Below are 60,948 nucleotides of genomic sequence, written 5' to 3'. Positions count from 1 at the left end.
AAGAGTTCTCGTTTTTTTTATTTTTTTGTTATATATATTTCTCCTAATATTCAGTTTACCATATTTCAACTAATAAGCGAACCAAGATCTCATTCACGTAAAGAGAGAACGTTCCAGTTTACCTTCATCTTCGCTACCATCAAGTACTACCTAGTCCCCTCCCTAAAAAAAAAATCCCGCCATTTTATCGATACACTAACACCGCCTGGTGGACTATCCATTCATTATTTATCGAAATTGTCGTTCTCGATCTCGATGTGAGGGAGACTGACTCCAGAATTAGTAGAAATGTTTATTAAAGCAACAGTTGATAGTGCTGGTTATGTCGATATAAATAAGACCGAATAGTAAATAGTAAAATAGACAATAGTTATTAGATTATTATAACAAGAAAGGCCACTATTATTTTCCTTAAGTGTCAGAACAACCAAGGCTTACGTTTGAAACTTCAGGTAAATAGCCATATTTTAATGTAATACCACGTTATTTTTATCTGTCCCTACCCCGATTGATAAAAAATATATTTTTAATAAGGCCGATCCGATGTTATTAATCTGAATCGTATACTAATACTTAACATTGTTGCCAATAGTTTCTTTCAACTTCTTTCCTAGGCCGACTCTCGAGTAGAGCTCGGCATTTTCGATCAATTATCCACTTTATTTTATTTTTATCCATACCCGGAAATTATCCACAGAACTTACATGTTAAATCGTATTATAATCCACAAATTTGTTTATAAATAATCGGTTATCCACCAATTTGTGGATAATTGATCGAAAATGCCGAGCTCTACTCTCGAGTCGCTACTGGCCTGTCCATTTAACATTTTATTCAGTAATTTGAGGTTAGTAGGTGGCGAGCTAAACCATACCCCACTCGATCACGCGCGTCACGACGCAAGCTGCTCTCGCTATAGCTATAGCGCGAGCAGCGCAGCGTCTGGGAGCGCAGAGCGAGTGGGCTATGGCTACACCGACCTAAACTAGGCCCCTCCCAGAAAAAAAAGATAACTCTGACTTCATGGAAGCGGAATAGACTGACTCGAACGTTCTCTCTTTACGTGAATGAGATCTTGGAGAACTAATAATAATGGAAACTTTAACGAACAGTGGAAGGAAAAACACAAAAGATAATAGCACTTTATCAGAAATTTTCTCTTTGAACGTTCTTAGGTCGCATATGTGTTCTGTGTACTCCATTGCAATGAATAAATAAACCGAAATTGGGGATATTTCGATGTATGGTTTTTTTCGGGCAGACATCATTCTGCAAAAATTGCTCCAATGCCAAGACCATTAAACACATGGACTGGGGAATTATAAGTTTTTCTACTGGCATCGCCTGTCAACGCCTCTAGCGGAAAAGTCCCGAAACTATTCGACTCATAGATAATGTTATCGCTATCACTTGAGTTGAAAAAGTTTCAATTTTGGTCGTGGCTGCCGCTTGAGAGGCGCTGCCCTAAAAGAGCCATGCACCGTATCTCCATTCCGGTCCATATGTGTTTAATGGTCTATTAGCGTTTTCCTTAGTGTCCTCGCGGAGCGCTCCCAAGGAGCAATAAAAATGGTAGTAGTAGTTTCCAGCTTCGTTAAAGACTGTTTTTGAAGAATAGGATCTCCTAGTTTTATTCCTCCATGGGAGCGCTCCGCGAGGAACCAAAGGAAAACGCTATAAGTCCAATGCTAATTATTCCATTGTCAATATTTTGGATAACTGTGAGAAATATTCAAGCTGTTAGATACGTGACAGAAATATGGTTTGTTTGCTAATTTTTTTATTCGCGACTTACTTGTAAATCTGCATAAACAATATCCACTCTTGATTTCTTTTTTTCAAAGTTAGTGCAATCACGATTGAAAGACGATGGAGCAAAATTACGTGAGATACCAAATACCACATTGCATTGCGCAAAATCTTGTTTTCAAAGTCGTTTACAAATTTCTTAATTTTTGTGGTGCCTTCGACGAACGCCTAATATATACTCGGAGAAGTCGAATTATATTTTCACTAAGACTACTTATCGTTAACGTATTCTTGGCCGATGTTCTGAGAGCGATCGTTTTTCGAATATATAATCAATGGAGTTCAGCACATTTATTCTCGTCACTGTTTCAAGTATGCGTTCTATTGAAATGGATCTATATTGTTAACGGCGCTTTGTACGGAGATTTAACCAATAGTTGTTTAAGACAACTTCTAAAAATGCACATAAACTGTAACTCCAAAATGCCAACCCTAAGTCTTGTTGAAATACTATATGCTTCGTTTAATGTTATCTATGTTTTGTTCTTTATTATTCCCATGGCAATGAACACGTCTTACTTTATTGATTACTATTATTCAGGATTGATAATTCTGTCGCGTTATCAGCACTTACTATATTTTTTTTGGTTTCTACGTCTCGTTGGCTATCTGTTTATGTTTACCTTTATAAACGCAACTCAAGCTTTAATCGCGTTCACAATTGCAAGTTTGAAGACTGATATTGTAAATTGGGGCCAGTTTATGTCTATCTCGCGAAATGACGTTCAGGTTTTAGCAAGAACACATAATAAATACCTTGAAATTATTTCGGAATTGGATTCAAAATTACGATTACCAGTTTTTATTTTCACCGTTGAATGGGTATTGAAATTCTGTTTTAAGTGGACCACAATATTCGAAAACACCACAACGCATGATTTTGTGGAAATTTTAGACGCCATAATGAACATTTTTCACACCGGAACTGTGGGCTTCGCGTTATCTTTAATGTCTGATTGCACCGAATTCTTGATCTTCTGTTGCCACAAGCGAACCGCGAAACATGTAACGGTGTCTCAAAAGATCGCAATGGCTGAAAATTACTTATGCGCTAAACTGAGAGTCCCTTTTAACTTTACGTTTTTAGGTTGTATTCCATTAGACCGTAGTTTTTTGCTGTCAATTTTTCTAGGGGCTGTATCATATTTCATGTTTACATTAAGTCTAGTCCCTAAGCAGTTGATGCAATATGACAATGGCACTTTAAACGTATCTAATTGCTTTGATCTTTTCAAACAATGTGCTAGGAACGCAACTTAAATGTAAAATTTTTAGCACATTTCAAAGGAAACATTCTTCTAAAATAAACATACTCACTTAAAATAATAACTGGAATTTTCAAATATTAAAATTAATCTCTTAACTATTAAGTTTAAATCACTTTTACCATTTTGAACCTAACTGAACGTTTATTGGGTGTAGTAAATTAAAATAATAAATGTGTAATTCCATTATCCTTGATACTCCTTTGTTAATTTTACTTTTTAAGTAATTAAGGCACATAACGTTTTATAGAAGGTTCAATATTTTAGTATTTATATGTAATTTTGGTCATTGCATATTATTTCCAAGTCCATTTTACTGTTGAATTGTATTGTTTATGAAAGTCATAACCTTGGCTGTTATTGATTGAAATTAGTAAGTAGTAAAAACAAGGGGATTTCTTCACAGGTTTCCTATATTTATGCGATTGAGTTAATTATATTTTCCGAAAAGTCGTCACAAATGCAAATATGTTACAGTTTGGGATAATCATGAGAAATGTCGCATTCTGGGATTAAAAATGCATAATACTTTATTTTTACCTGTACTTGTTTCTTTCCACCTCGTCACCTTAGGAAATCACTCCCATGTTGTCTTTCGTGCCTCTGCTCTATGGAGGTCTGTCATATTTGTGCCACTGTCATTTATTTTTTCTTGGAGTTACTAAGTATCATGTATACCAGATTAGAATGGAATTGATCTTTCGTCGAATATTACATACACAATATAAAAATAAACTAATTTCAGTATTAGGTAATGCTTACCAATACTCAAATAGTAGCGAACACATTTATCACAACCTTAACTTGTGAGATTTCTGTAAGAAAATTAATATCCAATTTATAATTAAAAACAAGTTGGGAAACTAAAATCAATCTCTCCGAATCGAGACGCAATTAAGATGTTTTTCTTAAATAAGTAAATATATGTAACTGATATTAATTATTTTAATCGTAATTAATTTAGCTCAATTATAGTTAAATCATTTAAAACATAGCTATTGTTGACGTTCGAATTCAAGCGTATGCCTCTTTATCAAATCAGTTGGGTGAAGATTTGGTGGAAACCCTGCCATTGGGAGGCTAGACGTTCCTCATAACCGTAACGATGATAATTACACACGGACACACAGACACGTCCAGTGTAATACCTCTCCGTGACGTCATCGTCAGTCGGAGAGGTAATAACGTGTTGTAAGTTATACATACTAAAGATTAGCAAATAAGTACTTGGATAATACAAAAAAATTTAAATTTTCTTGAAGATTTTTGAAAAATTTAACTCATATTTTTTCACTAGTTTGATACTCATTTTCATGAATGCCATTTGATGGGCAACTGAAAATGATACACTTATGCTATAAGCGAACCAGGGAATTGAAAATGCTGAATTTTGTCCTGGCCAATACGGTTTCATGGTATTTCAAGTTGAACTTATATAAATCTTACATCCTAAATGTTAATGGAAGTGTATATACTTTTTTTCTGTTGAAAATAATTGATAGTCAAAGGTAAAAATTTTAAAATTATGCATCGTGACACATGGGTGATGAATGAGTGAATTTCCAAGAACGCCACTATTCTTCATTGATGCTCAAATACACCATAGAAATGGTATTTCAAAAGTTTATCGTCCCAATTTAAAAATAAAAGAATTGGATTGAAAGTTCTAGCAAAATCCTTTAAGCCACTGCCAACAGTGCGAGTAAAACTATATATTGGGTCTTTTCCGAAATCCAATACGAGCTGGACTTCAAATCGGATCTCGAGTCGCACTCGCGCTTTATATTTTATCTTCGAATCTTTAGCCAATATCAGTAAGGGCAGGATATAGTACGGAATACAGGAAACAGTTACTTTCTTTTGTAGTAACAGTATACGTTGACCGAATACTAGTGCCTATTCGAGCACTGCCTTTGATATTCACCACGAAAATACATTGTATACGGTAGAAATTTCACCTCCAGTCTTCTTTAATCGAAGCATTCCCATCCGAATTTTTTTTCGTACACCGACTGTTCGTCAAAATTGGGGTGGACGGAGCTAGAGATTTTTTTTCGTTCATTTCAAGTGCAGCGTTCAGTACCTACAGGTCTTTCCGAGGGGTCGGACGTTTTGGAAAAAGTGTACCGGATTTCGAAATCCAATTTGATTTTTTTCGGATTTCGTTTGATTTCATCTGATTTCGTTTGATTTCATAATTCGATAAAATCCAATGGATTTCATTTTGAGATTTTTTTTCCCGTGATTCCGTCGGATTTTGCTATTTTTCCCGAGATTTCGACGGATTTTGCTATTTTTCCCGTGATTTCGACGGATTTTGCAATATTTCTCTTGATTTCGTTGGATTTTGAGATTTTTCCCGTGATTTCGTCGGATTTTGTGATTTCTTTGGATTTTGGATTTCGTGAATTTTGTAATGGATTTCGCGAATTCTTTACTGATTTTGTTATTTCTTTGTTGATTTCGTGATTTCTTAGGTGATTTTGTGATTTCGTTAATGATTTCGGATTTTTTATGGGATTTTGAAATCAGCATTGATTTCGGATTTCTTAAGTTGGATTTCGCGGGTAGCGTACGGGATTTCATGAAGACCGACCCCTCGTGTCTTTCCCTATAGTTATTGGTGATACTTTAAAAAGACTATTTCAGGAGGTGTTTCATTGACTGTATAGTTATAAGGCAGGTGGTCGAACATCCCGTCTGAACGCTAGCCTTTTTAGAGCCACAGTGCTACTTCTAAACTGTATTTTGATTTTGACTGATCTCAATGTCTAGGGATTCATCCACAGTAGTGGTCTAAGTCCACGAACGAGCTGTCACGCGGAAAGGTTTCTCTAAAGATTGATATTCGGAATGATATATTTACTACGACCAATTCTATATAAATCACTTAATGATCGAAATAAGGGATGAAGCAACCTTATTAAAAGAAACGAAAATATTTTAGCCCAATTTTTTTTTTGTAGAAATTAATATCAAACACACGTTTGTAAAAATAATTTAATGGGTATTTTCCTACAACATAAGTAAACTAACGAGAAAGAAGAAAAAACCTCTATTATACCTTTCTTCTTACATTAGCCTATGATACCTGCATATCTCACTTAACCATAATAATCCCTTCGAGTCTTAACTCTCTTGTGTGGTTTTAAAATTACATATCTAATTTTTAATTAAATTTAAATTCTACCTCATAAAACGTTGAAAAGCTTTACGGCTTGAAACAGCAGTCAAGATCTATCAAAGCCATTACTAAAACGGCTATGGTTTAAACACTGTACGTGAAGCGCAACATAAATGAAGCCATGATATCTGTCAACAATTTCATCTGATTCAAATGAGTGATATAATGAACCACCAAAACAAACAACTTGATCTCTGCTTCACAAATACTCATACTTGTCAGGTTAAAACTGCAGAACTAGATCTCATACCGAGAGACCGATTTCACCCACCAATAGTACTTGCGTACCATAAACAACCAGTCACATCACGAATTAGGGATGCAAAGTACGATTTTCGCAAAGCGGACTTTCTAGGAATTTTTTGTTACTTCAGAGACAGTGACTGACCTCTAAAGACGTGTACTATTGCGCTTGACTACCGAGATAAACAAAGCACTCAAACTTCATATTCTAAAAACACAAAACAAAACACTGCTCGCAGGAACTTATCCTACTATCCACATTGGTCCTCTGAAGAACTTATCAAAACCCTCAAGAAAAGAAATATTATTATGAAAAGTACCAAAACATACTCCAATCCCAAAGACAAGGAAAACTATAAACACAAGCAAAAAAATTATTAAAAAGAGATAAGCTAAACTACTCGAACCATATAGGAGAATCGGTAAACAAGGACCCGAAGCTATTTTGGTCTTATATAAACAAGAGAACTGAAGAAAAGAAACAGCATATCGTTCTCACGAAAAACGATACCTTATACACCGATAGCACCGGTATAGCAAAAGAATTCGCTAAAACCTTTGCCAAAATCGCGGATGACAATGCAGATCCCAGAACTAAATGTACCAATTATAATCCGATCGTAGATACATTCTCTAGATTAACAATCACCAATGCCGATACTACAGTTTCCATAAAAAACTCAAAATTCGTTTCTCAACTGGGAATGACAGGATACCCAACTTAATATTAAAGGGTTGTCATGACATCTTGGAACCTCTTTTAACACATATCTTTAACCTTTCCCTTTAACAAGGCACATTTCCGGAACAATGGAAAACAGCTATCGTTTCACCAGTATTTAAAAAGGGATTTAGCGGAGACGCCAAAAACTATCGGCCAATTTCACTCTTAAGTTCCCTCAGCATGGTATTTGAGACAATCATGTACAAATATCTCTACTCATGGTTCTCCAACAACTTACCAGACACACAACACGGTTTCGTACAAGGCAGATCTGTCGAGACCAATCATCTCTCCTTTATGGAGGAAGTTAAACCAATAGTCACGCAAAGAGGACAAGTGGATGCAATCTACATAGACCTCTCAAAAGCATTCGATCGTGTCTCACAACCCATTTTACTGGCCAAACTACGAACATATGGAATCAGAGGGTCTCTCTTGGGCTGGATCAATAGCTATCTATCAGGATGACATAATATCATAAAATGCAATGTCGTCACGACAAACATCTCGTACCAAGTCAATTGTGGAATATTGTTTAATATTTACATAACAGATCTACCAACCTCGATACAGCATTCATCACTATAGCAATTTGCAGACGATCATAAGTTAGTTAGTAAAATAAATAACATAACTGACTGCGAAAATTTACAAAAAGACTTAAATGATCTATCTACTTGGTGCCTAAACAATAACCTTCCTATAAATATAGGAGAAACTGTTATAATCACTTACACGAGAAAACTAAAACGAATCACCTACAATTACACTTTAAACTCAAAAATTCTAAAGCGCGAAAAACTAACAAAGGACCTTGGGAGCTTTTTTGACTCAAAACTTAATTTTAAAGACCAACAACACTATATAGTCGGGATTCTCGGGAAATGTCGCCGCATCCTAGGATGAACTCTTAAGCATGGTTTTCACTCGGCGTAAATCACGACTTTTCGCCCGACGTCAAGCGACAACCGAAAAAAAACCTAGTTACGCTGGACAGAAATTACGTTGAGTGTGACGATATTAGTGTAACCACGCTTGCGATATTTCTAAAGTCGCCCCATGTGGCCATAAAAGCCTTGGCTAATACTAAGAATAACTACTACGGTTACTTAGGATCAATCATACTTTTATTAAACTAAATTAATTACCAAATACCGACTTGTATTTAATACAACTTAAACATAATTACTATTAACGGATGAAGTCCAATACTAGGGCAAAGCCCTTCGCTCAAGCGAACTACTACATCTTAGTAGTGAAGAAAGACTGACTTAATAATGATAAGCAGTCGACGCTTATATAGTACGGGAAAGGTCAGAGGTAACACAGGGTGTTAATCCTCTATGTAACCTTACACCCCTGGAGTAGAAACTCAGGAGGTCCCTTAATTACTACGGAAGGTTACATTAGCTTTCTATTTTTTCGGCTGCGTTCAACGTTAACGCTCTGCGCGAGCCAATCAGCAATAAGCTAGAGTCGTGACGTCATTTTTGTGCACGCGTGTTCGGAAGAGGCGGTTCGCGGTCCGCCATCTTTTTATTAACTTAGTTCCTAATCGAGTCAGTAACTAGTACAAATCCCTGAAAATGCCGAAGTTCAATGCTGAAAGGTTTATTGAAGAGGTTAGAAACAATACAAATCTGTATGATGTTAGAATTAAAGATTGCAAAAAAAAGAAAGACAATAGATGGACCGCAATTAGTGCAGTGTTCAGTTTATCCTTTGCCAACATTATTAATCCAGGCCGGAGCGCTCTCCAATTTCGAGAATTTTTTCGGTACCTTTTAATTCGCCGAATGCGTCCGCAAGGGGCGCGCTTTAGAACCTAAATTTCCCGTGAAATTTGAAACGCAGCAAGACTTGGTCTGTCAATCCACATAGTAGACGATGGTCATTCCCTCGTTAAAGGGCTGAGGGATGAGATTAGATAATAGAACATCAAGAATTATTAGAATATTAGGGAATCGTTGGAACTTCTAAATTTAAAATATAAAATAAGGATTTTAAGAATGAAAAAAAACCTTTTTATTCGTTTAATTTTTCTAGTAAGTTTTTATCTTATCTCATTTTAAAAATAGGAATGTTACAACAGAACATAATTTTTTTTACTTAATTCAAACAAAAGTGATTCAGATAATTTTAAAACATCTTAAAACTATAAGTAATATAGTGCCACATTAAAACTACGAATAATATAATGCCACATTAAAACTACGAATAATATAGTGTCACATTAAAACTAAGAATAATATAGTGCCACATTAAAACTACGAATAGTATAGTTCCAGATTAAGACTACGAATAATATAGTGCCACATTAAAACAATTTTTAAAATGTGACCTTATTTTATTCCTATTTTTAAAATGTCACAATATTTTATTTCAATTTTTAAATTTATTGTGGCAATATTTTATTTATATCAAAAGTAAATAGATATCAAAAAGCTAATAGCTTTAAGTCAATCATACCTTCCCGCCTGCATGCTATGTAAAATGAGTATCGAGTATCACGTGGCTTGCTTGTAACCAATAGGATGTTCGCATGACGTCATAGAAGCGACAAGAGGTATTGGAAAGCAGTACAAATTACTGAGCATCATGGGAGTAAATTTAGGGCAATATCATTGGTAGCCGCGCTTACGTGATGGAAAATGGCGCCGTAGTAGTGCCGGTAATATCTGAATTATGGTAAATTATATTAAAATTCTAAAGTCTAAAACTGTAATTAGTTTCATAATGCCGCGTAAAAAACGATTTTAGTTTCGCCTTCGGTATCGACCCAGTGCAATTTTTATCTGAAACCTACGAATAATACTGCATACTCTTCCATCATGTTGCAAACAAAAGTTTTCAAACGTCCTTGGCTCTCCCAACATTGTAGTATTGTTTTACGTTCATCTTTTTGTTTCACGAATTCGTCATAATCATATTCCTTATCCATTTTTCATATTACTATTTTATCACATTCATAGGCAATCACACGTAGTCTTCACAGGTTTTGTACTAGGCCTAGGCTATACTGTCACAGTCTCACAGCAGACAGCTGATTGAAATTACCTTTAGAACGCATGCGCGTCGATTAAACCTTCAACAACCCGCACTACTTTGTCTGAGCGGCGCGACACTAGATACGTTAGGTACATGTCAAGTGGTTCGCTAGGTGCTACGCCATTTGTGCGCTGCCGCGGAATAGGAGCGTGAATCTCAACTTTCATAACGCGCCCATGCCGGGGAGTTATTAACTTCTTGTTTATAATCAATTTACTTCTGTTTATATTTTTAAAATGTCGAACTATTTTATTTATATTGCTAAATAGTCGAACTATTTTATTTATATTTTTAAAATGTGATATTATTTTAGTCTTATCTTTAAAACGTGACGCTATTTTATTTATATCTTTAAAACGTGACGCTATTTTATTTATATCTTTAAAACGTGACGCTATTTTATTTATATCTTTAAAACGTGACGCTATTTTATTTTTATCTTTAAAACGTGACGCGATTTTATTTATATTTTTTATTGAGAGACTGTTTTATTCTTATTGTTAAAATGTGATAAAATATTTCATATTGTAACATTCCTCTGTAATAAAAAACGTAATTTTAAATGTAGAAGTGCAAACAATTCTCTAAGATTTTAATAATTCGTGATTTTCAATTACTAGGCCTGTGCGAGTACCCGCTACCCGAAAATTACCCGGTCGGGTATCGGGTCGGGTACCCGACCCGATACCCGAAAACTTAATTTCTTAATACCCGAAATGATTCGAATATTTAAATTTTCCCGCTCATTACCCGTGACAAGGCTTAGGACAATCGGGTATTGGTTTGGCCATAGCCCACTTGATCACGCTGGCTGCACGCGCTCTAGAAGCCCCCTCAATAAACCCTAAGAATGAGAATAACATAGGTTCGGTCTAAAATTCAGACCCGTCTGGTTTTAACATGGGCGTCTATGGAAGGGGACCAGTTTTATCAACCTTTTTGGCCCATCATCACATAGTAGAGAAATTGAAGGATTTAAATCTTTCAATTTCTCTACTATGTGATGATTTTTATTTTTTATAAAAAAAACTATTATAGCTGAAGTCTTTAAATTTTACAGGATAATATCAAACCTTTCAATACACGTCTCATTAAAAATTCAAGAGATTTGAACCAGTGGATGCACTATTTGGGCCTGAAACGTTGATAAAACTGGTCCCCTCCCATAGACGCCCATGTTAAAACCAGACGGGTTTGAAAGTTTAGACCAAACGTATGTGACGCGCAGCATTCGCGAGTTAACATGTAAAAAAATCGTTTGGACGGGCTTCTAGACACTTATGTTTTTCACAAATAAAAGTATTTCAACCCGATAAGTACCCGATATGATTTTTTGCTACCCGAAAAGCACCCGACTAATGGTAGTTTAGCTAGGCCTAATTATTCGAGTACCCGTTGGAAATCCGGGTACCCGACCCGATACCCGATTGGAAGTTTTTTCAACTACCCGTACCCGACCCGAAACCCAAAAATCACTACCCGCACAGGCCTATCAATTACCCAAGCTCATCCCACTACCCCACAGTTTTTCTGGCTTTAAATTTTCGCGGGAGAAAAAAGGTTCTGAAAAGCGACATCTATGCGCAGTGTCGAAGTACGCCTTGACTCCCTTCCCGGAGATAGCGCGCTCAGGCCTGGATTAATAATGTTGGCGAAGGTTTATCTGTTAAGCCTTGGTTCCATTATTCGCGGGAACTACGCTAAGTGAAAACGCTATAACGCTGCGCGACAACGTAAAAAGCAAATCCGACGTTTGACGTCCAGCTGCAAAGTAGTGTTTTTCGGTCAAGTGAAAACCATGCTTTAAAGTCACAAAACCACTTAACTCCCCAAAAGTCTTCATCAAGCTTTATACAACTCTCGTAAAACCATGTCTGATATATGGAGCAGTAACATAAAATGACAACATCAAATCAAACATCAACCTACTTGAGGCAGTACAAAGAAAGTTCATAGAATATTACCACACTTACTTCATCAAGGACGCATCATACGACTACGAATCAATATTGAAACATCTCAATATAGATACTATCAGAAGTGGTATGAGACTAGAAGTGAAGGGCTCTAGCATTGGTAATAGATCCTGGCACTAGTGAACAAATTTGAAGATTTTATGCCGCTTCCCACGCGCTAAAACTAGAGAGAGAAAAATTGGTCGAGTTCCAAAAACATTTCCTACCCCCTTCCCCTCAACCTAAAGCCGCAGAACACGGACCCGGCTCCTTGAATCTAGTTCGGCCGTCTACCACCGCGAGCGTCTCACGTTTTGGAGGGAAAAATTCTGAAACCGCCACTAGAGGGCCAACCGTTTGTGTTTTATCAAGTCTTTTCACTAATGCCGAGTGAAGAATTTGGTTAGCTCAATACTTCTAGTATCATACCACTTCTGATACTATAACGATTTTACGACGAAAACTTGACATCATCTTTGAGCAAAAAACTTATACCAACAAAATCCACTCTAGCCTGCTTCTAGGAGCGTTAAACTTCAATACCGACCGATACGTAAAAGAAACCTCTTTTATGAAAAACAAGAGAACTTTTCCCCTATTACTAGAATGGTTAAGAATTACAACATTTATAGCGCGAACAATGACATAGATTTATAAAAGCCATTAAAACTAAAACAAACTCTATTTATCTTAAGCACACTATCAGTATCATGATCCCCATTCTTCCTTAAAATGTAGATTTTAAATCACTCCTAACTTAATCTTGTACTTAATTTAACACCATGTGCATTGACTAGCTGGTATCTGTATACTGTTTCAATGTACAATAAACACTTATTATTATGAATGCTTTAATTTTACAAACGCTGTTTTTAAGTAAATATGGAAGTCTTAATCTTTTACACAAAAGTACTTCAGACGCGCAAACGTTTAAATTTAATGAGAAACTCTGAAGCATCACTATGGTTTTTTAACATATTCTCACATAACGTTTTTTTCTTTGTTATTTGAAGCATACATACAAAAGTGCCAGACCAAGTGGTATACAGACCTTGGACTGACACAACAGCAGTAGTGAATCGACATTTGTGTAAGTATCACCATCACGTGTAGATAAGAACGAAATCGAGAGCTAGCATGTCAAAGCCTCGTGCATGGTGAATATACTTCTTTTGAAGATACTTTACGTGTTAAAACACTAACAAGGTATAAAGCACGCATTCGAAACTAAAATAAAAATAACTCTTAATCGGCTGATAAAGAAGAAATCTTATATTCTTTACTCTTAAGCCAAGAGGTTTTAAAATAGCTTCTTATCGGAAGGGAAGCGGTTTCGACGAAGTAAAACCTTGAAAGAAAAAAATCGGTAAAATTCCAAACTCATGAATTTTTTAACAAAAGTACAAAACTCGAATAGACATACTTTTGAGAGAAATTTCCATATTTCCGGTTTTACGGGAAAATCGCATAATTCTCTACGCTCGTCTTTTCTTTGCTTCTCGCAAGGAGTAGCAGCATCTTTGAACGACAAAAGGAACATCTTATGCAAAATAAGCTCCCAGTAGAAGTTGTCCCTAAAGTCCATTTCGGAAAGGGCTCACAATGGGTACCTATTTTGAATTCAAATATTCCAATACATGCTGAAAGAACCGTGGCCAATATTTATTCATTCTTTTTATAGGTGGTGTATTCAAGCTATAGGTGACTGATTCGAACTCCAAATTTAATTTGTTTATACACAATCATTTTAGTTTCATCAAAAATTATATCGGTTAAACACGAATTCATTAAATTGAAACAGAGTAATTTCGACCTTTATTTTCATGAATGTGACAGAATATCAAATTTTAATTTAATCGTAAAATTGTGTAATGTGACTCTTAATGTTTTTTTTTGATGTAGAGTACATACGAGGGCAGACACTTTTCTTATGTACATGACATGTGGAATCACGTGAACTTAAAGAAACTCAATTGAACTCAGACGAACTCGCGGGAACTCAATTAAACTCTGGTGAAATCGTGGAAAATCAGTGGTACTCTGGTGAAGTTATGGGAAACCAATCGAACTCTGGGGGACTCATGGGAAATCAATCGAACCCTGGCAAAATCATGATAACTTGTTATCTTGTTAGTGTTGATTGTTTTCGTTTATTTTTAGGAGAGTTTTCTTCAAGTTTTTTATTGTTATGTTCATTTTTAGGAGAGTTTTCTTCAAGTTTTTTTTATTATTATGTTCATTTTTAGGAGAGTTTTCTTCAAGTTTTTTATTGTTACGTTCATTTTTAGGAGAGTTTTCTTCAAGTTTTTGTTATGTTCATTTTTAGGAAAGTTTTCTTCAAGTTTTTATTGTTATGTTCATTTTTAGGTGAGCTCTACGAAGTTTGATTTTTAGTGTCGTTTTAGTTTTTTCACTGATTCCATATAAATTATATAGTAAGTTTTGGCCCCAATCCATATTTTGAGTATGCAATCGGTTAAACCTTAAAAGTTTTCGCACGAACTTAGTCTCCCAACTTAGCATGTGCAATTTAACGTGGAAATCCTCTAAATCATCATAACAAACTCCCCGATTTTAAATTTCTTTTATGTTCATTGTGTAGGTAAAAACTCTTCCTTAAGAATTTAATTATCCATCACAGATTTTATAAAGTCTTCTAAAACGATAAATCATTCACTAAGAAATGAGATCACTGATTTTTGAAAAATATTTGTAGAGTTCAACTTGAAGAATGGTAATCCACCTTTGTTGATGTGAAAAGGGGCTGGTGGGAGATTCGATGTACAAGGCTATACTTTGGACATTACTAAATGGATTACTTGTAATCTTTAAAAACCCTGCCCTTAACGCGTAATCCGCTGTCGGCGTACATGAAATTTTAGTGTGATTAGCTCCTCGCCTAAAGCCACGAGTGACGTATTTTGAATTTCTATTATACACATGATGCAACTGACCAAAAGTTGTACTATTCCTATGATCCCTTCTACGTAGGATGACACGTATATTATAACCATAAAGCTAACTATTACAGAAACAGTATTTTTATTTCTTAAATATATTATCTGCGATTGATTATTTCCATATAAATATGAGTCTCCGATTATTACATAGAAAACTATGTCATAATTGTTAAGTCACAACAATATCACGTTATCAGCTGACTGTATATATTATTAATTCACTTCGTAGAACAGGGTTTTTATGATACCGCTAGTGCAACACTAGCCCACTCAAAATAGCACGTTAGATAAAACAAAACACGATAAAAGCATGCGCTTTCAAAACAATAGATAAAAGCAACATAAAATTTACAGGCCCGGGAATAAAAGTATCGGTGAGAAAGTCGACCGAAGAGCGGGTTGAGGCAGAACGTGTTCAGAAGTTGTTTGATGTAGAACAATGAATTTTTAACTTCCGTTTTTTAGTTTCAAATCTTTTACGTACTTGGTAATACAATTATTTTTTATAATCTACTGATACGACTGATACGACGGTTAAGACCTTGTTTGTATTCCATGGTCTACATCCATAAGTTGTTGATAACGAGTATATATCAGTTGTTTCATTCTTGTTGTGTTCATTCTTTGCATAGACATAGTTCGAGGAACCGTATTAAATATCAATATTATTTGCTTTAAAACTAAACAAATTATAAAAATGAATTTCAATTTGAGATTGAAGACATTAGAAAATATGTGCTTAGTTAAAGTAGCTGTTTCGATATCATTAAATGAGTTGTTCTCAAATTCCATAAAAACGGATTTTTCGATTAATTGGGCGATGCTTTCGAGCAATACTCAAAATATTGTGATGAAATTGACGATTGCTGTAGCGCTAAAGGAGACACTGTGCGGTATTGTCAAACTAAATGAACAAGAACTTAAAAATTGGTACAGCCACTGGGTCGATTTGCCTTTACCTTTACAAACATCTGTCATCACCGTCAAGCATTGCTGTTTACCAATAATAAGACAAGACAAAGTTATGCCGTATTTGAGAAAAATACATTGGTTGGAGCACGGTATCATTGACATGAAAGCAACAGCCGAGTTAGTGGTACAAGACACTGATTTGGACTTAGTTAGCAGGTACAGAGTAGCCGGATTTTACTGCCTTGAAGATCACGTGGTTAAACTGTGGGATCAGATCTCGATGGTAAATAAAGAATTTAGTGACAGTGCCTTTATCAAAAGAAGCAACGATGTTCTGACTGCCTTTTTTGCATTTTGCAACCAAGGTGTTTGTTCTCAGCTAAGTACTTCTCTTCCAAATAAATATCAAATCGCGTTTAAACGCGCTGCTGAGGACGGCAACATTGACGCTGCGCAATATTTCTGGACTTTTTTAAATAAAGACCAAAAAGCGAGAACTATATTAGATATCCTAAAGTGTGATTACCATTTCGAGAAGCCTTATGGTTCCTCTCAAGTGTTACGTTTTATTTTGCAACAAATGAATAAAGAAGAACAGTTGATGTTTTTGCGAAAAGATTATCGGACATACACTGGTAATTTACTTTTTCCTTGGCCTTTCGAGGAACTTCTCGAATTTTCTTGCTATGAATTGTTCTTTGAAGCATTAAAACAAATGTGGCAGTTCATGTCTATTCTCAGGTTTCACAATGTTATGCTTTCTTTTCAAAAATTTATGAATATTAATCGCACTTGTATCAATGCGGATTTCGTGCACCAATTTTGGGTGCAAAGTCCGTACGGTTTAAGAATACCCTATACTGTAGCAATATTGTACGGCCAAGTGTTGATTAGTGACAATGAAGAGAATCTGACTAAAGTAATCAACGAATGGACTTTGGTGTGTAAATCGGGAGCGTGGAGGAAAACTTCGCAAGAAATTGAAGATATTTTGGACAGACTTTGGTATCGGTTTTCAAGAACAGACTTTTCAAGTGATTCATTCATTTTGTCCAATGATAAGTCGTATGTATTGCGTGATTTACTCATATATACTGTTAAAAATGGAAAATATGCAGACATGATAGAGGCCTTAGATCTATGGTTTGATAAGTCACGGACTAAATCAAGTTACGATAAATGGGTGACTTACGGTAGAAAAAGTCTAACCCACTTTTTGGATAGGCTGCACACTAATGTTTTGAACTATTAATCTAAGGTTAAATCTTTATTTATCATTAGTAACATAATATTAATTATGACACTGTTTAGTTGAATAAAACGCGGTATCCAACTTGTTGTTGCCTAAACTTTCATAGGGGCAACTCATGGTGAAGCATAATCAATGGAAAAACAACATGGAGTATCTTGGTTTTTCTGCTACCTGAAACTTTTACTTCCTGTTTTCATACAAAACCTCTATCTGTAATACGAAAAACGTGCTTATGAAATTTTCCATAACGCAAAGAAAGTTCCATACTTATTTTTATGTTGCTTATGGACTTATGAGTGTAATAGAACAGAATCATTAATTGATGGAATCTATCATGTGTATATTATGTTAATCATGAAAATACTAAATATATGCTTATAGAAACTTCGAACCTGGAACATAGCGAAGATTACTCTATTGATATCAGATAATGAAGATCAGATCTTAAAGTTGTAACGTGAAAAGCGCCGTGTATTGCTGAAATATGAATAAAAAATTGTAATTTTTTCTTAAATGGAAAATTAATTTGATTAACTATGTGACTTATATTGTTTTGTTGTGTCTTAAATTGCCGCAAATAAACTTTCAATTGAGAATATTTTAAACGTTTCTGGTGAGCAGCAGATGGCGCTAATTGAGTTCTTTTGATATAGTCGAAGTCGAACGAGAGATCAGGTTTTGTTCACATTATAAATTTGACACATTTGCAGAGTTTCCATGAAAACAGGCAGGACAGAGAAATATTTTATGATTATTCATATACATAAACATGGCCACATGAAATAAAAAGCAACATTGATTAGTTCCTACACAATTTTCTCTATAAAATTAACAATTCCATATTTTAAAAACAAAAGCAATTATCTGTGGACTTTAGATTTTTGAGTGGTCTTTATTAGTTTGTTTAGCGCTGTTAAAGGTGTCTTCCAAAACAGCATATTGGGCGTAATTTTGGGTGAATTGAAAATAAATCAATTAAAGTAAGTTACTTTTCTTAAAAAGGGAGTCAGTTACAAGAAAATCATTTGAACAGAATAAATTGCCTAAAATGAGTTTTTGAACCGAGTGGCTTTAATATGGGCGTATAGCCCCACATCCTGTTTATTGAACCGTTGTATGCAGGGTTACTTCCTCGCAGTAAATAAAATTCTTAAAGTAAGCGCTTTGGTATAAGTACTTAATTTATCCCAACCCTATTTTGGTTACTGTACTACGTTAACACATGCGAAGCAAACATTACCTCCCTACCCCCAACCCACGAGAAACTAAAGACACACAGAACATTCGTTAACGCTATATTTTTGATTGTGGCGAACTTAAATTTTGCATAATTTCAATAAATATTTAATTAAATTGGAAACGTCAAGAAAATAGACAAGAAAGAAAGAGTTTGTAGGTACAATTATAGTGTTCACGCCGGCTTTTCTGTCTTCACTCATTTTTTCTCGCATTAACCTCGGTAATTTACCTCTACAACTACTAGCTCAAACACCGAAAGAGGCATTTACAGTTACTGTTCAAACCGTAAATGGCGAAAGGATTTCACAATATTGTTAATCTTTTATTTGAAGAAAGGATTACTATATGGGCTGGATCAAAGTTAATAACTTATAGACCAAAATACTTTTGAAACAGATCGTTTTATTTATATTCAAGCTGAAATTCTTGAAAATCACTACAAGATTTAACACTTTGTATAATAACACTAACACACATAGATACTGATATTACGTAATCGTTTTTTTTCTTTTTTAATAAATCTGTATTTTACGATAATGTTATCCATATTTGACTTTTATCACTAGAAGTTTGGATTTGGTCTTCTTACCCATATTTATGTCATTATGTTTCGGAAGTTTTTTTTTACACTTTTTAAAAATCTAAGGCCATGAAAGGGAAATATATGTTCAAACTGATAGCGTAGGACGATGATTTGGCGGATATTTATTCTTCTAGTAGAATTTACGCGTTCAAGTATCATAGAGGCAAAATGGAAACGGATTCGCTTCGTTCGTGGTTTATTCTCGCCAACTGTTTCATGATAACACTATTGAACTTGGGTTTTATATTTTCCACTGGAAGCACTTTTGTCTTGATTCAAGAGTCTTACAGTATTACAAGGGCGGAAGCATCTCTGCCAATAAATACTATGAGTTCATCGTATTTTTCATGCGGTAAGAATTTTTATATATGAAAATGTTTGGCAATTTATACGGCACGGAGTGTACAGTGAGGAGCACTTATAATCGCAGTTACAGCACAGTACGGTTGAGGAATATTTAGATAATTACGTAAAACGTAATGACGTGCCCGAGATAATACCCACAATCAGTTACATCATATGGAGATATGATTTACGTCAACATTGCTATTCCTAAGTAATCTTTCAACATATTCCAGATATGGAAATTAAGTGATTTTCCATTACATAGAAGATAAGTTTGAGAAATTTATTGTAAGAAAGATGAAAAAAATTAAAATGAAATTTGGAATCTGCTTTAATAACACATCTGGTTACAGTGGCGTCGCTAAGCCTATTTTGGGGGTGGCTATAGCCTCCCAAATCCTAAACTTAGCCCCCCCCCTCCAAAATAATCCGTAAACCCTACCAAAACATTGCTGTTAGCAACCTAAAATTCTGTAGTAATATATAAAAAATTATAATGATAGATTCGTTTAGTTTCATCTCTGCAGAGATGAATTTCAATATCAAACAGGACAATTTTGAAGAAAAGAACAGGGAGACCAGTAAAATATGTCGTGTTCTTTCGAAGGGAGTCCCAATAGTGTGGACTAAAAGCTAACCAAAACTAAAAATAAACTTAAGACGAGTGAAAATCCTTCATAATCGGTTCCGAAGTCTTTATTAATAAAAGGTTGTATATCTTTAAAATACGAATAATTTCACGTTGTCACAAATTTACGGATAGCTTTTAAAGGTCTACACATTTTCCATTTATGCATTTTTTATAAAGTTCTTATAATAACTAGTTTTCCCAGATTTAGCCCCCCAAATTTCAAACCCTAGCGACGCTACTGTCTGGTTACCAAGAAAGTTATGTCAAACGGTGATAAGAAATAAATTCTGACAAGGAGTTTTGATTGCAAATGAACCTTTCATTATAGCTCTATTTACGGCTCCAATACTTTACTTCCTAAACGTAAAGAAGGCACTGACCGTAGCTGTATTTTTACAAGTGGCAGGCTGTTTTCTATGTTACGCTAGCCCTGTTGGACATTTGACGACGATCCTAACCTTGGGGATGGCATGTAGAGGTAATAGTGCTGAATCTTTTATTACCAATTTCATAATACGCTCTCTTTCAATACAGGAGTTGGTATGAGTTTAGTACGGCCGATTTGTATGGAATGTACTGGATCCTGGTTTACAAAACACAGAGCAAAAGCGTTCATGATACTCCAATTCACCAGTTCAGTGGCAGCTTTAACATTACCGGATATAGACCGACTTTCATCCGAATACTACGGACTCCGAGGCTTATGGATTATTAAAGCATCCATTGTTATGCAATCTTTAATATTTGTGTGGTTAACAGAAATGAGAAGCGAGTCATCAAAATTAAATAATTACAAGGAGTCTTCAAAATCATTATCAGAATTTTTTAAATCGACCATTAATACGATGAAAAACCCAGCATTTTCGGTTCTAGTTTTTGGTTATACTATGCTATTAGGGCCATCATTGATACTGAAGTTAATTTTAATAGACTTTGGTCGTGACACAAATACATCAAGGACGATCACGTCAATGCTACTCGGCGTTGTATCTGTAGGAGAAATAGTTGGAAGACTTATCAGTTCAGTTTTACTTGATAAAAAGATATTAAAATACGGAACAACTTTATGGGTTTCGTATTTGCTCATGGCAACGACCTTTGCTTTTTTCCCAATCTCAGAGGGATATCTTCTAGTGACATTGGCTTTTTTATCAGGAGTTACTTTCGCGTTTGTGTCGACCGCATTTTTTCCACTTTACACCATATTAGGAACAAACACTGTGGCGTTTACGTACGGAGCTTCCCAGTTTGTATTAGGCATGGTGCTGATTTTTGTGCCTAACCTAATTGGTAAATATTATATTAAATGTGTAGAAGCACCTTAAACGTAATTCAGGCTTTTTGTGAATTGGAAACGATTTATAATTTAAAATAGGTTGTAATAATTAAATTGGATTTTTAACAAGCTTCCTAATAACACAATTAATTTCGGTTTTTGATGGTGGCAAAAGTTTATATGTATGTGTATTAAAACAAAAAACCTTGATCAAGCCTGCCAAAGACCGCCAGGTCATACCATTCCCCTTTAAAACCACCTTACTTCGAGTTGCGGAATTCAATACAATCTATGAACTGAACCAGTGGTTTCTCGAATTTTGCGGTTACTAATGACGATAGTGATAATATAGTTGGCTCAGATGTAGTGATAAGCCGAATGAAAGTAATAATCATCTAATAATTAAGACAATTAAGATGTTTTAAAAGTAATAATCACAGTCATCCATTTTTTAGAGTTAATCTTTTGTTTTTCATATAAAGGTTAGGTTACTTTTACTTCGTATTAGAGCTAATATATTTTATAAAATGCTGAAAAATCTCTGAAAAATCTTTAAATTTAAAATAATTGATTTGGCGTAAACTAAACAGTCACTCAGTCTAATCTTGACAGGGAGTGCATTCAGCAATAAGCAACGGAGTATAAACGCTTTGATCGATCTCAGTTGACCAACGTGATGTCATAGACGTTGTAATCTACTTAACGCTTTTGTAAAAAAATTCGATTAGCGTTACTGAATGCAGCCATTAGGTGGATTACGTTTTCGCTTACCAATCCCAGTGTCCGTGATAAAGGTGTGACGTCAAAGTTCGGAGATAGACTGAATTGGTTCAGTTCAATTTAGAATTTAAATGTCATCTGCTATAGACGAAATTGATTTCCTAAAAACAGATAGAAACCGGCAATATAACCGAATCTTTAAAGGAAATGAGAAGCTTCGTTTGAAAAGCCTCTGATTTTTATAGCAAAATATAGAATTAATTTCTGTGAATTCAAAAATATCAAGCTTTTAATTCTCCGATTTCTAGAAATTTGGCAATATGCATTTGAAAATGCTTCATATGAAATGATTTGAAATTCACTTTTTATGAAAGGCTAAAACGTTTCCTGTAGTTGACGTCACAGATATATTTTTTCACGCGAGAAGGTGACACTCTCTCCGCTATCAGACCCAGAGTTTAGACTGGCGAGAAGCTCGAGACGCGTATAGGATTCCCGCGCTTTTTTCATCACGTCGTAGTGATGCCATGAAACGTGCAAACAAGCTCGACAAGACAAAATTTTTGATATATCGAAACTGAGTTTTCGTGATTTTCCAATGGATTTTAAAAATATAAACTTTGGTTCAATTATATTAAAAACTTGATATTTGAAAGCAGAGACTTGAAAACGAAACATAATACCCCTTTGGTGGTAAAATATGATATGAAATTGCAAATTCGCAGGGCCCTTTAAGATTAGAAAGTTCCAAAACCATTTTATCTTTAACGTGTTATGTTTAAGGTGCTACCGTTTCTTTAAATACAGTAAATTTCGGTTATTAATTTTTTCTTGTTTCAGGATATTTTCGAGACAATGGAGGTCGTTATAATAACATCTTCTATATCATTTTTGCTTGCACCGCATCTGCCTCCTTGGTTTTCTTTGTGTCATACAGACCTAAGTTTGATATTTTCAAGGAAAAGTAATTTATGTATTGATTAACATCTGTTGGTTATGTTCTAGTTTGAAGAAACCCATAGTGAAAGTTGGTTGCTAAGCAGAAATATTATAACTTGTACATTCATAATTATAAATTTTAAATTAAAAACAATTTCCTTTTATTTATGCTGTTTAATCACGCTGGTGTTTAACTCGTTAACAGATTTGGAAGTTGTCAATAATTTGTTTCAAAAAACATCATCATGCATGTATATCATACGGATGATTCCATAGGCTATTTAGTGTTTCGTGTTAACATAGACGGGAAACTTCTCCGTTTCAACTCTCTTAAAACACCTGGGCAGCATAGCTAGTAGATTATAGATTATTAAATATAAATACACACGGAGCCTCCGAAATGAACTAGGCCCATGCATGTCAAATTTTATGTGGGGAAATATCCAGTTTGTTAAGGAAAATATTTTCACCATATATGTGTACGAGATGGCGCTTATATTACCGTTGTGACAGGGGTCTTTCTTATATTATCGTTGATATTTTAGGGGTCAGTCATAAAATTTTTATGATAGAGAAAAGTTTCATCCTAAAATTAACGTAAATGTTTTAGGGGCTATTCACTTTTTATTGAATCCTTCAATTAAAATAATTCAGTAAGAGTAATAAAAACGTATACTTACAATCCGCGACCTTGGCCCAAATACTTAAGCAGTCGACAGTGTCACGAGGTTGAACTTCGTTTATTTTACGGTAATATAAGCGCTCCCAAGCGTAAAACCACGGCGAACTAAATTGGTTAAAAAAATATTCTCGCTTAGCGACACGCATGGGCCTAGTTCATTTCGGAGGCTCCGATACACAACTTGGTCACTCTGTATGCCTGTTACCTGCAGGAAATATTCGTAGATGGTTAAATATACATTATTAGTAAAACAATGTAAAGATTGGTTTGAATCTGTAATTTGTGAGTAAATTTGTTGTTACAGTGTTGCGTATGGAACGTTCAAATTAATTTAGTATATTGCTACAGAAGTATGATGGCAACTAGAAACATGGAGGAAACCCAATTCCTCACTAAGAATAAATGAATATACTAGAAAAGAAATCGACAGTTGGCCCCTGTTAGCGATTTCTTAATATTCTCTTTGAAAATACGATATGGCCAAAGTAAATGAGATAGCGGTAGGTATGTAGGTTTTCCCACAGTAGAGGCTAAGATACATGTAAACGATTATTGAAACAGCCTCCGCTTCTCATAAACACACTACTCATCTCTTCTAAATATTTATCAAGAAGACGTTTCCGTTTCTTTGGAGTCTCGGAATCTAAAGAAAAATATAACACCCTAGTAGAGCTGATGATAAAGTTATGATTAAACTTAATAATAATACTCCGAATAAGTTAAACATAGTCCCAATAGCTTTTTATCTATTGTCTTCCATATCTTTGTTTTAATAAACCCACGATTTCGCTAGTCATACAAAAATGTATAGACACGAACAAACATTTGCAATGAATGATTCTTGTTCGCCATCCGTCACTTCTTTTATTTTGAACTTCTGGTTTCGAGAATTAAAAAGGCCACGTACTTAAATCTCATCAGGCAGAGGCTTCGATTGAACTCAAAATGTTTTTACTAAGTACCACGACGGTAATCGCGAGAAAGACTAAAAGCTGCATTTTCAAAGAAGCTTAAAAAGACCACACTCGAGCGAGAAACCTTTGCTACGTCTCTTTCAAAAGTTACCCGTTTTCTATAAGAGAGATCATTATTTTGAACGAAATGAACTATAAATGGTTTAACGCTCTATCGTGAATTTTTCACGCTTCAAGGATCTTTGAAAGGGTAGATTTAATGAATAGTTATCACTTATGATAATTCGATAAAAGGTTTTTAGTCCCATACATATCTAACTTCAAAATGGCTATTTTTTAATTTGTAAAACATGATGATGAATGAGAAAAACATTAATACGGTGACCCTTCTCTTGATTAGAGAACATGATAAAATATATTAAAATTGAGAATTTAATCATTATGTTCCAAGGTTTCACTCTACGAAATGTCGAATATTGATGAGAAGAAAGTTTAAAGTAGAAAATGATATAAATGAAAATAAGATAGTTGGACCACCCTGCAATGAGAAACAATCTCAAGAAGGAAGATTAAAGTCCTTGATATATCTTATTTCAATCGCCTATAAAAAAAACTCCGCTCTTCGACCCAGAATTAATTTAAAAAGAGCGACGCTTACACGATTGATTTTGAAATACACCATGGGCCAATAAATAAAGGACATGACTCGACCGTTGATATTCGACCATGGAAAAGAAACTCAACCAATAGAGGCATCAAATGACCAAAGTTAAAAATAGTAACTACATCAAATTTCTACAAGAACATAAAGAACATCTCTTACCGGGATTTGGACGAATGGTTTAAAAACTCTCACGACGTTTGGCTAACCTGTATCAAGTCCCTTATTTAATGTTGACGTGAGTTTAAAATTACTTTTGCTATTGACATGATTTAATTTATGTATACAACATTAAAATAATTAAGGAATGTTTGAAGATGGCGCGACTGCATTACTAAAAAGTATTCGTGCCATAAAGTTGTACTGAACTGAACCAAAATACTTCTAAAGCCCAGGTCTATCTTCTAAGATGTTATCATTTTTATTTGGTTTTCTTTAGAATGAGACGACAGAATAGATACGCTGAAAGCTCTGAGAGTAATGTCCTCTCGTTTGTTGGCCCATTTTGAAACTTTTTCTTGATAAATATATGTAATCATCTGTATGTATAATCAATTCGCCTTACTTCGAGAAGAATTATTTTGAGGCACACCGTATTTGGAAATGGAAGCTGATTCACTTCAGTCGTGGATAACTTTACTATTTTGTGTATATATTAATTTGGTGAGCTCGGGTTACGTGTATGCCATTGGTAGCATATACGTTCTTATTCAAGAAAGCTACAGTATTACACGGGCTGAAGCATCAGTGGCCATAAATTTTATGACCTCAACATTTTTTCTCTGTGGTAATTATTCAAAATATTTGTTGACTACGGTTAAAATAATAAAATTAAATCTTCCTTTTCGTATTTCTTTATATCTTAGCAATAATAGCAGGTCCAGCATGTTACTTTCTAAATATGAGAAAAGTCCTAACAGTTGGTATAATTATTCAAGTAATTGGTTGTGGATTTTGCTACGCGAGTCCGGTTGGTCATTCGACATCACTTCTTTGCCTCGGAATGGCATTTAGAGGTTTCTCAAGATAACATATTTGGATACCTTGCTCTCTTTGCAGTCTGTGCTATATGCCTTTCAGTCACCTATTTCATTTCGATCCAGTCGTGTATAATTTCTTCACTTTGATCATTTAGTGAAACCATATAGATATATTGTTCTACTTGAAATATTTTGGAGGTAATAGACAGCATATTTATTAAAGGTAAGAGGAAGGGCTTAAGACTGTTAAACCACCCGCTGCTCCTTCCTCACGTTTCATTGGAGAACCATCGACACTAAGACTACCCGTTCAGAACACGCAAAGAGAACAAGTTTTCATTCGTGCTCAGCACGCGGGAGTCGCGGCTTTCTTCGCGATCTACGTCAATGTCACATGGTTTCTTAGTTAAATGTATTAGGCATGACGTCAGAGTTGAAAGTTTTTACACATCCTCCACTTTAATTCAAGCAGAAAAGCCCAGAAAAAACATGTTAATCTAAAGATCCTTTTCTGCGTAAGCTGCTAGTGGCGCTAGAAAAAGTTTCTTTCCTCATCCCTTGCAAACTTCTATCAAGAAAAGAGGCTGACGCTAGGACCATCTACGCAAAATAAGCATAATTTTATCGTTCCCTAAAACAGTTCTCAATTCTGAGGGTAGAAGGTGATATGTGCCCATATAAATAACCACAAGTAGAATAATCTTACACCAAGTTCCTATGTAAGATTTTTTGCCGTAGCCTCTGCTTTTTAAAGTTTCCAACGAAGCTCGCGTGAATGGAGAGATAAAATTTCTAAAATCTCGGCCACGACCGAGAACGAGCTTTTGAAGCAGCGCTCCACAGCGGTGGAGAGTGAAGTAAAACAGGCGGGGCTAATTTTTTTTTATCTGAGTAAGTTCAAGCATGGAGGGTTCATCCACGGTGTTTACGTTTTTTATGGCAACGGCGTATCGTGCGGAGTGCTAAGGGGGGTGGAATTTTTTTAGTGAGAGCCAGCTTTCCGCGGCTGATGTTAGTTGGCGCCGAGAAAAAATGTTAGGAGAGAAAAACTTTGGGTGTTCAACCACCATTTACTCTACAGTAGATACATTCGGCCTAGCCTTGGGATATCAAGTTTTAGGAACACTCGAGATGAGACGTTCGTTAGAGAGAACCTGACACACAATACCCTCATTCCTAAGCTGGAATGCTAGGTCCTTGGTGTTAGATTATTCACCTTGTGAAATAACTTAATATTAGATTATAACACACTTGGAACTGATTTTAACAGTATAGCTGTTTTAATTTTAACTTCACTATTTAAAACTTTAATGCCGTTATTTAATTATTATAATTGGATTAATTAAATGTTCCTCGTTGTTTTATTGAACAAGGGATGGAACCCTTTTTTGGCGGGCGTAGTTGTTCAATTAATTAAGTTTCTAATATAATTTTTCCTCTTTTAAATATTTATTTTTTCATTCTTAACTCCCAAGAGGTGCTAAATACAGCTCCTTCTCCTTCCAGCTGCTTTGCGTTGTCACAAGCAAAACACCATTAAATAGCTAAGGCTCATAACATTATGAAGGAACGAATTTTTTTTATTTAATTAATAGTGTTTATAAAATTTCTTTTCGGCAGGTATCGGCATGAGTGTAGTCAGACCAATAACAATGCAATGCATCTCGTCTTTGTTTATCAAACACAAAGCAAAAGCTTTGATGCTAATGTTCTTCACTAACTCTGTGGCGTGTGTGGTACTACCTTTCATAGACAATGCTGCGACGCAACTCTTCGGTCTTAGAGGCATGTGGTTGATAACAGCAGCAATAACTGCGCAGTCCTTAGTTTTCGCATCAATTACCAATTTCAATACTGAAGCCCCTATGAAAGAGCCAGAGCCTGACAAGTCTACCAAATCATTTGCATCGTTTCACGAAACTATTTTGTCCATCATAAAGAATCCCGTTTTCTACGTGATAACGTTTGGACTCACCTGTAATACAATTTCCGCTTTATTGCTCAAGATGATTATAATGGACTTTAGTCGAGATACACATACGATGGAGAACATATCTATGGCTTTGCTGAGCATCATATCAATTGGTGAAATAATTGGACGGTTGATATCTTCAACATTGCTGGATAAGAAAATATTCAACTACGGAACAACTCTTTGGACCTCGTTTTTACTTATGGCAGTTTCGTTCGTTGTCTTCCCTTTTACTGGAGACTTCACTCTGGCAGTTAATAGTTTGGCATTTGGAATCGTCTACTCAACCACCATAACAGCAATCATACCACAGTTTAGTGTAATAGGAACAAATACAGTTGCTATATCTTATGGCGCAACTGTTTTTATTATGGGTCTTCTTCAAATCGGGATTCCTCGACTTATTGGCAAGTATAAATCTTTTAGTCATACTAAACCAGGAACACATAGATTTCTTCTACTTGGAATATTTAAGTAATAGACCTCATACTAATATCTGACTGAAGGTAAGAGAAAGTGCTTAAAACTCCTTTCTCAAGTTTTGATAATCTAGTCAGAGGTGAAGGTTTTTACACCTCCTTTCAATCAGTAAGGCTTAGAAAAAATCTTTTTAAACATTCCTAGTATTGGAAATTTATGTATTCCTGAAATACTTGAGTCAATTCCAGTCTAAGAAATTGATATAAACACATGTAGATTAGAATCTATTTATGGTTGGAAAAAATTAGTTAAAACACGAGAGACCATGAATTTATGTTCAAAATTTCTCATCTCCGTCGACAAATCTCCAAGCTATAACGCTAGTACACTCTAAATAACTGAAGTAAATTTTCAAAACCTCGGCATAAATATTGAAACAAAGTTCCCTTTTAAATTAAAATTGTTAGTACCAAATCAACAGTTTATCTTAAGGTAATTACAAAGGCAAATACAAATAACATGAAGTGATTCAGTAAGAGGAGCCTGAATGACATTTGATTCACGTTGACCATGAGCCAAATTCCCCCAACATAGTAGGCCTATACTCACGAAAATTTAAGTTTCAATACAAGCTAGGGTACGCCGGAAAACACTCTTACATTTACCATGTATGCGCAACGAAATCTTTAATCACCAAGAATCTAAAACTTACCATTTCACGAATGCCTCAAAAGTACGAGAAAGGACATAACTGGGTTGGTCCCGAAATTACAGAATAGGAAAGTTTGAAAATAAGAAGTGAAGACGAAATTATACCTGAGGAGGCCGAGGTAAACTTTAAGCCTATGTCATAAGAATTGACAAGGAATAGGAAGTACCTATACCATCCATTTAAATATCAGTATGAAAATTTATTTTACCATACTAGTCAACTAGTAGCATCCAAACGCTCCTTCTTTAGCAGATGCAAATCGTATTACCATGTATGAACTCAAGGAGCCAAATTTTATGAAGAAATTATTTGTAACTCTAAGCTAACTTAACTTCCAATTATTACACGCGACATTTGGGCCATTCCATATTTTCCCCTCATCCACCTTTGGTACTAAGGCTTTCATAAACCAAAAAGTCTCACTTTCTGTTATATCTATTTGCCCTTCTTTGCTTTAAATGGTAACCAAGTAAGTAAAAATTAAGAGCTTGAGACCTTTGCATTCGCAGCGTTGTATAGGGAAGTTTTGTCTATAGCGAAGAGAAATTCTCTATTTCGCAATTTTGGTATGTCATTAATTGTTATATATTAAACAGGTTATTTTAGAGACGAAGGAGGAAGCTACAATACTCTGTTATTTATGGTCGGAGGTTGGATATCCTTGACATCACTGATCCTGTTTGAATCTCATAGGCGGAAACAAATATGAATGACACAATAGAAATATTGCAGGGTTAGAATTATATGCACAAATTATTGCTTTAGGTAGCGAGTTAAACTATACTAGTCTGTTGTTGGGTTGCACTTTGCGATAGTAATAAATTTTTCGTAACACGTCGGTTACCTCCCATTAAACCGAAATTCAATTCGGCCAAACCCAAAATTCAAAGTTCAACTGAAATCCTTAACTTTCGGCGGTTTACGAAAAGTGATGGTGGCGAGAAAGGCATGCAATTAACGATAGTTGGTCTCCTCGATTGACTTTAAATAATACGCAATGGCGGGGATCATGAAATTGAGGATACGGTCAATGTATAAGAAGCCGAAACATTTCAATGGACATTACACTTAAAAGATAATTAAGACGAAGAAAATATATTTATTTGTCAGCAAATAAACTTAATAAAGAAAACAGTTACGATATTATAAATATTAATTATTATATTATCAATGAAGGGAAGGAAAAAAATTGTATATTATATTATATTTATATTGGGATTCTCTGAATTTTGACTACTACATTGTACTGTACATCCTATTGATTCCAAATCTGCCATACCGCATTCGGATTCGCTACTTTGGTGCCTTTTGGTTGAAAGGGATTTGTGTCCAATGAGTATTTCCTAAACTGGGAGGTGTGAAGAATTTAGAAGTAATAACGGCTTTGCTCATCTTGTTTAGGTATTTTTTTTTTTTTTTGAACTTTAAGAAAACGCGGTCAACAACTTGTTATTAAGTGACGCTTGCGTTTTTCCAAGAAGGGCTCAACATAGTGGGAGACTGAGAGAATTTGATGGTTTACAATTAGCGAGGGGAAAACATGTAATTCGCTTACTTACATTAAGCTAATTTTGTTTTTACCTCTCCGAGTGACGTATGTCACGGAGAGGCTCTGTAACGATCGTGTGTGTGTGTCTGTCTGTCTGTGTGTGTGTCTGTTGTTACACCCACGTGACCGCGTTCGCAGTTTCCAAATCTTAGCAAACGTGTTCGCCATTTCCGAACTGCATTCACAGTCACGGAAATGGCTCCTCTACTTGAGTTCTCACACCTCCATCTTCTGGTCTTTGTCCATCCCACACGGACACCAGTCTGTACTTATTGGCTTCTAATCACCACCATCTTTTGGTTTTCGTCCATCCCACATGGACACCAGTCTGTCCATACTGGCTTCTAAACACCACCATCTTCTGGTCTTCGTCCATTCCACTTGGACGCCAGTCTGTACATACTGGCTTCTAAACATCACCATCTTCTGGTCTTTGTCCATCCCACTTGAACACCAGTCTGTACATACTGGCTTCTAAACACCACCATCTTCTGGTCTTCGTCCATTCCACTTGGACACCAGTCTGTACATACTGGCTTCTAAACACCACCATCTTCTGGTCTTTGTCCATCCCACTTGGACACCAGTCTATACATACTGACTTCTAAACACCACCATCTCCTGGTCTTCCGTCTATTCCACATAGACACCAATCTGTCTCATTGGCTTCTAACTCCATCGTCATCGTTTGGTTTAAGACATTCGCGGCGATCAGCTCGGGTTACGAGAAACGTCTAGCCTCCCTATGGTGGGTTGTCCACCAAAGGTTTTCGCAATTGCGGTTGTTCTTGCTTTTAACTGTAGTTCGACACCCTTATATTCTACCTATTTGAGTAAGGCGAAGCAACCGGCGTATGCTTCATTTCAAACGCCAATATTAGTCAAGTCTCTCAAGAATGTTTAATTGTTCTTTACCAAAACGATGTAACGCTCAATAAGGCGAACAACTAACGAAGAAAATATTTAATATTAATTATATTTATTTTAATATTTAAGATAATCTTGTTTCTCAACTCAAAATTAAAACGGAAAGAGTTAAAAAGCAGTCTATGTTTTTGTCTGTGTGTGTCCGTCCATTGTTACACTAGGCGTCGCGTTAGCAGTTAGCCTTGTGTTGATGTGCTAAGAAATCATACTGAACCTTAATATTCCCTTTTTCCATAATATAAAGTGAATATGTGGAAGTATTTTTCGTAATTATGATGCATTTAGTACTTTTGTAGCTTTAAAGCTCTGTTTCATTTTGATATTCCAAAGATTTTTTTTAATATTGTTATTTGAAATGGCTGTTTATATATTACTTAAGCTATACTACATCTGTATATAGAATAATCCTTGGTTTAGTGATTTCATGAAGAAAACTAAGACCTAAACTCCGGCGGGTATATCAAGTATCATCCGTAATAGGCTTAGTGAAACAAAGAGTAAAAAATTGAGGCCTGAGGTTAAGTAAACTTTGGGCTTTGATTTTCGTGTCTGAAATGAAGAGACGACAACGGTTCAGAGTGACCCGAAAGTTAAATACATTCTTAAATAATCAGGTTAAGATTTTATAATAGAAGAAAAGATCATGGTGGCAATTAGATTAGTAAAAGGGCTAATGGTAAACGCATACAGCAGTTACAGACTTTTTATTCTCTTTATGGTGCGCATTGACTATTAGTGCGTCTAGCTACAATTTAGCTTTGGTGTTATTTAACGTTAACATTCATGTTGGCAAACTAAGAATATTGTTGAGGTGAGACGAGACGATAGTGTTTACACTGCAAACCAGTTGTGAATGTAGCTATCAGAATATAGGGTAAACAGCTGAAGCGTAGACTTCATTTCTTGTTCTTTTCACCATTGACTGATTTCCATGTGTCCAAGATTTATCCTTATTGGATGTAAAATGTCGTCTGCTTTACTGTATATTCGCTATGTTTGGAATACTGCTTCAATATTTCGTAAATTTTTACTTGAAAAAAGTGAAATAATTCCATATCTAGGTAAATAAGTTTGTAGTAGTAGACCTCTTGACTCGGAGAGGTAATATTTTGGTTTTCCCAACTTGTATTTTATTAAATAAATTTCCGTTTTTAAAAGTTCAGCTAGCTAATTGGACCAAGTCATCTTGCGACTTATTGCCACTTATCTAACGCCTTTACAATGCATAGAGGGGTGGTGGCTAGCCCCTATGCCACAGCTAACCGACAGCGCCCTATACTAACTATTACCGTTAACCTCTGCAAGTTTTGATGGAAAGGAGAAACCGTGTTAGACCGCGGAGGAAAACTCCTTTAACAAGCGGGGAGAGAACTTGCAAACTCTACGCAAAGTTTCATTATCTTAATAAACTTCATGGTGCCGCAGCCCGGGAAAGCTTTAGAATATAATTTGTTTCTTTAGTTATCAAAAAGGTGCAAAATAGTAACCAAGAGGGTTTCCTTCTAAGGAACTACATTCTAATTCGACTGATATGCGCCATAAAAGATTCTAAACTAGCGGAATGGAGGGTTTCGAACCACTGGGATATACGTAGAACATCGATTGAAAATAATCTGCATTCATTGTAAATAATGAAGCAATTCTCAATTACAAAGCAAAGTTTGTTTTGGAATTTCACATACGTTCATTATTGGCAATTAGTTTCACGATTTTATAATTTCACTGTTTTCTCTAGTGCTGAAATTCTTGTTGATCTAGGTATGGTTTGTTTTGGTTAGGTTGGGTTATGGTGAGTAACGTCAATGGTTCGATTACATTAGTTACTTCCAAAATAAATTAATACCTTTTCCAAAATATTGTTTCTAATATTTAGTTACTTCCTCAGTAATATGACACCTTTGCCTAAATATTGCTGCTTTCAATAATTTGGTGCCTGGGTTGGGTTTTCTTGGTTTGGGCTAGAATAAGGTAGGTTAGGGTTGGTTGGTCAAATTATACAAGATTATGCAACTCAAAGTAAAAATATGAACTCTTAAATAATAATCGACTGGTAGTGTTTCCCTTAATTGGTATTATAATTAAGATTTTGGGTGCATATTAAGGGAAAGATCAATTATAATTAGACCTTAATATCTAATGAACTGATTCAAAGTACATCCTTTATTTTACATTACAAATAAATTTATATAATCATTAATTATTTTTAGACCTTGCGTTCCAGGGCTAACATTTTTTAAATCAATCAAGGTAGACCTAACGATTATGAAAGGTGACGGGCAATCCGCCAATCGGTTTTTGCAGCATTTCAAAGGCTAAAAGAATTTTGTCACGTGGTAGCGTTGATTTTACTGTGAAGCGTCTCAGTATCGTGCTCAACAGCACTTTCATTTCCAACATAGCGTAACGATATCCTGGAATAGAAAAACCAAAGTCATGTTACAAATTATTTAAATTTATATTTATTATTTTAACTTGGAATCTTTATGAAACACGAAGTACGGTTTTACATGGGACTAAATTATGGGCAATAATCGCTATCCTGCCACTAAAATTTGCCTTTAGCAGGTGATTGAATTAAATTCTAAAGGGTAGTAAAATGCGGATTGTCTTTAAAATTCAACAGACAAAATATTATCCGCGCTTCAGTCAACTGGAAAAACTCTTATCGTTTTGTCTTTTAGGCTTGGGCAAACCAAATCTTTTTTATATAATTGTAGTTATGACGCCATTACTACTTCATTTATTTTTTTGGTTTTCTTTGGGACTGGTTAAAGTTAAATCACTGTGAGGAATCCCATATGTTAATCTGAGCAACGGTTCATATCCCGCTAAAACATTTAATAATCCTTTAATTTGTATTACCTGGACATCCTCTGGGACCCGATGAGAAGGCGAGAAATGCGAAAGGGTTAATTGATTTCTCGGCGTTGGGCAGAAAGCGTTCGGGCAAAAAGAACTCGGGGTCGGAGTAGACATCCGGATCACGGTGAACTTCGTCTAAATATATAAGACATTCGGTTCCCTTCGGTACCACCACGTTCCCTGTCAAATAAAAAATGAAAACTCTTTGAGCTTTAGGGCTTTTAGGGATGTCCAAATGGCGATATGAAATACCAATTAACAAGTCTTCGTCCAAACGTCTCCCTATTCCCGGTGCTGGAGTGTACAACCTTGCTGCTTCCTGCAAAAATTGAAAAAAAATGATAAAACTTCTTCAGCCTCTTTACACACATGGAAGATTCATACCATTTACACCTGAAGGCCAGGCTACCTGGAGGACAAAAGTATGCGAGTTTTTTTCTTCCAGGTAGCCCAGCTTCCAGGTGAAAATGGTATGAATCCTCCATGTGTGAAAACTATCTATAGGTATCGGCACGCCATAAATTAAGCCAATATTTATTTAGCCCAAAAAACACAGTTATAACCTCGGATGTTGATACTATTTTTGCAATAAATAAAATTAGTTCTTTGTTTCACATACTTTGATGACACAGTCTAAATATGGTAGTCTTTTGAGGTCGTCTAGTTCTACGGCAGTTTCACTGTAGGAACCAAGAACATCGTCCAGTTCTTGGTGCACTTTCATTTGGGCCGACTCGTTTTGTCCCAACAAGAACAATACCCAACTCAAATTGAGTGACATCGTGTCGTGGGCCTTTAACAATTTAAAATAAGTTGTACGCTTCTAAATGGTGTTCAAATTAAGCAAAGATTTTACCCCGAAAAGAACAACTTCAACTTCATCTTGAACATCTTCTAGGAGGAAGTCTTCGCCATTCAAATGCATACCCAAAAGGAGATCCAAGAGCGAAACCTTTTGTTTAAATTCGGGAACATCTTTAGGAGGTTCTTTCTTCAACGCTAAGACCTCTGATTTTCTCTGCTCAATAATCTGAAAAAGAAGGAGTAAAATTTAGCCCACAAATATCTCAAGTTTCTGTTTCATCGCAAACTGACCTTCATTGTTAAATTTCTGGCGTAGTCAAGGGCCTCAAAGTATTTTTTACCCATTGGGAAGAGTTTGAATAACCAATCGAACCAGTAATGAGGATATACAAAACGACAGAAGACACTGTTTAATCTAGCGGTTTTTAGAAATAGTTAGAGTTCTTATATGACCTGCTATTGCTTGCCTCTAGTTGGCTTCTGGCATTAACTTAAAACATGACATATTGTTCCCTTTTATCAAGACGGTAAGATTATTTACTTACATATGAATGCTTTTCATGTACTCGGAGTCCTCGTTGTTCTGAAATCCCAATTTCAATCCCATTGTAGTTTCTGGAAAATTAAATGTATCTTTGAAAACATTCATCTAACAGGTTAATTAATCAAGTATCAATGGGAAAAAAATTATGGTTCCAGTAAATAACCAATGTAAATGATAAAATATAATACCTATAACTATGTCGAGTGCGCAGTAACCAAGAAGAGGCAAAATGTCCACTTCTTGTCCCTGTGTTTTAGCTAACTTATCCGCTAGAATAAGGGCGCATTCGTGGAAAATGGGCAAGTAAGAGTTGACCAATTTCGGATGCAATGTTGGTGCGATCTTCTTCCTGCGATCTCGCCACAATTGTTTCTCGCTAAAAAGCCCCATTAAATATAAACGTAATTATATCAATACATACACGCCTTTTATAACATACTAGCTGTTACCCGCGGCGTCGCTCGCGTGTAATAAGAACTTCCATCAAAATGAAATAAAGAATGGGTAGGTTTTACTGATGACTAATATTTTTGTAGCACCCTAGGAGCGAAGGCACCCGTCAGCCCGTCAGCCCGTCGGGACATTTTATATTAAATTTCACGCGGACATTATTCCATAAAGAAGGGGTTTTAAGTTTCTGGCGCCCATTTTAAAAGATGGCAACAAATCGAACCCAAAAGACCTTTGAGCCCGTCTATAGTTTGAAGGAAACCAGTGTACTAAATATTTGTGAAATCGTTTGAAACGCGCATAGAAACTTTGTTGCATAGAAAAGATTTTTTACATTTCTGGTCGCCATATTTTAAGATGGCAGTGGATTGGAAAAATCTTTCTTAGTATGCGCCTACTACTTATGAGTAACGTTCTTGAAAATATTCAGCCTTCTAGGTCAAATGGTTTGGACTGGGCGTTGATTATCAGTCAGTCTGTCAGCCAGTCAGGACTTTGATTTATATAGATATAGATATCCGTTAAATATCTCTCGACTTCTCTTACCTAGTAAACATTCCGTTCCGAAGCCATGGTTTTATGAAATGGTACATTAATGATTTCTCAACATTTTCCTTACTAGACAAAAGGCTCTGAAAACCGAAAAACCAAAAAAAACCAATGACCATAGCTTCCAGGTAATACAAAAAACAAAAGGGGCATTATAAGTTATTCAATATTACCTGAACTGTCGAGGCTTTCGTAAGAACCACAATTGGCTTGAATAAAAAGCTTGTTAAGAGAATTCCTTTTTTCTCCAAACTCGATATGCCACGAGCCACCTCGAGGTACACTAAAATTGGTAATAACAAAAATTTGTAAGAATTTCTTCACATATAAAAAATTGAAATTATGCCTTAGTAACAAAAATTAAATCTTTGGTTGGCTAGAATGACAAAAGCTGGGTTAATGGAAGGTGTCATTGGAACAGAATTATGTAATGCCGACGGCTATTTGTTTAAATTGCAAAAGAATCCGATAATTGGATTCCGATTGGAGTAGGTAGTATTAAATTACTATGCCACTTGTCTATCGAGTATCGAGTCAAATCAATGAAACCCTCCAAAAGATTTTTCTACTATTTTGGATTCGGCCTCGAAACGTTTCCAATTTCGTGAGGAATTAATGCCCAAAAGTAAAAATAAGCTTCATGGCTGAGCAAGTCCATTTTGAAACTTTTATTATAATTTATACAAAGTTAACCGAACAATTAATGCTTTGTTATTAATCTAAATCTATTAATAAGTGGTTGTTTGGACATTTCATGATTTCTTTAAGAATATAATTGTGTATTCAATTAAAATTTCGATATACCTCTTTAAAAGTACTTAATTTCTGCTCCTTCTCGGTTTTGACCTTGCAAGCCAAAACTAGTTTTAAATTACACGCACGTATTTAGTACTTAATTTTGAGAAAGTTTGTACAACTTGAGTAAAACGTTTAAAGCAGCCGAGACGTTCTGCGAATTAATTTTGTTCCGTTTCAAATTAAACCGTTTTAGGGGTAAGGATTTTGGTCTATATTTTTTTTAAAAAAATATCTGTATTTACAAACCGCTTAAAGATAATACGGTAAGGAGGTATTTATTTTTACAAGGCTTAAAAAGAGTCCGGTGCTAGCGTGATAGTCGACAATCCCCCTTCGTGGGTGGTGGGTGGAGGACTTAATATTTTGTCTTCCTTACCTTTCCGTTAAGCCTTGGTTTGGTTTTTGGAACAAGCGAGTTAGTACGCCTGATTCGATTTAGAAGTGATTATAGAACGATTTTCACATTTTCAACTCAAAATCCATCGAGTTAGGTTTGAGATCTGTTAATGGAAATTTCAGCACCGCGAGCAGCCTCCACGTCGTTCGCGTATGTATGACTTACCCCCCCCCCCACCGAATCCAATGGGAAAGCGCAGAGCAATGACGGATAAAAAAGGGGTGTGGCTTATTTGTTCACTGTCACCGGCGTAAGAGTGGAGGTCTAATATGCCTTCTTATAGTATATACCTTCTTGGTTATAGCTATTTTATCGCTTCGGTTGATGAGATATGTTCTTAAATTAGGGCTTTTAACTTGATGAGTTATTTGGGAACGTTTGCCTGGGTATTTTACAAGGGACTTCAAACAGAGACAGGTTTTCTGTTTGTGAAGGCACTCAACATTAGTCCTTCTGCTCATACAACAAAATTTCTAACCTCTTTTCGCAACACTAATACCAATAAAACGATGCTCAACATTTTTCTAATAATTTAAAGAGCCTGTGATGTCAAACGCATGTAGCGTTTTCATTCGCTAGGACTTCGTCCACCGACAGGAAAGACGCGAACAGCTGGGTTCTCTCTGATACGCTGCGGAAATCGCCGACTCGCGGCGTCGCATCGGGGGCTCTGGTTCGGAGCCTAGGCTAAGTCTTAGTTGTTTCCCTCGAATCCCGATATTTTTAAGCTAATTTGGCGTTCAAATCTCCGGTCCAAATTCATATCCCTGAACTCATTCTTGCTCAATTTATATTAATTTTATTTTTTGACTCGTCTATTTGGTTGTTCTTAAAATAACAGACAAATGCGGATGATGCTGCATCGAAAATCATCTCAAACTTTATACTATGGGTCGTGTATTGTTTACCCTTCGATAAAGTTCAATAATGCAGTAATAGCGCCATCACGTGACCGCGAAACGACGTTGACGAATAAAACGCCAAATGGCGAATAACGTCACAGTTTTTATAAAATCCGCAATGCCCCCTCATATCTTTCCATTTCTAATTTGGTTTTAAGGGTTCTTAACTGGCTTAATTGCTATAGGGTTCACGACCGTTCTAACCTCGAGAAGAACTTAACAAACTACTTTTGAAGGAACCAAGTTTCTTTCTTCTAGTGTGCTTGATCAACCACTATGCAGTTTGGTCAAATTATTAAATTAATGAAATGCGACAGAACAAAGAAACGTGCAATCAAGCAAAACATTGTTTCCTCAAATATACATAAGACATTCTTTACGCTAATAGGAAGAAATAGTTACTCACTAACGTTACTGGGCATATTTCTCCTGTTGAAATGAAAATAGCGTAGAAGTTGAAAGCTGCTGGCGTATCCAAGACCGAATTTGGGTACCGACTTCATGGAATTGTAAATTTTAATATTCCCCGGAATCGACGTGATAAAGTCGTAAAAAAAGGTCACAGAGTAAGACACGATCTCGAAAAGGTTATCCAATAATAAAATGAAGGATTTAATATCAAATTTCATCTTTGATATTAATTCTAAATGACGTTTTAAGAGAAGAAAAGTTAATCAGTTCTTTTCAAACCAAACATTTCCGTTGGGAATCAGCTTCGAAAATATCAACGATATAATTTAATATATCACTTTCGAACCATTATTTTTTATAAAACTTGTATCACTTATCGCTTCTATCGCGTCAATAATTAAATCTATATTTTGAAAATTGTATAAGAATCATATAGTCATTAATTACGCCCTTAATTTATGTAGATCACGTTTGATTATAATTTTCTATAAAAAAACTTGAATTTCATTTACTTAAAAAAATTTATAATATTTAAGAAAGGTATCCTAAAAATTGTCAAATGAATACTAATTGACTTGATATACTGAAGTTAATGTTATGCCTTAACAAGTAGGGAAACCAAAATAAACTTCTCCGAGTCGAGACGCAATTAAGAGGTTTTTCTTAAAAAATTAAATGAATATCATTGATGTCAATTATTTTAAACGTCATTAATTTACCTTAATTATTTTAATTGTCAATAATTTACCCAAATTCTAGTTAAATTGTTTAAAGAAACTTTATTCCTGAAATCGTTTTAAACATAGCTATTGTTGAAGTTTGAATTCAAGGGTGTACCTCTTTAACAACTTTTGGAAATTTAGGGTATATGAAGTGATTGATTCACAAAAAATGATAAGAAAACCCGCAATTGCGGGAACCTCTGCCATTGGGAGGCTAGACCCTAGCCGATAACAGCGCACTTCTTAATCCTAACGATGGGAGTAGAAGCCAAAAATTGCTTTCTGCCAACACGTTTGCTTCGATTTGCCAACTGCGAACGCGGTGACAGACATGTCCAGTTTAATACCTCTCCGGGACGTCATCGTCACTCGGAGAGGTTGAATATTGTGAGACCTTCAGTGTAAAGCTATGTCTGCACTAGGCAAAAATATTCACCCGTCAATCTAAGTACGCGACGCTCTACAAGTACGCCGACAAAATAGCCGGTCCGCATTTAGTTATGTTTCGCCTCGAATACACAGGGCGCGAGAGGCAAAAGAAGGACCAAATATTCAACGCGCTCCTTTTTCTATGCCGAGGAAGCCGGTATAGCCAGGGCACATCCAATCAGCGAGATAGTTAACGTCACGTGGGATACTTAAAATAAACATATTTATTCAAACATTTAATTAATGAAAATTGTCACGAGTTATCCCTGCTTTTCAGAGATATCTCCTTGGGCATTTTTTCAATGCACTTCCTGCAATTTAGCCATTGGATGGACTTCATTAATCGTATCTTCGTCTGGAAATGATTAGCCATATCCTCAATGAAAGTAACATTCAGCCCTGAAAGATTGGAAATCTTGGCTTAATGGAGTATTGGGATTATGTTATATTTTAGTTTGATAATACGAGACTGACGAACATCCCATTTGACGAGAACTGATGGATGTACAACGTTGGCTATGGCGGCTTGCTCGGCATAGACAGTTGAGCGTGATGAGCATTTTTAGCTAAAGGCTATTAGTTTGGTTCACGGGTAGTTGAGCGGTTTTCAAAAGAGCGTTTTGGAATAAAGCGGTTCCTAAAACAGCGGTTTGCAAAACCGCGTGGAAGCAAAACCGCGGTTGCTGTTTCTGCGTTTCTCAATACAGCGCTATTTCCCAAAACAGCGGTTGCTGTTTCCGGCCAAACTGTGATTGATAGGAAGGGAAATATCTATTATATTAAGTATATAGGACAAAGAACAATATTATGCAAAAAGGAGTAATGTTATATCGGAAGTAAATATAAAATATAATTTTTTGGAAAAGGCATATTATTTTGGGAAGTTAATGAAGATAAACAACAATATTTTGGAAAAGGCGTACTTTCGTACGCTCAAGATATAAACGCTGTAATCAAAATGCGCTAAAACGAGAAATGGCTATAATGGCAAACGCGTTTATGAAAATGCCGTTTTGGACAATGCTGTTTTGATAACACGCCCAATCGATAACATACCATTAGTTTGACCTCATGTGTAGAAGAAGATGCATATGATGATGTTGTTTCGTTCGTTATTTTTTAGAGATGGGCCGATACCAGTTTTAACCGATACCGATATCATTCCATACTTGGAAAACCGATACGTACCGATACCGATATTTTACCTAATCCTTCGAATAAACCGATATTAAACCGACACCGATAAATTAACCGATATCAATAATAACAATAAATAAGAAAATAGTAACTTTTTTCGATAATAAATCACAGCTTGTGACTTATTCCAATCTGAGAATTTCTTCTATTTTTGGAAATTTTCTAAACTGTATGCGTGTCACAGGAAAACACTTTTTCCCCGTGTTAACACGCGTTCAACATGAAGGTCAGGCATCCAAAGAAATAATACTAATTGTATAATGTAATAATACAGTATTTAAAGAGTGCACTTGTTAAAAACGCCAACTTTTCGACATTTGAGGTTTCAGGCGACTTCTTTTTGGAATGCATAGAGGGGTGGTGGCTAGCCCCTATGCCACAGCTAACCTACAGCGCCCTATACTAACTATTACCGTTAACCTCTGCAAGTTTTGATGGAAAGGAGAAACCGGGTTAGACCGCGGAGGAAAACTCCATTTAACAAGCGGGGGGAGAACTTGCAAACTCTACGCAGAAGGATTTGTTCCCAGATTCTCACCCGGTGCCACAGTCCGGGATCGAACCCGGGATCCTCTTGCTGCGAGGCGAAAGCGCTAGCCGCTACGCCACCCCACCTTTTGTGGTAGTAGTAGTAATAATTAAATAAATAAATAACGGTTGTTGGTGACGTGTGATTCAAGCTGCCAAGCAGCCCTTGAAGAAACATTCCCCTGACATGTATATTAAGGGATATTTATATATATTTATTGTAGTAGGGATAGCGAGAATACGTAAATGGTGTAGCTTAATTATGGGCTAGACCATCTTGTTTCTTCTCTCGCCATTTGCGCCCGGCGTATTCAACGCGAAATATTTCCAAATGCGGATAAGCTATTTTAGTATTTTGTTGGCGTACTTGGCGAGTGTCAGGCTTGGCGGCCGAAAATTTTTGCCTAGTGCGGACATAGCTTAAGAAAGTTAATATCTCACTTCCACAAAATTACGTGATAATTAAAGGTGCAGACAGCGGCTCAAGGTTTTGAAGGCAAAAGCGAGTTATATGACATTGGAAAGTATGTTTTTTAAGGTATTTAAATTTAAAGTTCTGCGGTTTTTAACAATTTGTTTCAAAAATATTCTAAAAGTTTATAACTTGAATTCCTTCCTGCCTTCCTGCCTTTGTCGGTGGATGTTATGCTATTTGAAAGTCTGAAGAACACGTGATTGAGGCTAGCCAATAATATATCTTTTCAACGCCTGTAATCGGGCTTGGAAAAAAGGTTTATTTCTAAAGTAGTTCTACGGACCAGCGACCCCTTGTGTTTTAAATATTAAACTAGTCCCGTTTCCCTATTTATTTTTCTACTGGCCCCAGGGCTCCGGTTAATAAAGACAATTAAAATTCAAGTATCAATGTTAAAAATAGTAAACTTTATTGGTTTCAGCACACTGCAAAAAATAATGGTTTCAATGTGGTTTAAACACCACATAGGACTTAAAGAGTTTTAAAGAAGATTTAAACCATATTGGGTTTGAGACATACTTTAGATTAAACTATTAACGGAATGTCTAAATGGTTAGATACAAAACCATATCCAAAGGCTTTACAGTAAACCCTTAACGGAATATAAATGGTTTGATGTTAAACCATAAAGGAAAGGCTTTACGATAAACCATTAGGTAGGTGGTAACGTAATTAAATTAACCCGTTGGCAAAACTGTTTGAATTTCTACTAAAAATATCCCTCACCAACAAAAAATGTCCTTTAATTGCTAGCTAAGATCATTTATAATGTTTAAATTGCCTTACGTAAATGAAATACAAAGTCTTTGTGAATATATAATATTTTAGTTATATAGTTGAAAGAAAATTTTACTATATTATACCAGTACTTCTCACTTGGCCGCGCTGATTTCGTCGCGATTAAAGACGTCTTTACGCCTGATGGGAACCAGCCTTAAATTATGCATTAATGGTTTAAAATTAAGGAAGTAACAAAACTTTAAATATAAAATTGAAATGTGCTAATTAGATGACATAATTACTAAATTCCAGTTTTGATACTTATAATTAAGCTTAAATTAATGGCTGAAGATTTCTTGTGTGTTTATAATGCATGTATAAATACATAAAGAAAATAGTAACATTCGACAATTAACTACTAACATTATCGGTCAAAACATGGTCCCTAGATCCTGTCATCTAGATTTTAGAGTTGTACTATGTCATAATTTCAGGTCTTCTAGATAAAATCTATAATTCAAACATTAATTTGTCATTCCATCTAAGCTACTATTAACCTTTCTATAGATTCGAACAGCGTAACATTTCGTTATATTAACTTGACTATAAAAATAAATTAAAAGGCTAAACCTATAATAAATTGATAATTGCAAAAAGAAGAAAGAGTAAATTTGTTGCAATTTCGGAGCTTGAGCGAACGAGGATTACGTTAAAACTCAATATTAATGTTTAAAGTTATATATAATACGACGTCTAAAAATCTAGATCTAGTTTATTATTAATGAATAACAGAAAGCCATTATAACCTTGTCACTAGTACTTTTTGGTTACGAAACCTTTAGTTTAAAATTCTCTCAAAATGAATAAGTTGTTTTTATTTAAATTAAATCCATTACTTTTAAAAAAATATCATTAGTAAGTGTTTTCCATCAAAACATTAACTCTATTAATCAATTTGTATCATATACTTGGGAAAAGTTTGAAAAATTGCTCAGTACACAAAGGTATTTATTTTTCGTTAAACCATAACATTTACAAGTACATATATAATTCAACTATGACATAGATTTAAAATAGGTCCCAAAAATAGCAATGTTAATCGAAAACTATTAAGAAACACCCTATAAATAATAATTTTATTCCTTATTCAAATGTTCCCTATATCATAATTTCAGGTCTTACAGGGCCGTCGCCAGGGTCAAATGAAAAGAAATTTAATTTTTTACCTTTACTTCTACGTCACAAAAGTGAGAAGAACTTCTTACTCGGCAAAAAAGGAAAAACATAAACCTACGGTATTTTTATGCATACACCATAATAGCTGTAAATATAAAACGATGGTTTTCGTAATTGCAGCCGATTTGTTTCAAACCAACATGTTCTTAATAATACTCTATGTTGATTAAAAACATTTCTCCGATAAGAACGAACGATGAAATAGCAAGACCCATCAGCCACAAGAGAAAAGATCCACTGACTACTTTGATTGCCAAAGGTGATGTTTCCTCCGGAGGTCGTCTCCATTTTGACATTTCGTAAATAATTTTCTTCGGAATTGATTTATACTGTATAAAGTTGCGCTCCATAATATTTAGGACCCTGTGAATTTAGAAATGAAATAGATATTATGCGCTATCTATATGCCATTTAATCCAAATAATACAAGGAGATTTGTGGCCATGAACACTGGCTTTGCATTTCAAAAGAGGAAATTGTTTTTGAGACTCGGTTACTATGAGCGCAGATGAAACACATCGTTCAATGCAATACTCACGTGATTGCCATTAAACAATGATGTGAATTTTAAGTGACCGTCACACTCTTAAAACAGAAGGTGTGGTTTGGCGCCTTTCGTTTTAATTGAGACGGGTTTCATAATATCTGTGTGAATGGCCGCGATGCGTTGAACGTTCATTTGCCGGTTTTTAATCATATTAGCTAATTCAATCACTCGAAACTGCACAACGTGAGCTTGAAAAGCCAAAACAATTTCCAATAGAGACGGTACCGTCAAATGATGTGATCAATTTGGGTGATAATTTTCGCTAAGAGAAGATTCAATTTTAAATACTGCGAATTTTAAAGGCTGTATTCGATGTAAACTAAGGTATTGTTAACGATATATTGATCAATTTCGATAATTTTGATCGAAATGATAAAATAATTGGACAATAATACGATAATTACAAATATTCGATACAAACTGGATTTCAACTGCCATTTTCGTAAGCTTTCATATTTTTACGAAATTCGAACTAAATGTTTTACTGAAGATCCAGATATTAATTGTAAAGCGAACCGCAAATACACGCAATAAAAACAAAATTGGACGTAAAATATCAACTCCGTCTAATTTAAATCGAAAAGCAATTTCGATTGCCCAACATGTAATGTGAAGTCCGTACGAACTCGCAATTAGATTAAGCACCCTCTTTTTGTGATTCGTTGACGCTTTTCACCGAACCTTACTAACCCAAGACATTGCACAATTTTCAATATAACAAAAGTGAAGACTTTTTTGCTGTAACTTTCATTTGTATTTCCACGATCAAAACTTTGCATCATATTTAGTTAGGACATTTTTGCAGACCCTTAGTTTTGCAATTCTACGAGAAAACGTTTTATACACTTTTAGTTACGGCAGGGAGTAAGGAACGTTAGAGGGAGTATTAAAGTGAATAGGCGCGTTCGTTAGATTCGTGGCTAAAATCGTCTCTCTCTGGCGCTGACTCGGGGACTCAACGCGGTGTCCGCGCGCATGCGTCAAATTTAAAAACAGTCGTGCATCTGTTTTTTAACGAGATATTTTTCTGTTCTCGCCGTTACGGCAAGCCCGGCCGCCGGCGGCTCGAGATGCGCCGCTCGGCCTCAGCCGATGATATCTAACCAAGGCTTAGTGTAGTTTTCGTGTCTAATTTTATTCTCAGAGCTATATTTATGTTGAAATTTAAAGAAAATGTTATAATATTTAGTTGAAGACTTGGTAAATGTCTCAAAAAATTTCGAAACTTGAGCTTTAAAACGTTGAATATTTTATAACGCCTACCGAACGATACCGCAAATTTGCCTTCCGGGCTTCCCGGTTATCTCGACGGCGAGTCGAACAGAGTGAGTGGGGCAGCAGTCGATGGAAGCGGAAGCTGGCGCTGGCTGCAGAGATAATTTTTAAATTCTCTCTGCTGGCGGTAGTAAACGACGTCACTCGCGCCTGCGCGTTAGCAAAAATTGAGGAACGGAGATAAAAATTCCTACCCCCCACTTTCTTTACCATTTGCCACTGTATGACGGTTTATTTAGCATTAGATCAAAACTCCCTCTAACGTTCCTTACTCCCTGGTTACGGTTCACGATCACCAATATCTACCGAAACACTAACGTTTTTTTTCAACTGCGTTAAATATTTGTATCGTAAGAGAGTTTAATAGTATAAATTATTTAATATGTTGCGTACCTTGATCCCCACTAAGGTACTTTTTTCATTATCTCCTTCAGGTCGATATATTTTAATTAAATAATAATGATTATGACGTCCATTACCATTTTTTCCAAACGCTACTTAACGTTTACTTAATAATGAATGATAAAGAATTGGTTTATATTTCCAATTCCACGAATGTGACTAAACATTTTGAAACATTTTTTAGTCATGAAATTACTAATCCAAAACAATGCAGCATTTTAAATTCAACAAAGGTGAATTTATTTTTGCTAACACGGAAATTTCTAATTCCACGACGAAATATTTTAGAACATTTTTCATTCAATTTCACGAACAACAGAAGTTGCCGACTCAGTGACGGAGGTTCGAGTATTCGCCACTGCACTCACATTCAGTCTAGAGCTCGGCATTTTCGATCAATTATCCACTTTATTTTATCTTTATCCATACCCAAAAATTATCCACAGAACTTACATGTTAAATCGTATTATAATCCACAAATTTGTTTACAAATAATCGGTTAACCACAAATTTGTGGATAATTGATCGAAAATGCCGAGCTCTAATTCAGTCTATCTTCATATGTTTAGTACTATGACGTTTAATTTAAAACACCAGGAGTGTAAATAAAATGTCCATTAGTTCTAGTTTCCGTTCGCGGTTCTTAATCTTTGCAAGAAGATTAAAGAAAAATTCAGGTAAGCCGTTTTTAGAGTAATCAAATGTAAAATATTTTGTAACGAGAGATCTTTTACTTTATTTTTTAGTAAGTTTCCTTTTATATTTAGAAATAGACCTTTCTTTTAAGGTATGTAATGTTATGTTTCGTGAACGTTTGCTTTAAAATCAAAAATATTTGTTTCAGATAAAGTTTTCTTCAATGAGAACTTTCAAACATTTCCCAATAAGTGTTATAAAGCGTGACCATCTTGGAAACGCCCTTAAGAGACCGTGTACAAAACAACCCATTTATAGATTTAAGTCTTCACCATTGTTTATAACAATTTTAACACTTTAACTTGCAAAAGTAAAGCCTGGTCAGTACTCAGTAGCTGAACTTGGTCTTGGTCGACATATTTAAACTGGGAACACAAAATCTCTCATCGTCTCTGCTAAATTGTCAATGGTTTCTTCTCCACCATTGTCAAAGTGAATGACAAATTCGAAATAGAACTTAACAACAAGCTTTGAATAAAGTCAACGTCAATTCTGACGCAATTCAAGACCGAATAATGCATCGGAGCCGATTTAATCTTGTAAATTAGAAATCGTTCTAAGATCGCATCGTGAAGTGACAGACCAATGAATTTTTTTCTCACCATTAGGTTTTTTTTCTCGTTTGGTTAGACTTAGGTTAGTAATATTTTGGAAATGGTGTAACAATGTTACGATTTTTCCAAAAAAATACTGTTTACAATTATCTACTTCCGAAATAAAATAACCTTTCTCGAATTATAATATGCCTTTTCCAAAAAAATACTGTTTACAATTATCTACTTCCGAAATAAAATAACCTTTCTCGAATTATAATATGCCTTTTCCAAAAAATTACTGTCTACCAAAAACCATGATGTTTTATTAGGTCACATTCCTGATTAAATGATCACGGAAAAGGTAGTATTTGAAACCTTTGTGTATTGTTAAGAAATGCTCGAAACTTAAGACAAACACTGCTATTTCTCAAAATAGCGGCCGCTATTTTAAAACAGCAGCCGCTATTTCTAAAACAGCAGTTTTGAAAAACTCCGCTGTTTTATTGGAATCGCGGTTGCTATTTCGAGAACTGCTCTATACAGGGAACTGCTCATATGAGGTACACCCTTTTGAACAGGGTAGTATAATTTTTGAGCGCTCTAAGATTTCCAATTTGACACAGAAACATTTTGAAACCTGTTTTTACTCATATTTATATACCGAGTACTTTCTTAATAACTAAAACGTAATGTAGGTTTTACCTTCACAGCTCCTAACCTGTGCACAAACATTAAAAGATAAAATATCGATTTCAGATAAAGTTGTTAATACGAAGAATTGTACCATGAAGAACTGTCAAAACATTTCCAGATAAAAGGCAAAGAGAGTGACCGTTTTGGAAACGCCCGAGAGACAGTGTAAAAAATTAACACTTTTTTTCTAGATGGGGATCTATTTCCATGTAACGTAAAAGGTATTATGCCAAAGCTTGTCTTTCTTTTAAACGTGCTGAATTCTTTCAGCAATTGCAAACTTGAATTATATACGAAATTTGTTTGAGTCAAAATAAGAATATGATCCTAATTTATAACAAGGGTGGAACAGATCACATGAAAAAACGCCTTCACTTACCTACCATGTTCAACGACAAAGTGTTTTAAGGATGAGACAATTACTCTTGTTATGAGAAAAATTCTTAAATTCCAATTTTCTGAGGAATCGTAAATCTATAATTTCCCTATACTACTTTTCGTCGTTTTCTCTTAGAGATGTAGTAGAACCCAGAATTAATTAAATTAAAATTTAACCAAAGTAAAGTACGTTTTCACTTCAACATCTGCTTAGAGAAATATTCGATCGTAGCCGAAGTTTTTTCGAGACACAAAAAGGGTCTTTTTCTTTCATCGAAGTAAGTTAGTCTGCAAGAAAAACACTTACGATCTGAGTGCTAATTCCTTGATATCTTGTCTGACACGGAAGGACTTGATGTAAAGGAAAAAGTATTCATTCCGGTAACTGTGATCCCCAATGTAAAGGTCCAGCTGCTGTTTCTCCTTGCACTTGTATTCATACTGCATCAAATCGTAAATTTCATTCCTGGTAGTTAAGCTGAACCACGCTTTACTCTCGATAGCCGGCTCGTATACGCAGTCAAACTTTTGAACGGCGTCTTCAACCATGATCTTAAACTTGCAGATTTTCATTTGTGGATCGAAATACTTGTATGCGTACGTCGGCTAGAATTTTAAACATTATCAAACAATGTAGCATATTTTGCTTTCTCTCTCTCTTTTTTTTTTAATCTCACTGGTGCTTCCATGTTGCAAAAAAATGTTGACTCAGCGTTGTATATATTATAACTGAAATATATCCGTTCAATGGTCATGTTTAGAACATCGTTTAAGCTATCAACAACCAAATATTCTTTAACAGTGAAATTGGTTTTCATGTATCCTGACATTTCGTAGGCTAGAAGAAGAGCTCCGAGTAGCCAAGAACCGCACAAGAATTTCCATATATAGTTCTTAGATAATGTACTAAAAGCTGAAATGATATTTTCTGATGTCAAACAGTGTTGAATCAGGAAAACTATTATAATAATATGGAAATGCAGTACATTACATTTTAAGAAAAAAATCGAAATCACTTCTGTAAGCAACAGAATTATATCGGAAAAATGAACCATTCTTTTCATTTTGAACACAGTCTTGTCCTTGGTCTTCCACAGCAACAGAGAGAAAAGTAAAATTGCGGAGAGCAGAAGACTGCTTGCCTGTTTTAATTAAATGCCATGTAAAATAAACCGTGTGTGTAGAAACATGACAAGACGAAGAAAAACAAGTAGAAAATTAAAAATAAGACCGCTACAGTTCGAGAATAGGACTACCAACAAACTTAGTTATCTAAATATGCAATTATTCCATCGGCTAAATTAAAGATAGTGAATTATTCAAGCATTAATCGAAACAATATTCAGAACTAGACTGGCACCTAAACACTATATTCTCGATACATCTCAACATATTTCTTACTTTACCAGCACGAATATTAAATGTTTTAGATTAGAGGATGTGCATGAAAAAATAGATGCTCCGAAGATATAGCCCAATTATGATTAGAATTTTAACAATTGCGATCATGTTATCGTCATAATACTTGGTTTTATAAAAGGACATAAAACTATTAATTTAAATTTGTAATTATATCTTTGCTCAATCTGAGTCGTAAATGTTTCTTAACAGCGGAGCATAAAAACAACACACAAACTTTAATTCATCTCATTTCGGGCTTAGTGTGTTTACCTTTTAGGTTCATTACGATCAGATAAAACATCGATGAATGAAATGAAACCTTATATATTGCAGGAAATCTCTGAATCAGCGTTTAAGCTATATAACAATGTAGTATAGCGTTATTAAAATGAAGACACTCATTTCAAATATTAATATCAAAAGACGTTATTGAAATATCGAAATCAAACGGAGCTTTATGATAAACCAATACTACACCTTAAGGTATTTCAGAGAGTCACATTGAAACCTCATTTGATCAATTATCCCAATTTCCCAAATCGATTTCTCTTTCCCACTTCTATTAACTAACGATATCAATATTGGTCCTAAATTATCTTTAAAAATATAATATATTTATCGAAATTCTGATATATATTTCCTACATTTTCGATTTTTATATTGAAAATAGAAAATTATGAGGTTTTGTTGGATTTCCTTACATGCTAACGCGGTGCGCTAGTGTATCAACGGACTCATACACAAACAGACGACTTGGAAAACAAGATCATCATATATGTTAATATAAAAGTTATTATAATTTTGAATTTTTTTCTATTATTTTATCACCTTAGTGCGTGTTACAACGTTTCAAAAAAGAACAATTGAAAATGTTTTAGAGACAGGGACAAGGTCTACTATTGCGCATAAGTTCTATCAAGGACGTTTGAATTTCAGCCTACGCCAGAAGTTTCGCCTTACTCAAATTGGTAGTAAATAAGGGTTTCGAATCACAACTAAAGACAAGAACAGCGTAAAATGCGTGAACCACTGGAGAAACACCGACCATTGGGAGGCTTGGCGTTGTCGTAATCCTAGATTATCATGGCGTATATTTTAAAACAAAGAAGTAGAAGAAAATGTGGCAGATTGATGTTTTTGTGGAACAAACAGAAGACCAGTAGATGGTGATTTTGTAATAAGTCAGTAAGTACAGAACAGTATCCTCAATCTCCTACCAAAATGACTTTCTCACAAACCGCCGATAGTAAAAGTTTATTCATTCTCAAGATTTTTTTACGGAAGTTTATGTTTAACTTGCCTTAAAACTTATGGTTTATCGCTAAAATCTTATAAGATTTTTATTAATTTTCTATGTTTCAGATTTAATAAAAATATATCCTACCTAGATAAGACCAAATACATAGCAACGTTAAAATTTACTTGCTTTCCAGTCGATCATTAGGAACTGTAGACTTGTTGTTTCTTTTATAACTGGATTAGAAATAGTGATAGCTTCGTCATAATCAAAGAAAATTGGAGCGTGACTTGTTCGACTTTCCAAAAAACCCTTTTCCAACATTTTACCAAGAGGAAATGCTCTTCTCTCAATGTGTAAAATCTGATAAAAAATGTATACTCTTGTAAATAGAACATGAAGTTAAAAGTAAAACTCGAGTAAAACTATTGCTCTGCAATTTTTATTTAGTAGTTGCTTGCACTTACGTTGTCCGAGAGATTAGAATATTCCGTTACTGTTAGTTTTCGGCATGACTTAGTCGTATTAAGAATTGACACATTTTCAAATTCAGACTTTTCCTAATCAAATATTATTAAATTTAGAATAGTAACACTTATATGATACACGAGAATAAAGTTCTCAAGCTTTGTTTGACACGAAACAACTAAAAGGCCGATTTTTAAGAGTCACTTTGCGTCAAATGAAGCCTCTTAATGTACACACCACATTATTTAAAGTACTTACAACGAATTTATAGACTTGAGCACCCAAACTGCATCCACATAAACAAATCAAGTTCCTATTTGAAAATGTGAAGTTCTGTCAAGGGATTAATTTATAAATAGTTTTTGACCTTTTACTGTCCATGACATTACCTTGCTACTAAATAGTTGATGATATATCCTTTCTCTTCAAGGTAATACTTCATCTTCAGAGAAAACGTTTTAAACACAATTTTACTTAATAAAGCGACCGATATTCATAAAATTTGATTACACGTAAATTAATACATAAATTAATGTATAAAAAATTTGGAGTATTATTAGAACTAAATTCTACTACTCAAAGTTGTATAAATTTCCATTATTTCCAAATGATAGTTCGTTTCTGAGTGATGAGGCTATTGCAAATTCAAAATTTCCCTGATCAAATCTTCTTGAACATCGTAATCGAGTACAATTATAACATTTCAAGCTTTGTATTGCACCAAATTATCATTAAAAATGCAATTTTCAAGGGAAACTTACCAAGCATATATACTGCTATTTTTTGGGTGTACCTCGTATGAGCAGTTCCCGGTAGAGCAGTTCTCGAAATACCAACCGCGATTCCCCAAAACAGCGGCGTTGTTCAAAACTGCTGTTTTAGAAATAGCGGCTGCTATTTTGGGAAATAGCGTGTTGAGTTTCGAGCATTTCTTAACAATATAGTTATATTAGTTGGTTTCAAAAGCTACCTTTTTCTGTGATCATTTAATCAGTAATGTGACCTACTGATTGATCGTGTTTTTGAATTTTTTTAAAGTACACTTAAATATTGTACTATTCCTCAGGCTGTATCAGTTTACAATTCTCATACCAGGATCGAAAAATAGTTCGAGAAAGCTTATTTTATTTCGGAAGCAGATAATTGTAAGCAGTAATTTTTTGGGAAAAGGCGTAACATTGTTACACTATTTCCAAAGTATAACTAACCTTAGTCTAACCAAACGAAACAAAACCTTAAAAACCCAACCCAACCTAACCTAACCTGACCTAATATTATTTAGTTGAAATAATCAGCTTTAACAAAACCAAATTATTCATATCTGACCTAGTTCTTACACCATAATAAACAACTATCGTTTTTCGCATATCTGTTTTTCTGCTCTTTAGAGAACTGCTGTAACGGTACGCCGCGTTTACGAGAACCGCTGCATCGGTAATTGCTGTAACGGGTATACTGCTATTTCGGGAAACCGCTATTTAGGACCGCTGTTATGAAATCCGCTCATTCGGGAACCGCTCATGTGAGGGCTTCCCTATTTTTTTTACCAAATTATTCCAATCCCATACTCATAAACAAGTTAAATTCCATCTTGATTTGAAATAACTAGTTTTGTTCAATTGATAAAATTATAGACTGTTTTAAATTCAAAAAATATCTGTCTGGTTGATTATATAATTTTTCTCCGAAGTGTAATTCCTAATCTTCAGAAACTTATGAGAAGATTATTATTAACTATATAAAAAACGTTGCGATCATCCTGACAAAGTTTGTACTTGCTTTCAAGTATGTGGAAAAAGTATATTAGCATAATTTCTACTATCTTTTCACTATCTTTCAGGTTAAGTCGTTACAAAGTATATTCGAATATTGTATTTTGGGTTGTAGTACGGCATATTTGTGAAAACTTTCATTTTTTACTCACCTTTGAAATGGTTTTTAATCGATTCGAACTCTAAAGTCATCGATACAATTTTCTATTCTTTACGAAACAATTAATATATTTACTATATAATTTCCGATAATCTTCACAAATCTTTTGGGCAACGCCTTAAATTTGTTATGACCATAAACCTTCGAGATAGTTTTCAAGATCTTTCTTGCACCGTAATCCTGTTCGCGAAAAATGACAACGAGCTGGAAGTGTGTCCGAGTTTTCGATGGAAATATTGACTTTCAATTTCACTAAAATGTTTCCTTATGAATTTTTAAAACAAGGACATAAAAGCAATGGCTAATGAGAAGGTGTACTTAATTAAAAATTTTTACCTTTCTAAAATGTTAGAAAAAAGCCGAAACAAACATAGAAACAACCACCAACCTTCAAAGCACTGAACTGAATATACAAAGGAAATTTCTGATTCTTCACGTTTATTGGATAAATGTCTTTTGGGAATTTTATCTGTCTATAAAATAGGTTAAGGATATGCTGTCATTTTTCTTGGAATAATATAAATAATTCCAATTTAAAAACTATTTTCCATTACGGTTAACTTTTTCAAGTTTCTCAACGGATGTCTAGTCTACTTTAATATTGTTGCCCGTTTCGGAACCAGCAAGACGTCATAAGATTGCAAGAGATTTCCCCCTAACGTAAATACCAGTATTTTTGTGTTAGCAGGTAAATGTATTTATTATATTACTTGGCCATTTCATATCCCTTTAAAATTGTCACGCATGTATAGCTAGGAAAGACTATTAACAAATCCTTTCTCTTACTAAACAAAATCAAATGTCTTTTTGGAATATTCAGTAGCATGAGCTTAGCGTTCTACCTTTAGTCAGAAGTCCATTAAATTAGCCTAGGAAGTAACCAAAAGCGGATTTTTGGGACTCCCCTCTCTTGTGTAGCAATACTGAAGAAGGGCGACACATTCGCCACCTTGCGCTAATTTTTCTCAGATCTCCGGTTTCGGTGCGACTCGTACGCCAAAATTTGCCCTATCGAGAGAGAAAAAACTATTGGCCGAAAACGGCCCCTTACACTGTAAAACCGAGCCCTCTTTAGCATTGGAGAAGGGATGGGGGTGTGAATTTTGGAACAGTCAAGGTCATTCAGTTTTTTTTAAGAATCTTTAAACCTATTGAAAAAAAAACTATTCAAAGGGAGGGTGAAGTAGAAAATCAAGTGATTTTTTTATCGATTCTTCTACTAATTACAAGACCAGTCTGCATAGCCAAACATTCAGGAAATACTTCCGAATGATTTTAAAATTCAAATTAGGTTCAGATTTAAAGGATAATTTTAAATAAGGACGTCCGACCAATCGCATAACCCCCTGGCTTATTATAATTAGTAGAAGAATCGATAAAAAAACCACTTGATTTTCTACTTCACCCTCCCTTTAACAACCATGGCCGTTCCTTTTTTTAATTTTTAATAAAGCAAACAATCTACCCTTTAGAGATCCAGCGTTCATGGGCTGAAGAAGTCACGCCCCGCTCACGTGAAGAAAGACTTCCTAGAGAGGAGCTCGAGATTTCTAACTGTGTTAGGAAAGGGGAAAAATTTAACCCCCTATCCATGGAGCTAGAAGGAGTTTTTATCCCAGCAGAGACGTACGCTATACCAGCTATTGTAAATGTTCACTTGCTAGGCTAATTTAATGGACTTCTGCTTTAGTTTAGATGTAATGAGAATTTCCATTTCGATTTGCAGTGCAGGGAATAGAACTAAATCGAATTGGCTTTAAAATCTCAGGCAATATTTTACTTTTAAAATTTTCCTCAAAGTTCGTTTTGATACCTTTAATAAACACACAGAATCATTTCGCAAAATAAAAGTATTATTTTTATATAAATTCTGAAACACAAAAAATAATAATAATACAACCATTTATTCATCTAAACGCACGAGTTTGCGTCCGTAAGCTATATTGCAGTTCGTGGACCCTCTCTCCTTCATTTTGCTATCCGCCTTCTAAGATGATCGTCAGTTGCTACTTATTAAGGTTATATGGTTAAATATAAAGATATATTTTTAAAATATATTAATATCGTGATATCAAATGTGGATGAGAGGGAAAGTATGACAAGGGCCATAGAGCCTTTGTTAAAAAACGCGGACATCAAAGTTTCGCCAATAACTATTCAGTTTACTAGTGACTGATGGACATGCAAACTCGCGACTGAATGTAGTTCTGACATTTATGCTCCTTGGTTTAACATAGCCCACTCGATCACGCGCATCACGACGCAAGCTGCTCGCGCTATAGCTAAATTACCGAGATTTGTTTTAAACGTATCTAGTTATCCATATTATACCTTCAAATACCTTTTAAAACATTACCAGCTACTCTGTCCTGACTACAAACACAAATCGAGGAAGTTCTAGCATACACAATAGCAGACGACGGTAACCGCGTAACCGCGAATTAACATAAGACCTATTTTAGGTCCTAAGAAGAGCAATGTTAATCGAAAACATTTAAGAAGCATCCTATAAATAATAATTTTCTTCAAATGTTCCCTAAATCCTGTCATATATTTTTCATCTAATTTCAGATGTTCCAGGGCCGTTGCCAGGGTCAAATTTTAGGAAGGGCCGCGGTACCGACGCGTGTGCCAAGTTTTAAGGCATTATTTTTGACTCACAAATCTGGGTCACGATGATGCATGTCAATTTACTCTCTTTTGCAAAATTTTGGCCCTAATGGTCAGTTGTCACCTTTTCCAAAATATCGGCCCTTACAATTGGTTGCCACCATAGACATTAGAACATGTATTAAGAATCCTAGACAAACTATTTCGAGGCGGGTCTCGTGCCTTTTTGTGAAGGAAATTTCAATCCCATTTCGCATTTGTAACAATATGAGTGGTATGTAGCGCTTATATAGACTAGTTTATAAATTTGAACAATAAACAAACAAGTGGACGTTTCATCTTGAAAATGTTCTAATTTTCTGCATCCTACAAACACTTTTCCTTTCATTTATTATTTGCGGAAAATATTTAAAATTATTTATACATAAAATGTTTCTACCCCATGCGATTCTGTCCAATGGGAGGCTAGCACTACGCCCACAACAGGCAGCGGTTCTCCATTCCTGAATATGGCAAAAAACATATTTTGAAGCCTCATTTGATGAAACTCTAGACCTCCAGTATTGTCTGTTCTAGCGTCTATTTGCTATTTTCTTTATGACATGATAATAATTTTTTTAATTATAGTTGATTTATAGGCATATCAAAATGCCACGTAGCCTGGTAGGGCTGGGGATAGGGGCGTAGGGCCAACGAAACTGCTGGTAGTGCCACAAACAGTTTTTGAAGAATTTGGAAATGTTTTTGGTAGGGCCAAACACAATATAGGTGTGGGCGAGGCCCTCCCCTTGACGACGGGCCTAAGGTTTTCTTGATAAAATCTATAATTCAAACATTGTAAGTCCTTCCATTATTGCCCTATCCTTACTTTAAATTCGAACATTGAAACATTTCATTATTTTAACATGTCTATAAAATAAATTATCCTTAATTATATTGCATTTATTAGTTCTGTATGAAATATTATTTAATAATGTGCCATGTTCTTTATTTAACTCTATCAAATTAATGTATTATTCTTGGGATCGTAGCATACCACCAAAGTTAATTAAATAGTATATATAATTTTCATCCTTTTCGTTTGGAGTGTTTATCATCAGTTAAATTATTCTCAATAATTCATTCATTGTATTTTTGGTTAGGAGCAATATGGCACTGTTCTGTAGGACCGAATTCCCATTCGAGCGAATGATAAAATAGCCAAGTTATATTAAAAATTGCCAGCTGGCGGGTTTCGATTGAATTTTATTTTTTACGGTATTAGACTACGGTGCGAAAGATGTTTGGTTCAAATCCCCGAAGATATAATAATAATATATAACCAAGAAGTGATATCTAGTTTATTAGGGAGAAGGTATAAAGTTGCCACATTTCCAGCTTGATCTGCAGTCCAAAAGTAGGACCGAAGTTAATCCTATCCTCTAAAATATATCAGCATCTCATTGGTTCTTGAAAACTACCGTCAGCGCGACGCGAATGACGAAAATTACGTATTTTCCGATTCACGAGAGGCGAAATAGACCGGCCTCCTTTTACATCCCTCCTTGAATACTTAGGCTTCTTAGCCTTCTCCCTAATAAACTAGATATCACTTTTTGATATAACCTAAATTCGAATTATTACTCATAAAATTGTTCACACTCGGCCATTTCTAGAGAAAAATAGGTTGAAATTATAATGAGGAAGAGTAATTACAAAGTTAAGGTTGGGTTTAATATAAATAAATATACTCTAAAATGGGTTGATTGCTTTTAAAGGCCGACTTCCAGCGAAAAGGGTTCTAGCGAACTGAAAACCGAGCATCGAGACTAACAATGAAGCGACCGTGCCGATTTTCGAAGCCCCGCTGGGTCAAAAGCTGGAAGGGTTCTCGCTAACTGAAAGCCGTGCAATGTGGTTCTAGCGAACTGAAGATGAAAAATAGAAATCCTTTTAAATTGATTTCCTCTCGAATTTTTGCTTTCCCCTGAAGGAAATTCTCTATTGTGTATCTTTAGTTCGCTAGAACCACATTGCACGGCTTTCAGTTTGCTGGAACCTTTCCATCTTTTACCCCAGCGGGGATTCGAAAATCGGCACCGTCGCTTCATTGTTAGTCTCGATGCTCGGTTTTCACTTCGCCAGAATTCTTTTCGATGGAAGTCGGCCTTTCAATAAAAATTACGGAAGGATGTCAGGTCATATTATCAGGGCCGCTAGGCTCTGAAGATACATACATAGTGTTCTTAGATTAATAGATTCAGATATAAATTAATTCACTTCCAATATAAATTATTTCACTTCCAATATTTGAAACCTTCCCATTCCGAAAGCAACCGCCTCTTTATTCCTTTCGTAAATGGTTACTCTGAATCTTTTACAACTGGTATTAGATAGCAGAAGTTTTTGGTTGTAGAAGTGCTTGAAATTATGTGGGTTACAAAAAAATTTCGATTTAAAACATTTAAAACTAAACAAACATTTGACAACCGAGAAACACTGAACGATTTGTTTTGTAAACCTATTTGGGATAATTGACAATTTTACATAGTTTAGTAATATAAAACATTCGTCACTTGGCAATCCCACAACAAAAATTAAATAATATTAATAATTTAACCTATGAACGTATGTAAGTATAGACATCATACTACATAAAAATGCATGAAACTTATTTACAAACCTTGAACTTATACGGGATCTTAAAAATTCAATTATTAATCTTCTATTGGTTTTTTATGTTCAAAACACATAATCTAAGCTTTAATGACATTTTTATATTTAAATTTAAAGTTATTATATTGAGCGGAAAAATTACGTTGAAACTATTTATATTCCCTTAAACTTTTGAAAACATCTAAATCAAAATATTAATTATTAATTAGGGTGGTGACTGTTGTATTTCTACTGATTTAGAAATACACAAACCGTTTGTTGTTTAATAAAGTTCATTTATTAATCGTAAAACAATACTGAGTCTATTGACCGCGTTATTTACGTACATCATAGTATCGCGTACATGGTAATGACTAACTTAAGCGGGAGGGAAAATCTCTTTATATACAATTCTAGGGGCTTGGGATAAGACGGTTCAGTTCAAATCAGTTCACTCAACAGTGACGTCTAATTCGGGACACGTCTAATTCAGTACACTTTTTTAAAAATCGGCTTAAATTTGTTTTGGGGGCTTCAATTCGGAGAAAACGAGGCATAATATATCAATGAGTCATGGCGAATCCATTAAAAATCATCCCGAGATTGTAGGAAAACATCCCGAGAAGATACGACAATAATTAGCAGAGTACCCAAATTAAGCATATTAAATTATTGGACATTGTAGGGAATGTCACTGACATGGCTTCAGCAAATAAGGTTTCGAGAACGACTGAGGAAAGGTACGCTCACTCACCTGATTTCAAACGAAAGTACCACTCCTTAGCTACAATTTATGACCCTTGGGAATATGGTAGAAAAGATATTTCACTCACAATTCCTAATCAAAAAAATATGTCCATTACGTCTAATTCGGAACGATGAAAAATACACCGCTTGCCCTCTTGATTACTTGTACTAAACGCATCCTAACCTATAATTATGGTAATCGTGAACATCGTTAAGTACAAGACCAAACTTTTAAAGACTGTATAACACCAATAGCAGACTATTCTTTCGCTTCGCGCCAAAACGCTGTATTTCCACCGCTATTTCGCGGCCTCTGAATATTTATTAACCTCTTTGAAAGTGAGTTTTCTGTTTTCTTAGCCTGTTTACCGAATTAAAACCACCCTGCTCGGATTTGAAACCACCCTTTACCAATTAAAACCACCCTTTACCAATTAAAACCACCCTTTACCAATTAAAACCACCC

General features: G+C 35.1%; 5 protein-coding genes and 1 long non-coding RNA gene across 6 annotated transcripts; 3 read left to right on the top strand and 3 right to left on the bottom strand.

Moving 5' to 3' along the window:
• Positions 1–1,876: 1,876 nt before the first annotated feature.
• LOC149708814 (uncharacterized) lies at positions 1,877–7,145 on the bottom strand. The gene is made up of 4 exons (XR_016381222.1): positions 6,265–7,145; positions 3,837–3,889; positions 3,615–3,735; positions 1,877–3,485 (listed from the first exon to the last, which is right to left on the bottom strand). It is a non-coding gene; the product is annotated as an uncharacterized LOC149708814 (long non-coding RNA).
• A 7,104-nt stretch (positions 7,146–14,249) lies between these two features.
• LOC149708813 (uncharacterized) lies at positions 14,250–17,873 on the top strand. The gene is made up of 3 exons (XM_089864319.1): positions 14,250–14,357; positions 14,945–17,165; positions 17,734–17,873. The coding sequence occupies exons 2-3, from the start codon at positions 15,886–15,888 to the stop codon at positions 17,753–17,755; spliced, it is 1,302 nt and encodes a 433-aa protein (XP_089720445.1). The 5' UTR covers positions 14,250–14,357; positions 14,945–15,885; the 3' UTR covers positions 17,756–17,873.
• A 1,410-nt stretch (positions 17,874–19,283) lies between these two features.
• Positions 19,284–23,249, top strand: LOC149708812 (uncharacterized). Its single transcript, XM_089864317.1, has 4 exons — positions 19,284–19,526; positions 20,479–20,628; positions 20,685–21,440; positions 22,987–23,249. The coding sequence occupies exons 1-4, from the start codon at positions 19,343–19,345 to the stop codon at positions 23,112–23,114; spliced, it is 1,218 nt and encodes a 405-aa protein (XP_089720443.1). The 5' UTR covers positions 19,284–19,342; the 3' UTR covers positions 23,115–23,249.
• A 120-nt stretch (positions 23,250–23,369) lies between these two features.
• Positions 23,370–30,576, top strand: LOC149708811 (uncharacterized). The gene is made up of 5 exons (XM_089864318.1): positions 23,370–25,580; positions 25,782–26,129; positions 26,209–26,358; positions 27,943–28,701; positions 30,023–30,576. The coding sequence occupies exons 2-5, from the start codon at positions 25,946–25,948 to the stop codon at positions 30,133–30,135; spliced, it is 1,206 nt and encodes a 401-aa protein (XP_089720444.1). The 5' UTR covers positions 23,370–25,580; positions 25,782–25,945; the 3' UTR covers positions 30,136–30,576.
• A 3,579-nt stretch (positions 30,577–34,155) lies between these two features.
• LOC149708810 (cytochrome P450 4V2-like) lies at positions 34,156–36,502 on the bottom strand. Its single transcript, XM_089863871.1, has 8 exons — positions 36,301–36,502; positions 36,114–36,183; positions 35,860–35,983; positions 35,621–35,794; positions 35,384–35,557; positions 35,017–35,083; positions 34,765–34,944; positions 34,156–34,313 (listed from the first exon to the last, which is right to left on the bottom strand). Exons 1-8 carry the CDS (start codon positions 36,500–36,502, stop codon positions 34,156–34,158), a joined length of 1,149 nt encoding a protein of 382 aa, XP_089719997.1.
• An 8,242-nt stretch (positions 36,503–44,744) lies between these two features.
• On the bottom strand, positions 44,745–50,053 carry LOC149708809 (uncharacterized). Its single transcript, XM_089862819.1, has 2 exons — positions 49,761–50,053; positions 44,745–45,289 (listed from the first exon to the last, which is right to left on the bottom strand). The coding sequence occupies exons 1-2, from the start codon at positions 50,024–50,026 to the stop codon at positions 45,073–45,075; spliced, it is 483 nt and encodes a 160-aa protein (XP_089718945.1). The 5' UTR covers positions 50,027–50,053; the 3' UTR covers positions 44,745–45,072.
• Positions 50,054–60,948: the final 10,895 nt, after the last annotated feature.

This window comes from Phalangium opilio, unplaced genomic scaffold (assembly GCF_054372755.1).
Source record: "Phalangium opilio isolate 3A_F unplaced genomic scaffold, DU_Popi_V2 ptg000013l_1, whole genome shotgun sequence".
In the NCBI taxonomy this organism is placed as follows: Eukaryota; Metazoa; Arthropoda; class Arachnida; order Opiliones; family Phalangiidae; genus Phalangium; species Phalangium opilio.
This window is presented reverse-complemented; position numbering and strand designations above follow the sequence as displayed.

Excerpts from the sequence above, each read along its gene's own strand:
- LOC149708813 (XM_089864319.1), top strand. The coding sequence starts at position 15,886 with ATGAATTTCAATTTGAGATTGAAGACATTAGAAAATATGTGCTTAGTT. Across the intron at positions 17,166-17,733 it reads ATTTTGTCCAATGATAAGTC|AAACTTCGAACCTGGAACAT; the intron begins GTATGTATTGCG and ends ATATGCTTATAG.
- LOC149708812 (XM_089864317.1), top strand. The coding sequence starts at position 19,343 with ATGGAAACGGATTCGCTTCGTTCGTGGTTTATTCTCGCCAACTGTTTC. Across the intron at positions 19,527-20,478 it reads TTCATCGTATTTTTCATGCG|CTCTATTTACGGCTCCAATA; the intron begins GTAAGAATTTTT and ends CTTTCATTATAG. Across the intron at positions 21,441-22,986 it reads TTTTGTGCCTAACCTAATTG|GATATTTTCGAGACAATGGA; the intron begins GTAAATATTATA and ends TTCTTGTTTCAG.
- LOC149708811 (XM_089864318.1), top strand. The coding sequence starts at position 25,946 with ATGGAAGCTGATTCACTTCAGTCGTGGATAACTTTACTATTTTGTGTA. Across the intron at positions 26,130-26,208 it reads CTCAACATTTTTTCTCTGTG|CAATAATAGCAGGTCCAGCA; the intron begins GTAATTATTCAA and ends TTTATATCTTAG. Across the intron at positions 26,359-27,942 it reads CCTCGGAATGGCATTTAGAG|GTATCGGCATGAGTGTAGTC; the intron begins GTTTCTCAAGAT and ends TCTTTTCGGCAG.
- LOC149708810 (XM_089863871.1), bottom strand. The coding sequence starts at position 36,502 with ATGGGGCTTTTTAGCGAGAAACAATTGTGGCGAGATCGCAGGAAGAAG. Across the intron at positions 35,558-35,620 it reads TTGAAGTTGTTCTTTTCGGG|GCCCACGACACGATGTCACT; the intron begins GTAAAATCTTTG and ends AAATTGTTAAAG. Across the intron at positions 34,945-35,016 it reads GGACGAAGACTTGTTAATTG|GGAACGTGGTGGTACCGAAG; the intron begins GTATTTCATATC and ends TTTATTTGACAG.
- LOC149708809 (XM_089862819.1), bottom strand. The coding sequence starts at position 50,026 with ATGAAAATCTGCAAGTTTAAGATCATGGTTGAAGACGCCGTTCAAAAG. Across the intron at positions 45,290-49,760 it reads AAGGAATTAGCACTCAGATC|GGTCCTAAATATTATGGAGC; the intron begins GTAAGTGTTTTT and ends CTAAATTCACAG.